Here is a 72,089-nt window from a genome sequence, read left to right on the forward strand (position 1 = left end):
TAGGAGAAGTGGGGAAAAAAATAGTCTACAGTCCATGTGCTTACATCCTTTGGGGAGGGAATGGGGTGGGTTCCATTTTCTTTTATCTTGACTTATCATCATACCTTTGAAAAGAGACCCATGGGGAAGCGAACTTCAAGACTAATGCCATGCCTCCAATCAGGGTATCCAACCACCACGACCTGCATGTTCACAAGACGAGATTTTCAATCTATTGGAAAATTATGAAGCACTTTTATATTTATTAGCTCTTCTGTTCCCAAGGTTGAGTTGGAGATTACTGAACAATAAACTTTTTAATTTTCAATATGCTTTAGAGTAGAGTGAAGGCAGATACACAACTGCCTCTTCACCACCCATTTAGAATCTCCCCCTTTGCCTCCTATTGCTGCACTTCAGACATTCAATCCAACTCTTGTTCATCTCAGTTTCTCGTTGCTACGATTTGATATATCTTTTGTCTGTTCGAGTACTCCCTTGTGCTAGCTGCCTCCGTTCCTGTAGTCACTGAGCCTCCTCGTTTCAAACGTTACATGATTAAAAATCCTCACATACTTGCATTCATGCTGTTGACTACTTGTCCATGGCAGAGCTTTGCCTCTGCCATTCTTTATTCTGAATATTTTTCTGTGTCTTTTTCCAATGCTTCAGCAAAACTCCTATCTTTGCTCTGGCTGCTGCAAGTCATTGCTGCAATGATATTGCAGTCTGATGTGGACTAGAATATCAGGAAGAAAAGTCCAAATCAATGAGGCTGTGAATTGCAAGGAAAACAAAAGGCCTTACTTGAGAGGGCAGGCAGTAGGCCTACTAGTGCCGAAGCCATTACTGAATCGAGTCGCATGCACTAGTGTGCATGCCATTTTGGAGCTTTGTTAAATCTACCACCAAATCTTGTAGCTGTGTCGACGTTAGTGGTGGAGGAGTTGTCATGGCCAATTGTCTTTCAGTCTGTGCTTCTGAACCGGCCCTGCTGCTTTAATACGCAGAAAAGAGAAGATTGTGAGTTAATATATTCAGAACACACACAGCAAAAAGTGAAGAGATGAGCTTGATGGAGGAATAAAATCAGCTCAAGTGGCGTGTATAAAGCATGGGCCTTTGATTACTGCATCATGCATGCTCTGGTCCTATCCCTCTAGGCTAAGTTCATAGGATGAGTGCATGCATGCAACGCAGGGTCCTCTCCTGCATCACTTAACTTTATCCTTCAGGATGAACACAGACGCCATAATCTGTCTTGTAGTCATCTCTATTGCCAATTGCATCTTCTCTGTCTCTGAGGTTCCACTCCAGTACATACTTTGGGAAGAAGACTTTAGACGTAGTTTCGTATGGATTTTGCAGATATGTCTGACAAAACTACTGGATCTTGCCATAATTGATCGAAGAGTAAACTTGTGAACAATGTGCTGAAAGTGAAACTGAGTTGTTCAATGTATCTAGTATGGTGAGTCATTGGAGTTACTGAATCATAAATTTTTTCCAACTAGATTCTCCTCTTTCCTCTTCCAAAACATCTTCTTTTTTCCAACTGAGTTATGCAAGAGCATGCTGAAACAACGCTTCCATGCCCTCGTGGACCATTCCACAACTGACAACCAGCTAATCGGTACAGAACGTGGCAATGCTGCAGCAATGGCGTGAGGAGGATGAGGAGGAGGAGGGTGGGGAGAGGCGCAGGCAGCGTCCACCAATCAAACAGCACACCCAACGCAACCCACCTTACCTTGGGAGTTGGGACTCCCAACCCTATAAAGAGGGCGATTCTCCGTGCTCGAAGGAAGGAGGCGGCGGCGGCTTGAAGGGGTGGGGAGTTGCAGACCCTTTGGCACATGAAGGAAAGCTGAAGGAGGATGCGGGCGGCCATTATTTCCTTACTGAGCACTAACAAGCCATTATTTCCTTCCACCGCGCCTCTACTGTTCCATTCTGTTCTTGGTATGTTTCTCCATTTTCATCCATCATGATCTTCACTGAAAAGCGGTGTTCCTGGGCTGCCTTGTCCCTTTCCATGCCACTGTAGATGTAGAGTGGATAGAGTAGGTCCTCTTCCCCTTGAATCGGAACGAACATGGAGAGGAGGATGCAAATCCCCCTTGGTTTCTGTTTTTCCCCTCTGTTTTATTTGTTTCTGTTCGATTGCTTGCTTTTATCCCCCTCGGTTTGAACTGGCTGGTAAATCCGAAGACGCGCTGTAGGTGTTCGATAATTTGTTGATGTGAATGTCCTTGGCTTGTCTCGTCGACAATTCGTATGGTTTAAATAATTGCTACAGTCTGAGGCGATCAGAGATCGGTGGCCATCGCTTGTACGCAATCTTTCCGTATCAAGCCGATGCAGAAATTTCGATGGCCTTCTTTTTGTTATTCTGTTTTACCTTCCTTTTTCGGTAGATCTTTCCTTGTTGTTCCATTTTTGCCGTCAAATTTGCTCAGCATTCTGTGGCAGGGACTTGGTTTTGATCTCATCTTCCTCATGGCTGGTGAAGACGGTGGCGATCAGGAGGACGCATTGATCTCATTGGACGCGATTTTGCCCGACGATCTGCTGGAGAAGGTGCTCTCCTTCTTGCCCATAGCCAGCATCATCCGGTCGAGCTCCGTCTGCAAGCGGTGGTACGAGACCGTGCACTCCGGGCAGCCGTCGTGGGCGAAGATGTCGCCGCAGAAGCCATGGTATTTCATGTTCACCTGCAGCGACGACGCCGTGTCCGGCTACGCCTACGACCCGAGCCTCCGCAAGTGGTACGGCTTCGACTTCCCCTGCATCGAGAAGAGCAACTGGCTGACGTCCTCCTCCTGCGGCCTGGTCTGCGCCATGGACAGCGCGGACTGGAGCAGCGTCTTCGTCTGCAACCCCATAACGCGGGACTGGAAGCGGCTGGTCGACGCCCCCGGCGGGCGTTCCCCGGATTACAGCGCGCTCGCGGTGGCGGTCGACCGGCGCACGCACGGCTACACGGTGGCGGTGGCCAAGTGCAAGCAGGTGCCGCAGGACTACTACCAGTGGGACTTCTCGATCCACGTCTACGAGTCGGCGACGAGCGCCTGGGTCACCCGATTCGCCCAAGTCCTCGCCGGGTGGAGGAGCGGCGACGAGTGCGTCATCTGCAACGGGATCCTCTACCTGTTGATCTACTCCACCAGCGTGCTCCGCAACGTGGAGTCGCGCCATTGCCTGGCGATGTACGACCTCGCCGCGCGGCCCTCCTCTTCTTCCCGATCCTGTCTGATGCAGATGGCGATCCCCGCGCCCTGCTCTCTCACCTGCGGCCGATTGATGAATCTGGGAGACAAGCTGGTCATGGTCGGCGGGATCGGGAAGCGCGACCGGCCGGGGATCATCAAGGGGATCGGGATTTGGGAGCTGGAGAAGAAGAAGAAGGAATGGCGGGAGGTGGCGCGAATGCCGCACAAGTTCTTCCAGGGGTTCGGCGAATTCGACGACGTCTTCGCCAGCGGCGGCGCCGACGACCTCGTCTACATACAGAGCTTCGGTTCGCCGGCGCTGCTGACGTTCGACATGGGGCAGAAGGTGTGGAAGTGGTCGGCGAAGAGCCCCGTGACGAAGCGCTTCCCCCTCCAGCTCTTCACCGGCTTCTGCTTCGAACCCAGGCTCGAGGTCGCTTCCTGATCTGTGGGCCCCTTCCCTTCTCGGAAGCGAGATCTGTGGGTTGGGGGCCTGCCCACAGCTTCCCCCCACTTCCGGGCAGGGCATGTCAGCCGCTGTCGTGCTGCCATAGGCCTGACACCTGCCATTACCAGCTATCAAAAGAAGAGCGCCGTGGTGCTACTGCTGGCTTTGGGCTGTAATTTAATGGCAGCTGCTCCAACTTAAATTTTATTTACTTAAAATTTATAAATTATTTTTTTAATTTAATTAATTTAATTTAATTTATTTAATTAAATAAAAAATTTTAAAATTAAAATTGAATTAATTAAATTAATTAATTTTTAAAAAAAAATTAATTAAATCAAAATTTTTAATTCGATCGATTTATTCGAGTTAATCGAATTTTTATTCATCCTTATTCGTAACGAGAAACTTTAGTTTATTTTGGGTTTGGGATGATGGTCGGTGAGTTGCTTCTTCAGTAAGTACCATGGATTTATGGTCCAATCATGGATCACATGTAATGCGTCTAATGCATCGGCTCGAAATGATCCGTTTGGGGATTTTTTGTCTCCTTGCTGTCCATTTTGGAGCTGGTCCAAGAGATTTTTGGAGGCATTTATGCACGCTCCAAAGCCTCATTACAGCAAAGACAACTGTGGTCTCTCCGTCTTTATCCTTTATCATCTCTCTCAAAGAATTAAAAATTGTTATTCCAAATGTTAGAGAAACATGGGAATTGACAACCACAAGCTTCTTCAACCAATCAACAGGCGAAACCTATCGATTGGAAAAAGAAAAGAAAAAAAGATGGATAATCTTGAGGGATGTTGGTTCCAGAGCTGCCACAAAGTTTGTGTTGTGGTTTGGTTACACAATAAAGCAAATAATTGTTTAAATTAGATTAAAGCCTAAGTCAAAATTGGGCATGTGTGCATGTAACTTTTTTAAGTTAGGCTTAAATTAACCCATATTTATTGTAGCAAAAAGATAATTACACTGATCTCAGATGTCTCTCTCACAGTCTATCTCCAGATTATATGAAAGGGATAAATCATAGAATCAACTTATAGCTGACCGTCAAGTGGTGAAATGAGAGGATTTTAATTGACTGATATTTATTGTACGGTGCTTGGGTTGGCATGATAACGTTTGGATAGCACCAGTCTAGCTTATCAGGTAAAATTTTTAAAGATTTTTATGTTTTTAATCATTAAAAAATAATTTAAAATCTATGAAACTTAAAATTTTTAATAATAATAATTAAATATCAAAAATATTTTAGATTATAAAATTTTATCATAAATTTTATTTTTTTAAAAAAACATTCAAAACTTTAGATGAGTAGTATATGGTTTAGTTTTTCTATGGTTTGGGTTGGGTGTGGATAGCTCCCGGAGAGCTGAATTGATTATAACAGAACAGAGTTGCAGAAGAAGTCAAGGGTTTAAATCTCGACAAAGCCAACAAAGGTCAACTGCAACTTCTCGATTTACCTTCTCACGGATAATCGTGGGGTCAATCATGTGGGGCCACTGGCATGGCAAATTTCATTTTTTTTTGCAAAAAAAGGATTGGGCGTGGACTCTAAATTGAGATGAGTTAGGTTGAGTTGTAGATAGTTTGATACATGTGACAATTCTAAATCAAGAAGTGTTTGTCAGTGGAATCGTGCCCTAAATGGTCAAGTTCTATCTTTGATTTTGATTTTTATGTAAAAGGTTTAAATTAAACCTTGCATGTTGATTTCATGTGTTTGAGTATATATAGATTTGCAAGACACATGGAATTTAGAGAATTCATGACTCAACGAGGTCAAGTGATATTGATAATGACTTGAGGGCCAAAGTGACATACTCAATAGTTTAGAGGTCCATGAAAATTAAAAAAGGTTACACGAAGCAACCAAGGGATCACAAGAAGAGATTCACTAAGGTGGGAGTTGAGTGGCTTGAAGGTTGATGAATCACAACTTCATTGAAGTTGTAAACATGTACGAGGAGAGGCTTTCTCTCACTTGTGGGCCTACAGGGGGTGTGAATCTAGAGTTTGGATTATATGGAACCCAGGTGATTCGTGTGCTAGCATGACCTGTGTGTGTCGAATGTCGGACTAGCCGGAGCAAAATTTGTCCAAGTGAATCAACCTACATTTTGCCAACCGAATTCATTTTGTTATTTGCTCATGTGTACGACGGACGCATTAATGTGTTGGATATGAAATAATCAGATGTTATTGGCGAATCCATAACCACCCAAACAAACCAACCATTGATGGGCGACGGTTGTCATTATGCCTTGGGCATTGAATGACCATTACTCAGCCATTCAATGCTGCTAAGGGTAAGAGCCTCTATATAAGGACACTATGACCTTGAGCAAAAAAAATAGATGTGGAAGCAAGAATCCATCCACCTTCATTCTCTCTTATTTCCTTCTCTCCGTCGTGAATCTTGCTCAACAACTCTTAATGATAGCGTTCGAGTATATGCTCAGTTAGCCATGAACAACTGTGCTAGGTTGCGATCGTAGTTTTATTATTGTATCTTGGAAAATAAATATCTATCATAACCTCAAAACACCGTCGAAGGGGACGAATCTATTTTTAAAAAATTATATCTAACATAGATCTCAACATCTCTCTTTCCCACTTAGACTTAGTCTCCTGATACGGTGCTCAAGCAGCTGCCCCACTTAGACTTGGGCAACTCAACAGTTAGTAGTCGGGTGATGCAACAACTTGATTTCCGAACTTAGCACTCGACACCGACTCGGAATCACTTGGCGTATCGTTCGGGAGTCGACATACTGCTCAAGAGCACTCACCATTGGCCAGCAATATCCCACTTAGGATTGGGCAAGTCCACTCAGTAATCTGGTAGACGACTACTCGATAGGCTCAAGCACTTGATAACTCGAGCAGTCTACAGATTGGCTTGAGCACTCGACAACTTTGACACTCAACAACTATGCTAAATCGACAGTTGGCAACTTGACTTTCTTGGTAGCTTAGGACAACTCGGACAACCCAACAACTCGTTCTAACCAACCTAGCTTGGCCGCTTGAGATCATTAATTAGTTCATGTTATCTTAATAGATAAGTCTGATTTTGATTTGTAATTTCAATTTAGACTATTTTTTTATAACTCTAATAAATAACTCTGATAAATGACTCCAATAAGATTGATGGAAGATTACGTAAATAGATAAATTATAGAACAGAATATGATGAAGAACCCAACACATCTTATCATCACATGGAGTAGCAAAGTGATAAACAGTATCATTTCGTGCAAAAGAAGAGGATGCATTCCTATGGAGGTTTTCAGGGTGATAATAACCTTCAACCCATGATGAAGTCATATGGTGATTGTAGCCCTCGGTCTACAGTGCAATGATAAAGTATTCGCAATAAATAAAGCATCTATAGGTCGATTTTCAAATACGGACGTACTATGGATTAATTTTCTCCAGTGGAAAGATAATCCTGGAACGTTTCTGCAGAGTGATGCACCGTTCGCGCTTCTTGATTTATGTCTAGTGGTCGATGGAAAATTTTCATGAGATTGAGTCGGTCGCCTCTACTCACTATTTGGATTATAAAAAAATAAAAATAAAAATATAATGATTGTGAGGGTGGACCCCACTATACAATGTGGATCCAATATCGTTCCATGGGTGCGGGACTGGATGAGGACCGATCGATACTCATTCCGTCCCATTTGATACCCTTTGATTTGCAATGTTTTAGCTTCTTGTAATTATGTTGAATTGCAATGCTTTTTGTTTGGATTGAAAATTTTATGGAATTTAATCTGCCAATCTTTGATAGATAGCTTGTGTGTTAATAGATATGTTAATCTGCCAAACTTTGTGAATTTTTCCTTTCAATTGCATTTCCAAATACAATATGTTAATAGATAGCTTGCTTGTTTGCCAATTGCGACAATTACTTGTTATTGTCATCTTACAATTACATTCGGTTCAACTATTGAAAACATACCATCTTAAAATTTTGAATTGGGACAATATGATTTCAAATGAGGGACTGATCACATGCGGCCTATCTATGTAAGTATGGGAAGTTTAACTTTTATTTCTGTAACTTATGACATCTTTTGGAACTTTTGGTGTTTGTCTATTTCTCTTTTTTTGAGTTGTTAATCATTTGTGTTATAGGTGGACATGACTTCTAAACCTTCAGAAGAATCTTGCAACTCAAGACGACCAGGAAAAAACAAACACCAATGGTCTAATAAAGAAAATGCTGCACTTATCGAAGCATTGATGCAATTAAACAATGCCGGAGGGCTTAGGAACAAGAATGAGAAAGGTTTTAGGCTAGGGCATGGACAAAAACTATAACAAATGCTTGATGTTAGCTTGCCTGGACATGGAAGTAAGGCAAAACCACACATTGAATCAAGGTTAAGAACTTTCCAAAAGCTCCACAATGTTGTGCATGACATGTTGTATGGAGTTGGTAGTAGTGGTTTTGGTTGGGACTCAGAAAAAAATGTGTTACAGCTAAAAACGATATGTATCTTAAGGTAATTTAATTTATTATTAAATTTTGCTATTTTTTTTCCTTTTGTTTAGTTGCTAATATAATTTTTTTATTATAGACTCATCCAGACGCAGAACAATTTAAATACAAATCATTGCCTTACTATGAGGAGCTTTCTATCATCTTTGGTGGAGATCGTGCATCTGGGAAAGATGCTTAAGTTCCTGCAGATATTGTGAAAAGATTAGAGAAAATTGCAAATGAAAATGATGATGAAAATATAGGTGTTGATGGGGATTCTGCTCCATATGACCAAGATTTAATGTTTGGATCAAAGGAAGAGAGTTCTAAGCCAAAAAGGAGAAAGAGCGAGAGCATTAAAGATTTGTCTCAAGTTATTAGAGAGACGACAGCTATTCTTGGGGAAGAACTTAACAAGACAAGTAACCGATTGAGTAAAGCATTGGAATATGATGAAGGCGCTGAAAAAAGAATGAAAGTCAATGAGGTCTTAACAAACTTACATGGCCTTAGCATGTTGGAGCGACATAAAGCGACAAGAAAAATTGATTGTGACCGTGAAACTACAGATATTTTCTTCACTATACCAGATGATGAGAAAGAAGTTTGGGTAAAAGCATTATTGAGTGGACAGATTTGAGTGGTACAACTTGTAGGTTTTGTGGGTATTGCTTTGGACAATGTTTCAGTGAAAGTTTTAGAACATGTTTTGCACGTGGTGAACTTTTGTCCTATCTATTACTCATTTGATTGCAAATCTATTTTAATCTTGATGCTCTAAACTACTGCATTATTGAGATTTAGACAGATTTTTGGTTTCTTGTGAGTTGTTTTCATAATTTAATTTCTTTACGATGATGAGAAGATAAGCAAAAAATATATCTCACCACAATTTTGTGATTTTTTTCATCTCTTGCTCTTGTTTTTTCAACTTTTGAATAATAAAATATAATTTTTTTATAATTTTTGAATATCAAATCATCAAAATATTGAATAATTTTAATAATAAAATTATTGGTATTATTGGTATTTTATAATAATAAATATTATATTGCTTACTGAAAATAATGGAAGGGTATTATTGGTATTGTATAATAATAAAAATTATATTCTATCATTACTGAAAATGATGAACACCAAACACTGTAATGTAATCAGCCTTGTAATCAAAGATTACATGTATTTTTCAACCAAACATTGTAATGTAATCTTGATTACATTATAAACTTGATTACATTACAAGCGTGATTATATTACGTCGTACCAAACATAACTTTAACAAATGGATGAAGCTGGTCGTTTCCCATCAAATATATTGCAGGAATTCCCTATCCCATTTGGATCCAATATCGTTCAACGGGATTTGGATCCAATATCGTTCAACGGGGGTCTGGGTCTGGGTCTGGGCGAGGACAGATTTAATTGGATGCTTGACATGGCGGTGGCGAAGTCGCCTTACGCGCACTCGGACGACGAAGGCGAAAGAGGTCGGAACCCTTGATCTGCTTCTCGTCAGAAAATTGAGAAAGCTCGTAAAATAGCATTGTGCGAAGAGGAGCGACAGGAGAGGGAATCGACGGGATCTCACAGTGGTGGAAAAGATGGAAGATCTAGGCATCGAGGCGAAGGAGGCTGCTGTACGCGAAGTGGCCAAGATTCTCCCCCTCCCGGATCTTCTGGCCTCAATCGCGTCCATCAAATCCGATTACCTTTCCCGACAACAGGTTAAACTCAGCTCGCACTTCGAATTTGATGCCTTCGCACTATTACTTTCCTTCTAGCAGCCGAAAGTGTACTGAATTTTGACATGCATACGAAAGGAGATTCAATTTTTGTTGCTAGTTGATCCACGCGAGATCCTTGTGGAGTCCGTGCCACTAATTAGTAGTTTTCGTACTCGGGAAATGATGATATGGTTTCCGATGATTGGGAATATCTCAACTAGGTCTTATGAGGAAGCTGTTTCTTAATCTTCGCCTTTAGAAATCGTGCCGCCTTATTTCTTATTTGTAGAAGCTCTTTAGTGTGCCCCTTATTCTTATCAGAAGTGACTGATAAGAAGTACTGGTAAATGTGTTCACAAATTTAACACCTATTTTAAATCCTTTGCATTCTCAAAAAGACCATGATTGAATAATTACCTAATCTAAATTGAAACTGCAATGTGCAACTCACTACTGATACAGTTAATTTGTTGCTTTACCAAAAATTTGAATTGTCTACTCCTATCATTCAAAAGGAAGCTTGGAAAGCTAGGTGCAGTATTGGTTTATGATCCTACTGGTTCTGCACTTGTACAACTCTCTATTGGCTTGTGGACTTTTTCACTTGTATTGGAATATTTTTATCCCTGCTATACAAAAATTAAAAAATATGATCTCTTTTGAAAGATTTCAAGGAGCTTAAAATTCAATTCCCTTTTGTGCTTCCAGGCAAATGATGCACAGCTGAGCACAATGATAGCAGAGCAGGTAGCAATCATGGCATACTGATAGTGATATGCTAGATTCACTGTGACAAAGAGAATGCTTAATTGTCTTTGATGTATTTATCTGATCCAAGAGATATATGTATTTACAGGTTGAGCAGGCACATAAGGGCATCGATGCATTGGCTTTGTGTCAAAAAACAATAAATCAGATTCGTGGAAATTTTTTGTCAATCGAAAAGTATTTCTATACACATTATGCTTTTTTTTTCTCAGTTAAATATGCTATTTATTTAATCTGAATGTCGTCTGACTCTTTTTACTCATATTATGAACAGATTGTGCCATGAATGCCAGACACTCATTGATAATCATGACAAAATTAAGCTCCTTAGTAATGCTAGAAACAATCTGAACACAACTTTAAAGGTTTGCTCACAAATACTTTATTTGTTATGACATAATCCATCTTTTCTGAAACCAGAAGGTGCACTTGTGGTCTTTCACCATCTCATAGCATCGAATATATAAAGAAGCTCAACTTTGTTCAATCGGTTTTGTTTGCATTTACCAGAACCTTCCTCTTCGGCTTTAAATCATGGATCACTATGGTAATAATCTCTTGCTTCTTATAGGATGTTGGAGGAATGATGTCAATTTCTGTTGAAGCTGCAGCAGCTCGTGATTCTTTAAGTGATGATAAAGAACTTATTCACACTTATGAGGTGCTAGACTTTCTATCTAGCTAAAAGTTCATAGTCTATTGATCCATACCATTGGCTAGTTTATATATTATACTCTGAATTGCAAGCTATGTAATCATAGTCACATCTCTTCGTTGATTCTTATTACTGTGAGATAGAAATTAGCAGCACTGGATGGTAAAAGACGTTTTGCATTAGCAGCTGCATCATCTCACAAAGAAGAGGTTGGACGGTTGAGGTGAAAATTTTTAACTTCAAATTCTTTCTATCAATTGATGTGCTAACTTTTTCATTATATTGGATGCATGACCATTTGCAATGTGCTGATTGAATTCATTGAGCTAAGATAAAAAAACATGGATCATCATTGAAATCTTATCTTTTGCTTTAGTTTCTTTCATCCATTTCAAAAGTCTATTTCCATGTTGCTGAACTTTGCTTGGAAAATGATGGGAAAGTCTTTGGATAAACCACAGTTTTCATTGATCATCAGTTGAAGTACTATCTAGGCTCAGGATAAGTCTATGCCATGCACATGTTACCTTTTATGAGAGATGATATAGAAAATGTAGGTTAAATAACTATTTTTGAGTATCACCCGTAATCACTCTCTTTTATCTTATCATCCTTTTGATTTTATGCCTGAGAAACTATGCTAATTATGGTTTAAGTAATTGACATTTAGGTTAGTATGTTTCTATTCTTCAATGAGTCCCTTTTGTTTTTCTTCCTTTTCCTTGACGATTTCATGGTAATACTCTTGCTATCCACAGAGAATATTTTGAAGATGTAGATCGAACATGGGAGACATTTGAAAAGACACTATGGTGTCATATTGGCAACTTTTTTATGCTGGCCAAAGAAAGGTAGTCTTAATTGCTGATTTGTACTTCAATGCATTGTTGGTCTTTGAAACTCTGACATTGGTGTGGAAATTACATTGCCATCTTAATATACTTAAGATATTCCAACTTGATAATTAACAATACATTAACACCTCTTTCTTTTGAGGACTTTATTGCTCTGAAGTTTGAACCATCCTTATGTTGTTCCAGCTATTTTTCTTGTTTGAAATACTTAATGTCATGTGTTTCTCATACAAATCTTCTTCTTGAATTGTAGTCCACAGACGCTGGTGCGAGCTTTAAGGTATGGGACATTGCTTTTTCATAATGCTCCATTTTGTTCATGCTAGTTATATTAATACAACTCTCTTTTCTTGGCTTGCTCAGTGTTGATTAATTTGTGTAGATCAAACCATTTTTCTAAAAGTGAATATTGAATAAATTGATTTGTCATTGTCAAAAATATTGTTAACATTGAAATATTCTTGAGTTCGATTCTGTACTCAGTGTCTTCTCTTTATGGAGTATCTAGAGAGTAATCTGACAACTTGAAAGTACGCACTGATCTTGGTTCATATATTCTAAACATCTTATATTAGTGATTGTTTAATTAATTTTATGACAGCTGCTCTGATTACAGAATAATTCTTCAACTTTCTCTAATAACTGCTAACTTAGCTTTTGCAAGTTCATCAGAGAACCTTTCTATGTATGCTCACATTTAATAATTTTAACCTTACAGATAAGCCTTACTGTATAATATTCTGATAACTATGACAATTTTTCATATTCATGGGTTAAATTTTGGTTGGCATCTATTGGTCGTCCTACAAGCTAGACCAACTTGTCCAGTTGTGCCTGGTATAAGATTTATTATTGATAATTTTCAGAGATAACAGAGTGGGAAGGCTTGTTATGCCATCCAGTTTATTCACATAGTGGGTCTCACCATTTGTTGAGATTGGCATTGGGTCAATTTGACCATGCAAGTTGGCGGTGTTGCTATAGATATCTATCCACACTTCGACCATTGCCCTGAAAACAAGATAATGTACTTCCAAAAAGAAAGAGATAAACATATATACAATATTTTTTTAATAAAATTTATTGATTATGTAGAAACACAGACCATGCATGCCATTTATTATGCCAATGGAACCAAACAGATATTAAATGAATGAAATTGGCTTATAATATAATGATAATTGCATTTTGGTGTGCTCTTAAAGCCAATTTGGTGTGATCGTGTAAAATATACTTCCTGATGGAAAGAAACTCTAAGATGTGGCAATAACAAAATCGAATTCCCAAATCACAAAATTTAGTAAGAAAGTGACTAAATAAAGATAACCATCTCACACAGAAAACAAAAAAAATCTCAATAAAGGAGAAATTTCATACAAAGAAGACTGGTCAAATAGTATCAATCAAAAATTGCATTTTACATGAGACCAAGGTTTAAAATCTCGACCCGTGCCGAGGTTTCGGTCCCGGACCGGAACAATACGGTTTCGGTATCGTATCGTGCCGTGCCGATATAGTTTCGGTATTTTTTAAATTTTAAATATAAATATATATTAATTTTATTAATATTTGATTATTAAATATGTTTTATATGTTGAAATGTTGAATTTATATTTCAATATTTTCTCATAAGATAATACTTATTATAAAAATTATTTATAAAAATTTAAAATTTAAAATTATAAAATCATTTGAAAGGTTAAAAATAATTATAAAATTATTTAAAAATCTTAAATTATTTTTTTGAATGTATTTGTAAATTTTTAATTTTAAAAAATTTATTTGAAATGTTTAAGAATTATATTTTCATTAAAATTTTAGATTATTTTAAATTTATATTTAATTTTAAAATTATTTTTAACAATTAAATTATTTTATAATATTTATTAATTTTTAAAATTATTTAAAAATTTTGAAATAATTTTTAATATTTTATAACTATTAATAATAGTTTATTTTTTAAAAAATACATATTTAAAAAATAAAAAATTAACTAAATGAAAAAATTTAAAAAATTGCGGCTGTAAAAGCCGTGGAGGCCGTCGTAGCACCAAGCCCTTATGGAGGGTTTTAAGAATATATAAAATTTTATTAGAATTTTAAATAAATTTTTATATATATTAATGAGATAATTTGATTAAAATTTTAGGAAATATATTTGATTATTTATTTAGGTTAGGGTTGATTATTTATTTAGGTTAGGAGTCGATGAGAAAATAAATAAAAATTATTAAAATTTAAATAAAATATATAATTAATTAAATAATTTTATTAGGATTTAATTAAATTAATTGTTTTAATTAAAAAAATCAATTTTTCCCCCTGACACGCGCGATCTCGGCACACACGGGCGAGGTCGCGCGATCGCGACCCCGCGGCCGCGCGGAGGGGTCACGCGACCTCGCGACGAGGCCGATGGGGTCGCGTGACCCCTCCGGCGAGGCCTCGTGGTCACGTGACCATGCGGCTGCGCCGGAGGGGTCGCGCGATCCGTCCGGGCGCGGCCGTGGGGTGTCGCGACCCCTCCGGCACCGTCGCCGGGGTCACGCGACCACTCTGGAGCGGTCGCCGGGGTCGCGCGACTTCGGCGGCTGGGCTGGTGCCGGGTCGTGCCGGTGCCGGTCGGCGGGCGGAACGAAAAGTTTCGCCCGTTTCGACCGGCTCGACACGAAATTTTAATCCTTGCATGAGACACTTTTACTAACTTGATCCTACAAAAACTATGAAATAGATAAGCAAATTGGGAATACAATTATCTCCATTAAATGACTATCAAAATAGGATAATTACCAAACAACTCAAAACCAAATTATAAATTTAGATTTTTATTCCTAATTTGCACCTTTCTTGCTGATTGAGAACTCAACTCTTTGTAAATTGGGAGCATCTTTATTTAGGTTGTTTTTTCCAACGTTAAGGAGTCTACAGAATCAACATGCAAGGTTGCAAACCCAATTTTCTCCTAGCAAATTAACATATCCACAAGTTTGAAATTTGGACTTAAATAAGAAAAAATTCAAAGCAAATTTTCCTCACAATGTAACTAAATAAGTTAGCCATGAATGCTTCGAATTTCGAAAGTACATGGTACAAGACAACTTAAATTTATAACGATAGATGAGAATTTTACTATATCATTGGATACTTTATGATGTTATAATTTCATTTCTAGTGTCGACAAATAACTCTAGGATTCTTAGGTTAGTTAGTTTTGAAGGTTTAAAATCTTGAGTGGTGTTGAAGTTTCAACCTTTGACTCGAACAATATTGTTACAACAGTATGCTGATATTTTGATGTATGGTGCTGGTGGTAAATTGGAGGTGGAAGGGGATGAAGAAGAAAAGAAGATAATTATACACCTAAATTCAGACTTTAAGTTCCATTTTAAATGGTACAAGTTTGACATTATGTTATATGAATACAAACTATAGAAAGAATAACATTGTTATCTTAATTTAGCAAGATAAAGTGGCACAAGAGATATTGTCTATGTCAAATAATATTGAGTTTCAGAAATTTATTAGAATGATACATTTTTGATCGTGTTGCTTGACGTGATATGAGATTTCAAACCATTGGTAATTGTGAAACAACACATACCAATCAAATTCTTTATTGATTTTCAATGTAATATCTTCTATTCCTATCTTATTATTCTTTTTTGTTACTTTCTCTTTTAGCTTCTCTAGGAAAATGTATAATCTATGTGCATGCTTAATTCTTGGTTAGTATCATGTTTTGATGGTTCTCTAAAAGGGTTGAGTCAACAGGAGGTTGCTCTAAGTCAATAGGGGTTAAGCCAAGGGGCTTACCAGTATTATTAGGTGATTATTCCATAGTGTCATTAGAGCGTTTTCCTAAAATGTCATTCAATTATCTAAAATCTCATTAGAAGGTTCATATGTGGTTCTTATTAATAGATTCTTTTAGTCTCATATCATTTATTTTAACTATTTTTTTTATTGATTGTAAGTGAAGCAAAAGATTTAGAGGGTGTCCTTTAAGTTCAATTCACTTATGGATGATTGATTTAGCTCGACAAGATTATTATGCTAGTAATATCTAAAGTATGGTAGGCTATATTTTTCTATGAATTTGTTTTGCATTTCTGGCCGATACATAATGAGTTTTTCTCTTATTATGTAATAGTGGTTCAGAACACTTTGCCAAGATTTACTAGCGACGTCAACCAGTTATTGCCATGCTCATTCATTAGAGGTCATATCATTCTAGTCAAAATAATTTTCAACGTTAGGAAACCAATCTAAAAATATGTTAGGGTTTGAATGTGCATCAAAACTAAGTGCATCTATCTTAACCTCTCTAGGCCTAAGTTAAATATATCCTAAACAGAATAATATGGTTGTGAGTGAGTGTTTATGTTATTTATACATAATGTGTATGAATAATTATTTGGATAGCCCATTTTAGTTCTCATGAATTTAAGCTCGTTCTCTTTGAGATAGTTAGGATTATCTCTCTTATTCCTAAAATCTATCATGTAATTGGTGGAAGTTAAGGCATTTAGTCTCATCATGTCTAAGTTATTGTTAATGAATGATGATTATAAAATAAGATACTACAATATACTAAATATAAAGCAAAAAAATACAATGAATGATTAATAAATTAATATGCAAGGAAAGTAGTTATGCCTGTGTGGTATTTTCTTTTGGAGGTGGAGAAACCTATTACAATTACAACTAATACAAGAGCAAAAATACAAGAAAGCAACCAAATAATAGAGATACAATAATTGAAATTATAGACAAAATTAAAATATAAAATAAAAAGGAACTCATTTTGTCATTGTAGATCGCTATAATTTGTTCATGTAAGCTCTGAGTGCGACAACACTCTCCCGGGGACAAATAGAAGTAATTGTTGTGAAATCTCTACGAAATCGGCTTATATAAAGCTTTTTTACAATTATTGATCAACTACAAACCACCTCTTTTGGATTTGGACCCATCCTTCTGTTGTCAAAGTTTTTTACAATTTATGGTCGTTTAAAATTGCCTCTTGGTCGATCATATTGCTCATATAAACTGCCTCTTTCGAATCTGGACCTGTTCTATCGCTAATGTTTTTTTTTTTTTGGTTAACCAGAATTGCATTTTGTTCAACTAAAATTCTAATTCTGGGCTGAAAATAATTTTACATAGTAAGATTTGAACTTGCAACCTCCTGAATGAGGTCTTGTGTTTTACCAACTAAGCTAAGCAACCTATTATTCAAATACACAGTTTTTAAACTTCAATGTTATTGTTTGTACTTTTGCCTTGCCTATATCTCAATAGATAAGGATTTCTCATGCCAAGCGACTCCTTGTCTTTAGGAATTCACCTATTGCCCATCCTTTTTATTGGGACTTCCACTTATTTAGTCTCACTATCAAGACTTCCATTTGTCTAGCCTCATTATTAAGATTTTCACTTGTCCAACCTCACTACTAGGACTTTCACTTGCCTAGAGTTTACTCTTCTAGGACTTCTGCACCTGCCTAGATGTCATTCTTCTAGGATTTCCACACCTGCCTAGGTTCACTCATCTAGGACTTCTATACCTGCCTAGAGTTCACTCTTATAAGACTTTCACACTTGCCTAGAGTTCATTTTTCTAGGACTTCCTTACCTGCCTAGAGGTTACTCTTCCAGGACATCCACACTTGTGTCTAACCTTAGGTCAACCTTGACCTACCATGAATTTCTATCAACTAAGTGTCTGGTTAACCTTAACCCATTTAAACTTTCCAATGTTGACACTGAATGAACTTCTAACCAATGTCAAGTATCTAGTTTACTCGATCCACTTGGACTTCTATAACCATATTGCTTTCTATAACCAGATTGCTCAAATATCAAAATCTAGACTAGACCATAGTCAGTTTTGATTAGATCAGTCAACCTTGACGAGCAACCGATTGCACCAACAATTTAGACTCTGTTCTTCTAATTAGAAAATTAAACCATATCCCTTAAAAGGTTCTAATAGTTATTCCCTTTTTACTTCCGTAGATAGCTAACTTTCGTTTCTTTTAGTTACTATCATTGCTACAACAATCAATAAGGAATTCAACCAAGAGATCCTACCTTGATCTCGCTCATGATTGCAAGTGGCGTCTAGGATATAGTCGCTGATAGTTTTGTTGTTGATGTGTGATGCTATTGGTTAGTGATGATGGTGGAACAAATTATGGCTACCTTGATGAATCGAGTTTGTGTTATGGCTATAAGACAACGTGTGAGAACTAGTCCATGCGATGGCTAGGTGACTAGAAAAGAGAAGTTTTGAGTGTTGGCTAGATAGGGAGCTTTGAAGATGGCAACCACATATATAGGGAGTTGGTGAGGGCAATGAAGTTAAGGGGTATTCTGGCTAACCACATGGTAAGTGAGGATTCACCAATACAGGGTGCTTACTATTGTCAAAAGATACAAATCTAGAGTAGCTATGGATGCGAGCGTGGGAAGCTATTAGGAGGTGGTCATTGCATGATTAGAATTAACATGTGAGTGGTGGATGAAGGGCATTGTAGCTATAGGGAGCAATAATGCTAAGCAGTGTTAGTGGATTTGATTAGTGGTTGGTTAGTCACTATTTGACAATAGCAAGGGATATTGCCTGAGCAAGAGGAAGCAAAGCAAATCGACATTGTGGAGTAGGAGGAAACAAAGCAAATTGGTGTCATTGGAGTAGAAGGCAGTGGGGCTGATCTAGGATGCTGGTATGGTTTCTGATAAACTAGATGTCAAGTGAAGTCGGGGGCATTGTGCGTAGGGAGCGAGTGGTTTCTAGGGGTGGGGTTGCTTGAGCACACCGTAAACATAGTAACTTGTACTAGAGATCAAATCGAGAATTTAACTTTGATACTAATTGATCCAACACAAACTTTCAAATCACAAAAAATTGAGATTTTACTCATAAAGCAAAGGATAATTATCTTACATAGAGAACTGTTACAAAATGAAGTAGAATATTAAAAATCAAAGCTAAATTTCATATGAGAAATCATAACACATTTATAGATTTGATCCTACATAAATTTAAAGACAAATAAGGAAATTGAAAAAATACATTTTCCTCCATTATTTAAGTACCAAATTAAAAGATAACAAGCCAAAATAGGATGATTATCAAACAAAAGTAGAATTTTAAAATTTGAAATTTATTTTTAATATGCGTGAGAAACCTTCTAAATCTTAGTCAATAGTTTGCCTTTTGCACAATTTGATTGCCACAAGACATTAAATTTCCACTTCAAATTGTAAAATTTAGTGCATAAGAATGATGGTATGATAAGATCAACATGCTATTTACCACAAGGTTTAAAATCTCGACTCGTGTCCAGGTTTCAGTCTAGATCGAAATGATACGATTTCAGTACCGTATCGTGTTGTGCCGATATGATTTCGATATTTTTTTTATTTATATATATAGTAATTATTAGATAAAATTGTTTATTGTGTATAATTTAAAAATAAGTAGGAGATCTAATCGAATGACGTAAGAGGATATATAGTTGATCCCACTTAGTGAGATGATAGTTATTAAGCCAAATAAAGTGGGATTACATATGCAATGGTTGATCTTTGTTCTAGTCAACTGGAGCATGATAGTCAACTTGGATGTAGATTTTGAGTGAATAAAATGTCTTGATTCCGAGTGAAGTAGATTGGTATTGTTGATCAGCTAGTTGATTGGTTAGAGTCATTGGTTTTTTAGTTGACTTGTGATATATTTTTTAATTTTTTAAATAATTAACAAATTTATAATTATTTACAAAATTTTAAAAAAGTATTTATAAATTTTAAAATTATTTCAGATATTTTAAATATTTTTTAGAAATTTTAATCTATTTTTTGTTTACAAAAATAATTTAAGGTTTGATTTTTAATAAATTATCAATATGAAATTAAAAATTTTAATTAGAATATTTTAATAATTTTATATTTTAATAAAAAATATAAATTTTATATTATAATTATATTAGTTGATTAACAATTTAATTAATTAATTATTAATTTATATAATATATAGTTATAATTAATTAATTAATTAATTATTAATTAGAAATTATATATATAATTTAAATATAACTTATAAACTTTTATTTATTTTAATATAATGATTTTAATTAAAATTATTATATTAAATTAATGAGATAATTTTATTAGGTTTTAATAAAGTTTATTAAATTATCTCAATTATAGTTGAGAATTGATTAAAGTGGCCAACTGCAGTTTCCTGATTTACCTCTTCACAGATGGTCGTGGGGCCGACCGTGTGGGGCCGCTGGAGTGGTGGATTCCACCTTTTGTTGAAGAGAGTTGATTAAAATTATTAATTTAATTAAACTTAAGTTCACACCTGGCTGCACTATTTCGCGCCCGCGCGACATCCCTTCCGTGCCCGCGCGACACCTCCATGCAGCCGCATGAGCCGGACGATGCCTTCGGAGGTGTCATGCGAGCTCAGTGTTGCCTTCGGAGGTGTCGTGCGAGTCAGGCGATGCCTCCGGAGGAGTCTTGCGGGCTCGGCGATGTCTCCGGATACGTCGCGTGGTGGTGGTGCCCTTTCAGACGAGTCATGAGGGTCTGACAACTCGGGTGCGCTGACACAAGAGGCATGATTGCGCCGGTTTCGGTCCACGGGCGGAACGAGATGTTTCACCCGTATCGAACGAGATTTCATTCCTTGATCTACCATGCTTTCAAATCTCGAACTATACTGGATGACACAGTCGAAATCGTTTTGCTTACCGATTGATATTAAAATACTTAAGCACCAACACTAGAGCAATGAACCCCACTTTTCTTTCCTTCCTCTTGCCAAACTTTGACAATTCCATATAGCTTGATGATCAACCAAATGATGCCTGCCCATGAGGTCGCGACGACCTCACCTAGCTACGATGCCTCTGCTAGCTTACGTTGGCGTTACAATAGCTAAGCCGTGCTATCGAGCCTCTTGCAATGGTAAGTTCAGGCCATTAGGCCTCTCGTAATCATGAGGTTGTTGTCGCGTCATTTAGAGCTCGCGGCCAAGCGTGGCCACCGCGTTAGTGACTAGGCCTGATTGCCACCTCTCGACAGGATGGCCATAGTGGCATGCCACCATGATCAATCGCAACTCTATGGGTTTTCCCCTTTTTTAATTTCCTTTCCTTTCCCCTTGTTTCCATCTTTTTCTTTACCATTGAGAAAATTTTCCACCATTGATTCCTTTGCTTCCATCTGTGCATGAGGGTAAGCAGAACATAAGGGAGAAAAAAAATACCATGTTGTGGTGGACGGATGAACACGGTTAAGGAGAGAGATTGCTAGGGAGATAAAAAAAGAGAATTAAATATAATATAATTGCTAATCTTATAAAATATATTACTATTCTAAATAAATATGATTGAACAAAATTATTATATATATAAATTTATTTTAATTTCAAACTAAACAAAATAAATCCAAATTAAATCTAGTTCAAACTTACTCGATCCTCATCACCATATCTATTTGGTAGACTCCAGCTAATCCTAAATTGACTTTTACTTGACCCTAATTTTTTCAAATATTTAACTTAATTAATTATATGAAATAAAAAAATAATTTAAAATGTAAAATTTTTAAATAAGATAAAATTTGGTATCTAAAAGAGTTTTTTTTCCCACTTTGTGATGTCAATAGAGATTGAGAGAAATAAAGTTAGCATGTGATACGAAAACTATATTTCAACGAGATCATGTTAAGCTTCTCCACCTCTTTTGCATGTTCTTTTAACTTTATTTCAAATACAATAATAACAACCAAGTCTTATCCCACTAGGTGGGGTTGGTTATATGGATCATTCTACGTCATTGGGCTCTTTCCTATATTATATCATCATTTATACTTAAATAAATTTTAACTTATTTTATTATTGTTAACCAAATCTTTTTTGATTTTTCTTTTCTTCGTTTACTGTATGTTATTTGTCATAGTTTTACATCGTCTAATTGGAACATTTATTGGTCGTTTAAGTACATGCCCATACCATCTTAAACGTGTCTCTTGGAGTTTTTTCTCAATAGATGCAACTTCGACTTTCTCTCTAATGCTCTCATTTCTTATTTTGTCTATCCTCGTATGTTCACACATCCATCTTAATATCTCCATCTCTGCAATTCTCATTTTCTGCTCATGTGTTTGAGTCATAGCTCAACATTCAGTGGCATATAACATAGTAGGTCTAATCGTCGTTTTATAAAACTTCCATTTAAGTTTTAGAGGTACTTTACGATTACAAAAACACTCGACATTCTCCTTCATTTCAACCATCCTACTTGTATTCTATGTAATATTTCTCTCAATTCCTTCATCGTTTTGCAAAAATAATCCTAAATACTTAAAGCTTTCAGTTTTAGACAATTCGTCATCTCCTATTTTAACAATTGTCTTATTATGTCTAATATTGTTAAACTTAAATTTCATATATTCTATCTTTACTATACTAAGCTTAAAACTTTTAACTTCTAGTGTTTCACGCCAAGATTCTAATTTAACATTTACTTCACGTATCTCATCTACTATAATATCATTTGCAAACAACATGCACTACGGTATTGTGTAATGTGTCCGATGAGTTTGTCTATAATTAGTATAAAAAGATAGGAACTTAGAGCTGATCGTTGATGTAACCCAATCTTTTTTGAAAATGCTTCAATTAATCCGTTTGAAGCCTTCACTTTGGTCGTATATTCTCATACCTACCTTAATTAATTCAATATATGCTACGTTAACTCCTCTCTTTTTTAGAATTCTCCATATAATTTCTTTTGAGACTATCATAAGCTTTTTCTAAGCCAATAACTACTATATGTACATCTTGCTTTTGCTCCCTATATTTTTCAATTAGTTGCCTGAGAAGATGTATAATTTCGATTGTCGACCTTTCAAGCATGAACCCAAATTGATTTTCGATCACTGTAGTTTCTTTAATCTTTTTTCTATTACTCTTTCTTAAAATTTCATAGTATGACTCATTAGTTTAATACCTATATATAGTTTGCATAATTTTGTGCATCTTTTTTATTTTTATATAAGGGAATTAGAGTACTTACCCTCTATTAATTAGATTTTTTTTCATTTTCAATATTATGTTAAATAATTTTGTAAGATATTCAATACTTTGTTTCCCTAGATACTTCCATACCTTTATTGAAATATCATCTAGTCCAACAACTTTTTCATTTTGCATCCCATTTAAAATTTGTTTTATTTTTGAAGTTTGAATTCTACGATAACAATTTAAATTTCTATACTCATTTGACCAATTTAAATTACTTAAGTTGGTCATCTAAATTTTTATTAAAAAGTTGATGAAAATACCTCTTTCATTGTTTTTTTATTTCTCTATCATTTACTAGTATTCTATTGCATTCATCTTTAATACATCTTATTTGGATAAGATCTTTTGTCTTCCTCTCTCTCATTAATTTTCGATATAACTATTCAAAAGTTTCATTGTTAGCTTCATTTACTACTTTTTTTAGCCTCTTTCTTGGTTATTATATATATATTTTTATGTTTTTCTTGTTCTTACAAATATATAATTTCTTATAGGCTGTTCGTTTCGTTTTTTCCTTACTTTCTTCTGTATTTTCTCATTCCACCATCAAGATTCCTTAGTCGGTAGTGCATGCCCCTTTAACTTACCGAGTACACTCTTGACTACTATTTTCAACTTTGATACATCTTATCCCATGTCGTATTAGAGTCACCGTATATTTTATCTAATACTTTGTACTCCTATTTTCTCCTTAAATATGTTTTGCTTTCTATCCTTTAACTTCTACCATTTAATTCTAGGATTTGTGTATATTTTTCTTTTATTAATACTATGCTTGAGACGTACATCCAATACTATTAACCTATGTTGGATAATTAAACTTTTTCCAGGGATGCCTTTGCAATATTTACAAATTTTTCTATTCCTCTTCCTAATTATAAGAAAATCAATTTGCGATTTATTATTCCACTTTTGAACATGACTAAGTGTTCTCTCTCTCTCTTTTTTAAATGTGTTAGTTAGTATATGGTTATATGTTATCGAAAAATCCAATATAGTTTTCTCTTCTTCATTTCTTGTTCCAAACTCATAACCCCTATGCATCTTCTTATATTCTTCTTTTTTCACTCCGATATATACCTATTTAGATCACCTCCTATTAAAATCATTTCATTTAGCAAAATGTTTTGTAATACTTTATCTATATAGTCTTAAAACCTTAATTTGGTATCTTTATTTAATTCTGCTTGAGGTGCATATATGCTAATTACGTTCATAGTTTCTTTCTCCACTATTATCTTAAGAGTTATAATTCTATTCCCTTTCTAACTACTCCTATAACTTCATCCTTTGACGAATTATCTACAACAATACCCACTCTATTTCTTGTTTCTCTTTTCTATGTATCATAATTTAAAATCCGAGTTCTCTATTATTTTTGTCATCTCGCCTATCCATTTTGTCTCTTGTACATACAAAATGTTAATTTTTTTCTTAATCATCGTATCTACTGCCTACATTATTTTACTAGTGAGAGTTCCTATGTTTTATATTTCAAATCTTAAGCTATTAGTTTTCCTATAATATTTATTCTTGCCAACTTATGGTATGAGAACTTTTGCCTATTTAATATTACATCTAAGTTTTCATGGAGATGTAGTGACCCTTACCGATATGTTACAGTTGAATCTTGTAACAAAAATTTGGAGAGGTAGCGGTTCTTGTTAAGACGTCATGGTCGGACCCTATAACATGTTCCTTTCGACGAACAACCTAGCATTAACACAATAATTCAGTGGATCCATTCATTAAACATTTGCTTTAGTTTAAAGTTAGCTAGCAACCTAACGCAATCCTTCTTTATTTGGGCTTGGGACCGGCCATGATGGGGTTAATATGTAATGGGCGGAGTTTAACTTTATTTCAAATGTCAATAAATAAATAAATATTTATTTTAGTTAAAAGTAATTTGTTACTATTTTTAATTTATTATATTAAAAATATAATTTAAAATACATTACACTTCTTTTGATATTAGTAATGTTATACGTCATGTTTTTTATTAAGCTTACCTTAATTATTTATATAAATTTTAATTTGAGCTAATACTATATCATTTTTTAAAAAGAGAGAATATGTATATATTTACTTTCATCTAAATTGTTCGACGTCTGAAAACTTATAACACTTGTTCATAAAAAACTATGATATATATATGTATATAATATATACAATGGTTCAATAATGCAAACTTATCATTAGGGGTGAGCAAAAATTCGGTTAAACCAAATAAATCGATCAAACCGAACCGAATTTTTAATTCGGTTCGGTTATTTCGGAAGTTCGGTTATTTTTTTAAAAAAAATCGATTAATTCGGTTCGGTTTCGGTTTTAAATTTTCTTATTCGGTTAAACCGAATAAACCGAATTAACTGAATTAATTAAATTAAAAAAATAATTTATAAATTTTAAGTAAATAAATATATAAATTTCTAATTTATTAGTAAAATTTTTATAATATTAAAAAAATTTGGTTAATTCGGTTAATTCGGTCGAAAATCGAATTAACCGATAAAATTTCGGTTCGGTTTGTTCGGTTTTTATTGGGAAATTCGGTCGATTCAGTTGGTTCGAAAAAAATCGATTTATTCGGTTTTCGGTTAATTCGGTTCGGTTCGGTTCGGTTTTAACCGAATACTCACCCCTGCTTATCATCCCCTTATCCTTTTACTATATAATAGAAATTTAGGTACATTTTTACAAATTGTCAATATACAAAATTATTGTAAAATAATATCAGAAATCTTATCTTGTTTCATTACAAGAAATAAGACCCTATTTATATACATATTTTGGGACCTATTCTAGAAGACCTACTATATAAAATTATATATATATCCTTAAATATTCTAACACTCCCCATCAAGCTGGAGAATATAAATCATATGCGCCCAACTTATTACTTATGTAATCGATTCGAGGACATCTCAGTGCTTAGTGAATTTATCTACTAGTTGATCATGTCAGTTAACAAAACTAGTAGATATTTCACCAGATATGACTTTCTCTCTGACAAAGTGACAGTCGACTTCATTATGCTTTGCTCTCTCATGAAAAATTGGATTTGAGGCGATATGCATGGCGACTTGGTTCTCACTTCTGATTCCCCTGTTGCGTTGCACTCACTAGTAATTCTTTTGCTGGTATATTTCGCTCTTCGAGTCCTTGAGTTCTTGATTTCAGGGTCACCGATCATATCACTGGTAATAAATATCTTTTTTCTTTTTCTCTACTTTTGGTTATTTACCCTTTCTCACCATGGCAAATGGTTCTCAAATTCAGTCCTAGGGTGTTGGTGTTGTTCATCCTTCTCCGTCTCTTTTTATTCATAATGTTCTTTATGTTCCCGGTGCTCCCTTTAATTTATTATCAATTAGTCAGCTTATTCGGTCTCTTGGTTGTACCATCTCGTTTACTAAATCTTCTGTTTCCTTACAGGACTGGAGTACGGGAAGGATGATTGACTTCAAATATGAGTCTTATGGCCTATATCAGCTTCAACAGTCTTCTCTTGTTGGTTTGGCGGCAGCATCTCCCCTTCTTATTCATGTTCAGTTGAAACATCCTAGTCTTGATAAGTTGAAACAATTACATCCTGGTCTTTCTCACTTAGAGTCTTTGTCTTGTGAATCATGTCAATTAGGAAAGCATGTTCGTAGTTCTTTTTCTCCTCGTACTGTGAGTCGGGCTACGTCACCTTTTGCTTTGGTTCATTCCGATATTTGGGGTCCGAGTCGTGTTTCTTCTACATTGGGGTCGCGATATTTTGTTACCTTTATAGACGATTTTTTCCGTTGTACTTAGTTATATCTGATAAAGGATTATTCAGAATTGTGTTCTCTTTTTCAATTTTTTTTCTATGAAATTAAAACTCAATTTAGTATTTCTCTTCAAACCTTGCAGAGTGATAATGCACGTGAGTATTTTTCTACTCCGTTTCAGACCTTCTTGGCGTCTCATGGTGTGTTGTATCGGACGTCTTGTCCTCATTCCCCTCAACAGAATTGAGTTGCCGAATATAAGAATCACTATCTTCTTGAGACCACCCGGACTCTTCTCTATTCTCATGTTCCTCTTCAGTTTTGGGGTGACGTACTTACTGCGTGCTATCTTATCAATCGCATGCCTTCCTCCACTCTACAAGGTCAAATACCTCATCATGTTCTTTATCCTCATCAGTCTCTTCATTCTTTACCACCTAAAGTCTTTGGTTCTATATGTTTTGCTCATACCAAATAAGGGGGAGAAGCGTCGGCTGAGCGTGGAGCAGGTGCGAGCGCTGGAGAAGGCCTTCGAGGTGGAGAATAAGTTGGTGTTAGAGCGGAAGCTGAGTCTGGCCGAGGAGCTCGGCCTCCAGCCGAGGCAGGTGGCGATGTGGTTTCAGATCCGCCGCGCACAATCGAAGACCAAGCAGCTGGAGCGGGACTATGCCGCCCTCTGCGCTGGCTACGACGTGCTCTGACTCAACTACGACGCGCGAGAGCACGCGGGGCGAGAGAGACAGCGGCGACTCGATTAAAAAAACTGAAGGAAATTGTCGCGAGGTTTTTAATCGCGTCGCGATCCGAAGGAAGGAGTGGAGGCTCCTTCGTGTTGGCGTCGCGCTGCTCACGGGAGAGGAAGGTGCGTGGCGGCGGCGAACAGAGAGGAGAAGGAAGAGGGGATCGCGGCTAGGGTTTGGCGGATAAACCTAAACCTAACCTCGCTCTGATACCATGTAAAATAATATCAGAAATCTTATCTTGTTTCATTACAAGAAATAAGATCCTATTTATATACATATTTTGGGATATATTCTAGGAGACCTACTATATAAAATATATATATATCCCTAAATATTTTAACAATTATGTTAATTTATAAATAATTTGAAGTTTTCAAATAAATGTAACATAATCAATGTCTAAAATTCAAAATTGAAGACCAATTCTTATGACCATTATAAATGCGAGTTCTCGGACTTGGGACTTGATGCCTCTCCAATAAAATTTGAATGTGATGCCTCTCCAATAAAACTTGAAGATCAATCTTCATTACAATTATATATGCAATTTCTTTGACTTGATGCTTTTACAATAAAACTAATTATGTGCGATAATAATAAAAGCATAGATTTTAAATTTATATATTACTAATACTTACTGTAAAAGACTCAATAAGCACTAGATATTTGACGAGATAATATTAAAATATGGACTCAACGTTCAACATCTCAAATATAAATCAATAGTAAATATCTATAACAATCAAATATTATTAAAATTATTTTTAAATAATATATTTAATAGGAAGTATTTGAGAAAATGATAGAAAAATGAACAACTTACAATTTACTGTACACTTGTACGAACGAAGAAATTTTTTTAAAAAATATAGTATTTAAAAAAAGGCTAAGAAAGTAGTAAGTGAAGTGAAAAATGTAGCTTTCCAATGCTTGTATTGATAGCTTATTACAAAAAGGGAAAAAGACATTTATAGAATAAGTAAAGTGAGCGAGGAAATAAGAGATCTTACTCAAATAAGATGTATTAAATATGAATCTAATATTGTACTAATGAAGGACAAGGAAATAAAGGAGTGATGGAAGAGATATTTTCATTAACTTTTTAATAAATATTTAGATGACCAATTTAGCTTAAAAAATTTAAGTCAGAGGAGATTAGAAATTTAAATTTTTATCCGAGAATTCAAATTTTAAAACTAGTCGATGTCAGTCCCAAACTCGGATGAAAAAGAGTGAGAGTTGCGTTAGGTTGTCAGCCAGCGTTAAATTTAGGAAAATATTAAATGGATCTATCAAACTATTATGCTAATGCTAGGTTGTTCTTAGGAAGGAACGCGTTGTAGGACCCGATTATATGCCTTAGCAAGGATTGCTATATGTCTATGAGAATTTGAGTGTAGTGTTAAATATATAAGAATTCTCACACTAGGTTAGATATGAATAAATATTATAGAAAAATTAATTATCTAATATGTGAAACATGGAACATATGAACGTTCACTGGTAAAACAATGGAGGTAATAGATACGATGATTAGGAAAACGATTAATGTTTTATGTGCACAAGAGATAAAATGGGTAGAAGAGAAAGCAAAGATGATAGAGAACTTTTAAGTTATGGTACATTGTAACAAGTAAACAAAAAATAAAGTAGATATTATTGTAGATAATTCGCTAAAAGATGAAATAGTAGTAGTTAGAAAGGGGATACGATTATAACTCTCAAGATAGTGGTGATAAAAGAAATTATTAATGTAATTAATATATATGCACCTCAAGTAGAATTAGATGAAGACACCGAATTTAGATTTTGAGACAACAGTATTACAAAATATTCTACCAACCAAAGCTAGGTTTTGTTAAAGGAAGTTTTACAAAATGATAGTTAGATTTACTATGTTATATGAAGTTAAATATTGGGAGTATGAAGTGAGCACGTGAGCAAAAGATGAGAGTTGCGGAGATGAGAATGTTAAAGTGGATATACGAAGATGGATACAATAAAAAATAAGAACATTAGAGAGAAAATCAAGATTATGTCTATTGAAGGAAAACTGCAAAACATGCATTTAAGTATGGATGTGCATATAAGTGATCAATAAATGTCCCAATTAGATGATGTGATATTATAATAAATATTCAATTTAATTGAGTATGAGGGAGATTAAAGAAGACTTAGTTAATAATGATAAAATGAGCTAAAATTTATTTAAACATAAATGATATGATTGGGGATCGAGCCCAATGGTGTAGAAGAACCCATATCACCGATCTTACTTAGTGAGATAAAGACTTGATATTGTATATTTTATATTTAAAAAATATTAAAACCATATTGGTATGACATGATTGGACACCGAAAGTATATCATTTTGGTCATCAATCATTACACAAAATTTTAGACCTTGATTTATATATAGTTTTCCTTTTTTTCTTTTTGATGATTTTAGTTTCTTGAATTCTAGTCATCTATTGTGTTGAAGTTCAAATGTTCCACAATTAGCTGTCCATACATCCAGTGGATATGCTATTACTCATCCATCTATCAGTGGACTATTACTATTAGTTGTTAATTAATTTAAAAAATAATGATCATGATTTACTTCCATGTGCTCTAGGTCATGCAAAACAGTCATGGAGCATCTACGATTTCTGGGATTGCTTGTATCTGTTAATGTCAGTTTTGAGTTTAATATTTTGGTAAAAATACATGCAAATAGTGATTCCCAATAATTTGATTATTGGTTTCGTATTCTTGGTTTTATATTCTTGGTTCATGGACTTTTGTCCGCAATAACACATTTGGAGTAACTAACAACTTCGGTGTCATGTACCTATAGATCATTTAACGACAACATTTGTTGGATTAGTTGCATTATTTTGAGATATGCTGCAGTTTAAAACATACTAGAGAACATTAAGGATTGGTCATCAAACTGATGAAAGATTATTAAGATTAAGGGCATATTCCCTTTTTCTGGAAGCATTCATCTAAAAGTCGCCTCTACCAACTAAAGATCATTTCTTTTTCCCAGAAGCATTCATATGAAAACTACCTCTATCAGCTAAGATCATGGTTTGAAATCTAGTAGGGTATTGGGCGGGCATAATCGAGATGTATCATTTCGATAAATACTAAAATTTGATACTATTCAACACAAATAATGTCTCATGTGTTGTTGTGTCAATCATGTCGATGTCAATGAGTATTGTGTTATGTTGACACTTGATACCTTTTAGTATGCTATAACATAGGTTATGATGAATTGAGATGATATTGTTATTTTTATTTATAACTTGTGTCCATATAAGATAATGTTAAAACTATACTGTTTCAGATGAAATCCTTAGTTTGAATATATATATGTAGTTATCTTATTTTCTTTCGTTTCTTCTTCATCTCCTTCTTCATGCCACCTTTGATTCGCCATCAACATACATTGGAAAGACAAGTCGTATAGTTCAAGTCAAAGATCAAAACTTTGTCATGATTCGAGATTTTGAACCTTGGATAGGATTACATATTATCATTGCCTTTTGGATTCAAATCTTGCCTTTATGCCAGATCATAGATAGTCATGCCCAAAAAAGTTTTATACTGAAAAAAATTAATTACTATTGGTTAAATCTATCAAATTTAGGATCCATTTGTTTTAAAGAAAATGTTTTGTGCAAATTGCTCTTTGCACTTTGTGGTGTTTCATAAACAAAAAATGGTTTTGGTGAATGAGAAATGCTCTCATTTAAAGCTGAAGATATAGGTTTAGTTTTGGAAAAAGAGCATTGAAAGATAACCATATTGATATATATATTTTCTCATTGGTTTTTTTTTTATTTCCTTGAATGATGGAGATACTTATTTTAAAAAATTTATTGTTGTGATACATTCTTCATTGTTTTGTCTAACTTTTGCCTTCCTGAAGTGCAAAAAGTAAATTAATCATACTGTTAATTTCTTTCCTCTCTTTTCTGCTCTAGCTTAATTACTTCAGGCCCTTCACTGTAAGTTTGATATTTGTTATGTCAGGGTAATTGAAATGCAAGAAATATTAGACCAGCAACTGGCTGAGGAGGCTGCTGAGGCTGAGGGTGTTGATGCAATGGCATCAATCGCCAATCCACGTAGATCTGCAAAGTGAGTTGTTATATTTTTATAATTTCTTGCAGAAAAAATTGAGTTATCTAGAAATTATTTTTTCAAGTTAAGTTGGCTATTTCTTTATCATTGAAAACCTTATCTTGCTTTTGTAATGACATGATTTTTTCCATAGGTTTCAATGCTGTTTAAATTTGACATGAAAAAAAAATGGAATGGTTTTTAAGTACATTTTCATTCAAGAATTTTTAGGCTGCCTCAGTGTAGAAATAAAAAAAAAAAAATCTTTTTGGGGGAAAACATTTTAATGGTGAAAAGATCAAGGACAAGTTTGCCATCAGCTCACTGCTCTTCTATATTGTGTTGACAAATAAATTGGTGGCATTCCTTAAAGGCCTACCTAGATTTCTTTATTTCTAATAGAGTCCTATATTTTGTATGCAACCAAAAAGTGCACTCTTTCTCACTTCCTCTTGTTTCTATCCTAAAATCTCTCATTAATATTCTTATGTTTCATTATTTCTCATAGGGCTCTCCTTTTAAACCAAAAAGTGCACCTTAATCTTTGATTTTGAAACATTTTTGTTCACTTACCATTTTAACCAAAATGCTAAATGCACCAAAATATTCTTATTTATAAAAAATAGTAAATTTTCAACAATAAAGTAATTTAAGAAGAAATATGCTTTTCATGTACAAAATAAATATTTTCATTGTCCTCTACAACTTCAAATTACAAAAGAAGACCAATATGTATTTCCAAGAGCTCTTGAGGAATTCGAAACTAACCTTAATCTTTAATTGAAAATGTTTTGATCTAGATATGTATCTCTAGACCAAATATATAGCAAATTTACTGAAAACTAGTATACGAATCCCAAACAAGTCATTTTAATTTGGGCAAAAATAAAAAAGGTGCATTTTTTTTCCAAATTATCAAAGGGATGCCCCACCTCGATTTTTTATCAAAAGGGACTCCCACCTTGTTACCTAAGATAAAAAGAATCTATATCCTCTTTATTGAAGATGAGGCATATTTATTTTTAAACTAAGAATCTATCTTAGGAAAATAATCTAAGGAAACTATAATTAGGTTAATTGACAACTAGCTAATTGATAGATATATTAACTAATATATACAGATAATATTCCCTCTCAAGTTGGAGCATATATATTAATCATGTCCAACTTGTTACAAAGATAATCAACCCGAACCTCATTTAATGATTTTGTGAAGATGCCCCTTAGTTGTTCTATAGTCTTCATATATCCTATAGAGATCACACCTTATTGAATTTTCTCACGAATAAAATGACAATCAATTTCAATGTACTTAGTTTGCTCATGAAACCCAGGATTTGATGCAATATAAAGTGCAGTTTGGATGACAATCAATTTCAATGTACTTAGTTCACTCATGAAACACAGGATTCGATACAATATAAAGTGTAACTTGGTTATCACACCACAGTTTTGCTGGTATTGAAATTTTAAGTCCTATTTTAGTCAAGAGTTGATATATCCATATTATCTCACATAAACTGTACCATAGTCCTATATTTTGACTCTACACTGGATCGTGATATAATATTTTGCTTCTTACTCTTCCATGAGGCTAAAATTCCTTCAATAAAAATACAATAATCTAAAGTATATCTTTTATTTATTTTGGAGTCTGCCTAATCTGCATCTGAAAAACATTCAATATGAGTGTGCTCATGATTTGCATATACGATATCCCGTCCGGGTGCTATTTTCAAGTAACACAAAATTTACTCTAACGTTGTCCAATGATGAACTGTTGGAGATGACATAAACTGACTAATAACACTAATCGAATATGCAATATCTAGACGAGTCACGGTAAGGTAATTCAACTTCCCAATGAACCTTCGATATCTCTCAAGATGTGCAAATAATTTCCCATCTTATGTAAGGTGCATGTTCTGAGTCACTGAAGCACTACAAGATTTTACTCTCAATTTTCTTGTCTCAATTAATAGGTCAAGGACATATTTTTTTTGAGATAAAAATATACCATTTTGGGATGAAGTATCAACACAAGAGGTTTTATGAAGCATGTCATTCTGACTCATATAAGATTGGAATAAATTGAACGTATACTCCTTGGCATTATCACTTTGTAATGTACGGATGGATACATTGAACTGAGTTTTAATTTCAATACAAAATAGGAAAAATAACTTAGAACGACTTTTCATTAAGTATAACCAAGTTACACGAGAATAATCATTTATAAAAGTAATAAAATACCTAAAATCAAGTTTAGACAATATGACAAGAACCCCAAATATTAGAATGAATTAATTCAAAAGGAATAGTAGCATGTTTATTTATTCTAGGATTCGATCTAAGATGGTGATGTTTTACCAACTGACATGACTCAATTTAATGAAGACACCTTACCATATTACGGACAAAGTTTTTTGAGCAAAGGGAGAGATGGATGTCCCAACCTACAATGAACCTCAAAAATAGAAGTGACACTTGAGCAAGCACAAGAATTTTGAAGCGGTGTGTCAAGAATGTAGAGGCCTCCAGATTTATATCCTTTACTAATAATCTTCTTCGTCAAAAGATCTTGAAATAAGCAATGATCAGGAAAAAAATGAAATACAACAGTTAAGATTATGAGTTAGTTGACTGACAGATAGCAAATTAAAGGATAAATTTGATAAATGCAAGATAGAGGGCAGAGGAAGCAAAGAGATAAGATTGATAGTGCCAGATCCACGAACACAAGATGGAGACCCATCCGCTAAAGAAACGGTAGAACTGTTAGCTTTGGATTGAAAAGTAGAAAAGAGATTAAAATTATCTGTTATATGATCTGTGGCACTAGAATCAATGAACCATTTGGAGGATGAAGAAAGAAGACATGTGTTTTGTTACCTAAATCAGCAATAGCAGTGACAGAGGGAGATAAAGACTTGAGTGATTCCTGATATTTTGAGAATTTGACAAATTCATCGGTAGAGATAAGGATTGATTATCAGAGGCATCATTAGTGGACGCAATATGGGTCAAGTGTTTTTGTTGATTTTTATATTGAATTTTTCTAGATTTAAACTTCGTATGACATGACTTATGATAATAATTGCACATAATACCATTTGAATTCGGTATTCGAGTTTCAAAGTCTCGTGAACCACCTCCTTTGTTTCCATTGTAATTAGTTGATCTTCTAGGCACATAATTAGTATTGCGACTTACCAAAGCACCAATAAATGGAACGGATGTAGTACTTTTGTACGGAGAATACAACTAAATACATCTTATAAAGAGGAGACCTCAGAACCCAAGAGAACTTGTGACTTAGCAGACTGAAAGTCGATAGGCCAGTGAGGAAGCTTATAATAGTCATTTGCTTTCCTTAATGTTGTTGAACCTTCACGTCAGAGCTAAAGGGTAGCAGCATATTAAGCTAGTCATATGCCTTCTTGAACGCCATAAAATAATTAATGAGAGGCTGATCTTGTTTTTCCACACGGTAAAAAGCTTTGCAAACCTCATACATCCGGAAGAGGTTCCCTTTTCCAGAGTACAAAAATTTCAAGTAATCCATTAGTTTTTTAACAAATTCACAATGATTGATCAAACTAATTACTTCACTATCAATACAATTTCGAATCTGAAGAAACAAGCGAGCATCCTCTCTAAGCCATGTTTGTTTTGAATCATCTGGAGGAGGGCTATCAATCCAATGACCATCTTTGTCAATATTTTATAGATACAAACGAACAGTCTTACTTCAATCCAAATAGTTTGAAAATTTAGTTTATAGTCCGTGATTTTAGACATTATAGGCACCACATCCGTCACAATAGAAATTTTATTTTCAACCATAAGACTTTATCCCAAAGGAGGAGGAAGATTGATCAAGATGCAATGATTGCGGCTGCTCAACGAGGAAAGCACAGCCGGAGGTGACGAAGGTGTTGATGAAGTTGAGTCTGTGGTCAACTTGAAGACTGACATTGTTCCAAATCCACCTCTATAGTAACCTTGCAAGGGGCTACCGTTCGACAAAGGGAAAAGAAGTTGTGGCAGAAGGTCAAGTGATGCCGACGGGAGAGCGAGAGGAATGGACACGATTCAGTCAGCGTTGGGTAGGACATGCGCGATGACTACTGCGGTGAAAAACAGCCCCGACATGCTTCGATCTCATGCAATCGGGGACTCTGTTGACTTCTTGAATTGGATCTGGGCAAGATCTAGAAGGCGGAGGCGCGCCCGACAGAGTAGAGATGGAGACGAAGCTCGAGTGCTAATTTTTGGAACCCTAGCTCACGATTGCCCTCCACCTCTCCTCATCTACGATCGATCGAAGATGAAACTCGTTAGGTTTTTGATGAAGCATCTACTGTGGCCTAAGCCCAATCCTCAACAGCAGCTTCGCCTGCGCACGTGGGGAGAAGCGGCGGAGATGAAATCCTAATTTTGAATCCCTAATTTCAAAGTGGCTCTGATACCATGTTACTTAAGATAAAAAGAATCTATATTGTCTTTATTGAAGATGAGATATATTTATATACAAACTAGGAATTTATCTTAGGAAAGAATCTAACTAAGAAAACTATAATTATGCTAATTGATAACTAGCTAATTGACAGATATATTAACTAATATATACAGATAATACAACCCATCTGCAATTACCCAACTACTCTCCCTATTGTTCCCATGATTATCTCCCGCTTAAATCCTGAACCGGTCAGGCACGTCGGTTTCATAGTTGCTACAACATGAATGTTAGATGAGCAAGTCGAATCCTCGTTGTAGCAACTATGGTTTCGTAGCTGCTATAACTATTGTAGCAGTTACAGTTTCATAGTTGTTACAACGTAAATGGTAGGTGAACAGAGTTGAATCCGAGTTGCTGCAATGTGAATGTTTTTGAACAAGTTGTATGCGTTGTAGGAGCTACGAAACTGTAGCTACTACAAATGTTGTAGCAGTTACGGTTTTGTAGCTGCTATATCGCGTCTGACCAGTTCAGAATTTAGGCGGGAGATAATAATGAGAACAGTACTGGAGGACAGTTGGATAATTATACATAAGTTGTTGGTGGGGTGAAGTGCCCTTTTGATAAAAAAAATCAAAGTGGGACGCCCCTTTGTTAATTCCAAAATATAGGGGTGCTCTTTTGACTCTTGCCCTTTTAATTTTAAAGACCAAATATGGTTCCTAAGAGCTCGAGCAATTCAAATATGGGTATAATCTTTAATTTTAAAATTTTTTGGTTCACTTAGCATGATTGATCAAAATACTAGATGGACCCACACAACTCATTTTAACTCTAAAATACAAAATAAGACCAGATATGAGTTCCTGAAAACTTGAGAAATTCAAATATAATCCTAATCTTTGATTTTGAAAACTTTGTCATCATAGCACTTAGATGAAAATGACTCATTTTAAGTCCGTAAAAGATATATATATATATATATATATATATATATATATATATATATATATATATATCTTGTTCTCATAAATCCAAAGATACCTAACTAGACAAAAATGATAAAGCTTCAACTCTAAAAAAAAATCAAAAAGAGAAAAATATAACTTTTATATAGGAAAGAAATATTATTCTCATGATCCTTCACATCTGCAAATCACAAAATAAGACTTTAATAATATTTGAATTCCTCATACTCCAAGAAAAATATAACTTTTATATAAGAAAGAAATATTATTCTCATGATCCTTCACAAAATAAGACTTTAATAATATTATTCAATCTCAAGAAGTATTGTTTAGATAGTATCGGCTGTTTTTGTTTACAGCTCTTCTATTTTTCATTTTAATTTTATCCAATAATATCATCAGTCATGATCATACAGGTTGTGTCATTTGCTTGCTTTTGAAGGGGCAAAATTGATCTATATTAATTACAAATCACTCTAGTTGAATTAGTATTGCTAAAGTCCAATGCTATTCTTCTTGAGAAGTTGGTATGCCCCAAAAATTAAGAAGTTTAGGAAAAACTAAAGATTTAAATAAATTTGCTAGAAATTAGTTTGACTTTGTTAGAAATTGATTGAATTAGTTGAAATTTGGTCAAATTGAGACTTATCTAGTCCCCAGTTGATCCCAACTTAATTTCTGAAGAACTCACATAGGAAGGAGAGACACTTCATTGCCCATGTAAATTGCTTAGTCTTGCCATGAACTTGAGGATCACTTGTTTTACCCTTGCCATCATTCACTAAAATGATGACTCCCCCATCTCCATTGATAGAGAGAAATTACTATGAACTGAGAGAGAACACAATAATCTCTTTTAATTAACAACAATCCTAAAACTCGCTTTCATTCAACTAAAATCAAATCCATATGGAATTAAAGACCCTACTAAATCCTATAAGTTTCAATATTAGATGCCTCTAATAATTTGTGGATTGATGACACATAATAAATATTCTTATTAAGAGTCTAAAATATCTTTTGTAATCACAAATATATATAAATTTTATTATACCTTTCTCTATCTTTTTGGTTTTGAAATTTCCCTAACGAGTCTGAGTTTCTACCAATCTGATACTTCTGATTCTTAGATTCTTTGAAATTTGATTTTACCATTTTGATTGATAAGTTAGGTCTGTGTAACATGTTAAATCCTATGAAATGCCAGAAAGGGCACAACTCCTAAAACACAAGAGAAGAAGAGTCAGGGAAAAGGTTATAAAGACAAGTGCTATGAGCAGATAAGGAAAACTGTTGAGGCTCGGTTCAACAAGTTGTTGACAGAGGTATGCATGACATGATTTTTTAAATTATATTTTATCAGGACAGACAATCTATTATTTCAAAAATTGTTCATAATATAACTCTGTTCATGCAGTATGTATTTGAGGATCTAAAAGCTGCTTTAGAAGAAGCTAAAACAGTATGCTATCTTATTCTATCCAACATTTTCTTTAAGTTCTCACCTGTTTTAACTTGTTTTTTTTACTACTAGCCTATATTTATCTTATGTGAAACATTTGGTGGTCATAAATATGTCGTACCTATTATCTTTCCCTTTTTTTCTTTAACTTTCTTCAAGAATGGTTGTATTTTTACTCCAGTTTTGTGCTTTGAATGAATGAATGACTTTTATGTGTTGGGTCTCACATTTTGTTTGAAGATAAGTTAATTCAAATCAAGGTTTAAAATTTCAAGCATAAACCGTGCTAAAGTTTTGATTTACGACCAAAATGATACGGTTTCGGTAGCATATCATACTGTGCCGATATAGTTTAGATACTTTTTTACATATAAATATATTAATTAAAAATATTTTTTTAATATTTGATTGTTATAGATGTTTATTTTTTAGTTATATTAGAGATGTTGATTGTTGAGTTTAAGTTTTTATATTATCTCGTGAAATATTTGATTATTATTGAGTAAAAGTTAGATTAGCTGAAGTTCAACAAGTAGACATGACAGGATTAAGTAGGTTTAAACTTGATTTAATTTTGATCCGTTTAAAATTAAATCGAATATATTATATATATATATATATATATAATTTAATATATAGTAGTATATTTTATAAGATTAGAAATTATATTATATTTTAATTTTTTATTTTTCTTAACAATCTATTGCCTTGTAGACAGATGGACGAAAAAAATTAACTACTCTTTAAGAGGTTTTTTTTTCTCTGTGTATCTTGTGGACGAATGAAGGAGGAAAAAAATTAAAAAGGTATTTTTTTTTTCTATTTACTCTCATGGATAGATAAAGAAGTGAAAAAAATAATAATAAAGGAGTAAAGAAGTAACGTATCAAGGAGAAAATTAAGAGAGGAAAAAGAATTGAAAATAACTTTTTTAAAAATAAAAATGAAATGAAAAAATATAAAAATATATAAAAATGCGACTATTGCGACCTCTGCGACTCCGCAGGGCCATGGGTTGCGCCTCCTTACCGACGGAACAATAAACTCCCCATGTGGCAACCGACGGTACAAAGTTTTATATTGTGATTCAAACTTGTTATGTATAACTAATATTTGAAAGTCTCTTCTGAGTTTTCAAAAGTAAATTTTTATGCCAAGTGATCTTCATCACTAATGAAGTTATGGCACTGGTGTACTTTTTTTTGGAGAAGATGAGGCAAATTTTAATTTTGGTTCCAATTTTAGTATCTTCCTAGAATGATATTGTCTTGGTGTTGAGTAGTACCAACACTTGCATAGGTTGAACCAAATCATGCCCAGGCTTTGCTTTTTCAATTCTTCTTTTTTATATGTTTACTACCAGAAACTAGAGTATGACTCTTTCATAATCATTGATTTGAAATTTTGTATAAACAATTCGATAAATATGACAATCACTTCATATTATTACATAGACTACTAGTAAGACTCTCCACTGATGTCTTATTTTCAGGAGACTATTAATCTTATATTGGATGGGAATATTGGTTCTTGTAAAATATGAGTTAACTCGATAATTTTAACGAATATTGGTTCTTGTAAAATATGAGTTAACTCGATAATTTTGACTTACAAAGTTGGATTGACATGACTAGAATTGGAACATGCATTAATTTTGATACAAGTAGGTCCTTGAGCTTGATTTGATTGATCATCATTGGATATGTCAAAGTGCAAGATAACTTCAATTGCGGATTTAAGATGAGCTCGCATGGGTAGTTATTATCACATTTAAGTTTTAATTATATAAATTGTGCATCTAATTAAATAATTAATTGGAATTGGTACTTAGGTTGAATTTAGGTTTACTTAAATTGAGTTCCATAGGGTTTAAGCTCATCTTTCTTGATATATGGGATGAGCAGTATTTTATTGTTTATGCTGGGCAGAATAGAATAAAATTTTAGAGTATTTTAGGAGAGACAAAACACAACAACAACAATCAAGTCTTTATCTCAATAAGTGGGATCGACTATATTGATTCTCCTACGTCATTAGGCTGGATCCTCTACTATATCCTCATTTATATTTAAATAAATTTTATTCTATTTTATTGTTTCTAATCAAGTCTTCTTTGATTTCCCTTTTCCTCGATTAATGTACATATTTCTCATGGTCTCACATCGCTTAACTTGCATTTATTAGTCGCTTAAGTACATGCCCATAGTATCTTAAATGTCTCTTGAAGTTCTCTCAATAGACGCAACCCTAATGTTCCATATAATTGTTTCATTTTTTATCCTATCCATCCTCTCATGTTTGCACATCCATCTTAACATCTTTATATCTACGAGTCTCATCTTCTGCTTATGTCCTTGCTTTATAATCCAACATTCAACTTTATGCAACATAGCAACTTCATAAAACATGTCTAATTGCCATTTTGTAAAATTTTATAAACTTTAGAGGTATTTTACGATCATAAAGAACACTTAATGTTCTCCTCCATTTCAACTATCCTACTTGATTCTATGTAAAATATCTCTATTAACTATTCCATCCTTTTGTAAAACTGATTTAGATACTTAAACCTTTCTGTTACAATTATAGTTAACTGATTATCTCTTATCTTAATAATTGCCTTAGTACATCTATTCTATATATTCTATCTTTTAATCTAGTAAGTCTAAAACTTTTTAGTTCCAGTGTTGTCATCAAGATTTAAGCTTAGTATTTATTTTTTCACGTGTCTCATTGAGCAAAACAATATCATCTCCAAACAACATATATTATGGTAACATATGTTGGATGCGTCCAATAAGTTCATCCATAACTAGGATAAAAGATATGGACTTAAAGTCGATACTTGATGTAATCCTATTTTTTTATAAGAAATGCTTTGATTAATTCGGTTGGAGTATTCACTCTTGTCATTACATCTTCGTACATATCTTTAGTTCTTTCAATATACGCTATGCTAACACCTTTATTTTATAGAATTCTCCATATAATTTTCTCATGACTCTATCATAAGCTTTTTCTAAGTCAATGAATACTATTTATAAGTTTTTTTTTCTCGATACTTTTTAATTAGTTGTTGAGAAGATGTATAACTTCTATCGTTGACCTTTTATGCATGAATCCAAATTGATTTTAGTTATTTTAGTCTCCTTAATCTTTTTTCTATCACTCTTCAAAATTTCATGGCATGACTCATTAGCTTAAAACCCGTATAATTCACACAATTTTGAATATCTTCTTTGTTTTTATATAGGGGCACTAAAGTACTAATCCTCCACTAATTATATTTTTTTTCGTTTTCAATATCACATTGAATAACTTCATAAGCCGTTCAATACCCTGCTATCCTAAACACTTCCATAACTCTATTTGAATATCATTTGGTCCAATTGCTTTTTCATTTTTTATCTCATTTAACCTCTGTTCTACTTCTGAAATTTGAATTTTTTGATAAAAATTTAATTTTCTATATTCTTTTGATCTACTTAAATTTCCTATGTTAAGTTGGTCACCTAAATTTTCATTAAAAAGTTGATGAAAATACCTCTTCTAACGCTCCTTTATTTCTTCATCCTTCATTAGTACACTATTGGATTCATCTTTAATGCATCTTATTTGAATAAGATCTTTTATTTTTCTGTTGCTTTCATTATTCTATAGATGCCCCTTTCCCCTTCTTTTGTATTTAACTATTGATGTAAACGTTCAAAAGCTTTATTCTTGGTTTTAGTTGTTGCTTTCTTGGTCTTTTTCTTGGATACTATATACTTTTTAAAGTTTTTTTCATTCTTACGAGTGTATAGTAACTTATAGACGGTTCTTTTTTCCTTTAGTTTCTCCTGTACTTCAACATTCCACTACTAAGATTTTTTATTTGATGGTGCCTCGTTTTCTCAACTCACCGAGTATGGTCTTGACCATTGTTTTTAAATTTGATGTCATCTTATCCCATGTAATATTAGAGTCTATGTATTTCTACTAATACTTGTGTTCCTATTCTTAAAAATATTTTGTTTGTCATTCTTTAACTTCCATCACTTGATCTTAGAATCCATGTATATTTTCTTTCTATTAATACTATACTTGAGGTTCATATTTGACATGACTAACTTATGTTGCGTGGTTCTCAAGTGGACTTTGCAATTTTTATAAATTTGTCTATTCCTCCTTAGGACCATAAGAAAGTCAATTTGCAACTTAGCGTTTCCATTTTTTAAACGTAACTAGGACCATAAGAAAGTCAATTTGCAACTTAGTGTTTCCATTTTTTAAATGTAACTAGGTATTCTTCTCTTGTCTTGAAAAACATTTAACTATTATAAATTCATATGCTATCACAAAATCTTATATAACTTTCCTTTTTTCCATTTCTTGTTTCAAAATCATAGCCCCTATGCATCCTATCATATTCTTCATTTCTTATTACTACGTGTCCATTTAGATCTCCTGTAATTAAAATCATCTCGTTTCTTGAAATTTTTTTATACTATCTCATCTAGGTTTTTTCAAAATCTATGTTTGGTGTATTCATCTAACTTTAGTCGAGGTGCATATATACTAATTAAATTAATAATTTTTTTTACTACCACTATCTTGAGAACTATAATCCTATTTCCCTTCTTAACAACTTCTATTACTTTGTCCTTTAACGAATTATGTACAATAATATCTACTCTATTTTTCATTTTATTTTTTTTCTGTATAGCATAACTTAAAACCTGAATTCTCTATTATATTTGCCATCTCCCCTATTTATTTTATCTCTTATAAATATAAAATATTAATTCTTTTTCTAATCATCATATCCACTAACTTCATTGATTTGCCTGTAAGAGTTTCTAGATCTATATCCCAAATGTAAGTGCGAGAATTCTTACATATTTTACACTACACTCAAGTTTTTATAGAGATATAACGGTCTTTAATAAGACATTGTACTTGAACCATGCAACACATTTTTTTCCGAGAACAATCTAGCATTAGCGCAATAGTGCGACGGATCCAGATATATCATTTGCCAAAGTTTAATGTTGGTTGACAACTTAACGCAACCCTCCTCTTGTATATAGTCTTGGCACTGGCCATGACAAAGTTTTTGCTATGGGCGGAGTTTCAAGAGGAGACAAAATGAAGCAAATAAATTAAAAGAAAAGAAAGCCAAAGAAATAAAAAAGCAGAGCATAGAAGAGTTAGATTGCCACGAAGATGAAAGATCCAATAGAACAAAATCAAAGTGAAGTTGGTGAGCCATTGAGACAATCGTTGCTGTGTATTCATGTGATGAAGCAAAGGTTCGATGTTAAATAGCCTCATCTTAATCAACCAGACAACTCAAACCAATAATACAGATGATAAATGTCTAAAATTTCGATCTGACAACTACTGTCCTATTTGGTGAACATTGTAGAAAAGATATCAGACATAAGAATAGTTGGTGAAATTTCTGAGCTGTTGCGTACACCAGTGCTAGAAGTTGTGCCTAACCAGAAGATTTTACTAACATTCTTCAAAGTATTACCCCATGAGTAGGTTTGTAACAGTTGGTCAGGACCCTACCAGGAGCTAAAAGCTTGATGAAGATGCAAATCTTCAAAGGAATCACACAACTACAAACTCATTCCATCGACAGATGAGGACCAAATGCAATGAAAAAAGCAATCAGCTGTGCTCTGATGCCAACTGTTTTTATCTGCAACATTCAACACAGGTCAGTCCTGATATGCATGAATAGACTTGGGACAGGATTGAGGAAAAAATCACTAAACTGAAGCTTCCATGTAGTGGGACCGCCGGAGTCCCATTGCTGCCCATAGACGGATCCAGTTTTACAGGTAGCTGAATTGAATAAATCATTGGAAATTCCCCAAAAGACAAGAAATTTGGCCACTGTTCCTTTCCAATAATAGAATCTATGACCTCTTCCGACTTTATTGTGAAGGATTGAATTGAAAGCGCAATGGCTGATCCTAATTGAATATGAAAACTGAAGTTACTGCCCTTTAAAACTTTAGACTTTGTGGCGAATTAGGGTACCACCTTGGATGACAAGTATTCTGACATAGGTGCCACCAATCTAGAATAGGAATCTTCAATTAAAATAGATGGGTTGGTTGCATCAGATAGACTGGCCTAGAACAAGCACTATGAAAAAATGTTATTTGGTGCCAGAGTTTCAGTGTTCTGCCAGAATATTACAGTTTTGGTACCATGTTGTGTTGGCACTCGGTATATTTAGGCACACACTGAAGTGTACTGAGACAAAATTAGAGTTTCGCTACAGTCTCCTGGATGGAAGATGGTGTTCTGTAACATAAGATAGATATGTCCTTGATGATCATCATAAACATTTTTTGTAAGGGTCCATGTTTATCTTTTGTTGTCTTGTACTTTAATGCAATTGGTTGATGTCTAGTTAAAGGTGACTTTTTTCTTTTTTTCTTATTCAAGAAACCACTAGTATCACTAGAACAAGTTCTAGATTAACATTTGGGAGCAGAAACCCCCAATCTACAACTTCTGCAAATGTTTAAAACATAAATGCCATATGATTAAAATACCTTTTTTGATCCTTGTAGATTGGCGAGGAGCTTGCTGATATTTATGACTATGTTGCACCATGTTTTCCACCAAGGTTTGAAAACTAACATCCAGTCGCGCATTCTATTTCATTATGGATTTGTTTATTACTTTTTGTTTTCATTCAGTGAAATTTATTGAACATGCTTCATCTTGTTGATAGGAAAAATATTGTTCATTAGGAACCCTTTGCAATCCTCCTCTACCTTTATATATGTATTATGACAAATAGAAAATATTATAAGTAGGTTCTTTACCCCTTACATATTTACATAAAGGCCCTTTTCCCCAACACTACTGAAGCTGTTTCAAATATGTTATAAGCATTCATCTTGTTACAAATATATCCAACTCTAGGCCCTTTCAATGATTTAGTCAACAAATCTGCTTACTGATTGTTTTAACTCACAAAAGAAGGATCTCATTAGATCAAACTCTCTCTAATGAAATGACAATCAATCTCTATATGTTTTGTTCTCTCATGGAACATGGGATTCAAGTCTATATGCATCACAACATACCATAGTAAAACTTCATCGGCTTGCAAGAGCATATCCTAGCTCAGTAGGTAGATGCATAACCTAAATAAAATCACAAGTTGTCAAGGCCAGTTAAGGCCATGATCCCATATTCTGCTTATTTGTTTGATCTTGCCACCATTTATTGCCTCTTATTATTGCGGGAAATAAGTTACCTCACAAGAGAATGCAATAACTAGATGTAAATCATCTATTCATAAGCGAACCTGCTCAATCTACATGAGAGTACCTTGTGATCTAAAGGTGACCTCGATCACTTTCCCTAGAGCACCTTTCAACTAAAATCCTTGTAGTTGCTAATCAATGGCTGATACACACCCGTATGTCGTACTACGGATGACAATTCAAATTAATAGTGAACTCCCGAACTACACTAATGTAGTATAGAGTAACTCGGGTCATCTCTCACAAGGAATGTAGCTGGTAATGATAAATCTTAAGATCAATTTATTCGGAAATGGGATTTAGATTTTGATTCAATTCTAAGACTAACAATTGAAAGACATCCTAATCTAACTTAAACTACAATTATAATGAATCCTATAAGTATCTAATGATTCAACGGGATAGTAAAATGATAACCAATTAAGTGTTAACTAATAATGCAGAAGTTGTTAAATAGCCTAAATTGCATTAAACTAGTCTATGGAAACGTAAGGGACATTTCATCGAACACAATCCAAGCATCATTCAATTCTAACCAAATGCATGAAATATTAAACATGGAACCAAAATCAATTACAATCATTCAAATATGGAGGTCAACCAACAATCAATAAGAACAAATCAACTCATCAAACATTAAAATATTATTAAAAATTTAATTGAGGTGTAAAAAGGCTCTGGATTGAGCATGACTCAACCTATATGCCATGTAGGGTCTATACCTAATGACTTGGTTTGGTTTGGGCCATCCTAGCAACCCAAACCATGCCATGTGTCAGTCCACCCATGACTTGGCTTGTTTGAAACCTCTAGGCTTTATGAAGTCTACCATCTTGTCTATTTTTATTTTATATTTAAAATGATATGTAATGTGGTATATATGCTTCATAATATTTTATTTAGTAGAGGTGGAATGGAGATTTTCCCCTTTTAAACTTTGGAATATGTAAAATGAAAATTTTGAACGAATATTTCCTTTAAATTGTCACATCCACTCGTTAAAATGGAATTACGGAGGAACTGAATCGGATCACATTTGGATGGAAATTTTTTCCCATTCCATCCTGCCCAAACATGCTTTTAGGGAATAACACTATTAATATTATTTTCCCATTATACCATCCCTCTTTGCCTTCTATTAGCCATATCCATTGTTTATAATTTTATTCATCACTGTCTTCAGTTGATTTAATTTCTAACCTACTATCTTGATATATCATTTTTTTTCTTTCCAGATATGAAATATTCCAACTCTTGGTCAATCTTTACACAGAAAGATTTATTCAAATGCTTAGATTGCTTAGTGACAGAGCAAATACATTGACAAATTTGGAGATATTGAAGGTAACAAAGCTTGATGAGATTAAATCTACTTCTAATGTATAGGTGGTTCTGTTGCCAAATGTTTGTGGTTCCTTCAGTTTCATATATAATTGATTAAATGCCCATATGAATTGTCTTCTTGCAGGTAACTGGGTGGGTTGTTGAGTATCAAGATAATCTGATTGGCCTTGGTGTTGATGAATCCCTTTCTCAAGTATGCTCTGAAAGTGGTGCAATGGATCCACTAATGAATGCATACATTGAAAGGACACAGCAAACAACAAAGGTGCACTTTTCTGCTCATTGGGTGAAATACTATTCTTGGGAGAAATTTGGTAATGATTTTTCTTCTATAGAAATGGTACACAAATATTCTCGAGGCAGATAAGGTACAACCACCAAAGAAAACAGAAGATGGTCGATTGTATACACCAGCTGCTGTTGATTTATTTAGAATCTTGGGGGAGCAAGTGCAGGTTGTTCGTGAAAATAGCACTGATGTCATGTTGTACCGTACAGCACTTGCAATTATTCAGGCAAGTAGTTTTAATCATTAGATTGGTCGTATTTCGATTTATATCCCATATTTGTATTAATACATAAAGGAGTCATACTATGTTTAACACTATATATATATATAGTAAATAGAAAATTCTCTATATATCATGTAAGGAAACAAAAGAGTGAATTGTTTTAAAATATTAAATTAACCAACTTAAGCTTCTAACTAAATTGTTGTTTTAGAATATACTGTTAGAATTGTTGATAACAATTAGAGTTGTGATTAGTTATAGGGTGTTACGGATTATGTGCTAGATTTTCATTTAATATTTAGTTATACAGTATTATGGATTAAAGGTTCAAAATTTCTTGCCATGCTAGAGCTTCTTGTCTTTTGAACATATCTCTTGAACGTGCCATCACTGCAATTGAATCATCAACTGTTTCACTAATGAAATATGATAATCATTGTTTTTTGACTTCTCTAAGATTTTTGTTTTTTTCAACACTATTTTCTCTAGAAATAATTTAGGAAAACACTTTTATAAAAAAATTCTTTAATGCATTTAATTTTTTATTTTAAAGGAAATAGGAAAATCAGGAAAAAAATTCTAGATAATTTCACCCTAATTAAATGTCACACTATAATTGTAGGTGAAAACTTGTGTGAAAATAAACAATATTACATATAGCTTATTTTGGAAGCATGGAAAGCAGAATATAAGCGGATAGAAAGGAATAATTTAGTTTATGAGGGAAAATTAACCAATGTTCGTTTTTATGTTAATTTTATCACAATGAATAAATGGTTTTACAATTGCCTTTACTGAAATAAGAGCTAGGACAATAAGACAAATAGTTCTCATGGGCCTATTATGAAATATGAGCGCATTATTATAATGTTAAATTAGATGTAAGATAGAATTTTATTTGTTTTGCTTTTGTCAGTCACCTTAGAGGATGAAAATGATGGACATTATATTTGATTTGTCCTGAAGAAGGTTTTGACTGTTTCTTCATATTCTTTTGATATACTCTTTTTATCTCCATGGTCTTTATTTTTTTCTTATATTACTTCTGAAAAAAAAGCTGATTTATCTTCTTTTATTATCTCTTTATGATTAGGTTATGCTTGATTTTCAAGCAGCAGAAAGGCGGAGGCTTGAAGAACCAGCTTCTGAGATTGGTTTGGAACCCATATGTGCCATGGTTTGTGTTGCTTAAATGTCTTATCTTTCTTCTTAATTGTCAGTAGAACTGACATATCCTAGGTTTTGGTCATTTGCAGATCAACAACAACCTGCGATGCCATGAACTTTCGATGGAACTCAGTAATAGCATAATTGAAGCTCTTCCACAGAACTATGCTGAACAGGTTAGCATGAGTAAATTTTACTTACTCCACTGAAATAATTATTTATATTGTTTTTGTATGATCTGATGACCCTGTCATGTAATTGCACTAAAACTAACTTGTTGATATATATGTTTTGAAAATTGTGCTTGTCCTGCAGGTGAATTTTGAAGACACTTGTAAGGGTTTCCTCGATGTTGCCAAGGTTTGTGAATTAAAGTTCTGCAATTCCATGATTTTTTCTTTAATTTTATATTTGAAATATCATATGGATCATTCTGAAATATTTAGTTTGTTGTGAATTTCAATTAACTATAATTAATTGAACCTCAATGTGATGCATAGTAGCTTATGATTAAAAGGGTCTCATTTTTGTTTTAAACCATCTATCCGACATGCAAGTCTTCAGATAATTAACATATGAATGAGGCAAACCATACAACCAATCATATTACTTAAATTGGTAGAGTTTTCTCACAATTTTCTCTGCAAGCAAAAAGTTGTTGGTAGAAAAAAAAACTATTTTATTAGTTGGGGCATCCAATATCCCAGAGATATCTTGGTTAGTTTTATAATGATTCCTTCCACTTTTCATGATGAAATTTAATTAGATTCTTTTTTACCTTTCTATTTCCATCAATCTTCAAGAAACATGTAATTCCACCCGCCAACCTACACGTGTGAGACTCTTCCTTACCTCTTGTGGTTCATCTTACCTCTGTTTTGAGACTAGATGCATTGAATAGCGAGTCTCATTTTTTGTTGATTGCATGCTTTAATTTCTTCTAGTGCGTAGTAGAAATAATAATAACACGATCAGATAACACAATAACGACACCATAATTTACTTGGTTCACAGTCTCCAGGATTGCTAATCCAAAGTCTAGAGTCTTAGCGATACCACCATTAATTTTCTCCTTCTTGGGCACCTTTGGAGGCAGAATACCCTCTTACAACATAAGTCTTTTATAGATTTTGAGAGAACAGTAGCAAGCAAAGAGAATAACAGTATAAGAAATTCTTTAGAAAAAACCACTTCTTTTTGTATGAATCACAAGATGCAACATTTATAGGATCTTCAAATGAGTAGGGTTACTTCAAAATCTTTAGACATCAGTCTGCAATATATTAGTCTGACGATTAATTGACAATCGAGCAAGATTTTAAACTTCGAATATGTGATTAATACTTGAAACTGCACATCAGTCAATTGTTATACACTTACCAATTGATGGATAGTGAGCAATCGACTTCCCAAAATGACGGGGAGACTATTAGTGTTGTAATTGTGCCCTTAGTGATCAAAATCATGGATTTTGATATTTGGCTAAAGAGTTTAAGTTAGGATTATTTATGTATTTTATATGTCTATGAAGTCGTGTTGGATTTGGTTGAAATAGACATGGAGACAACTTGGCATGGCAAACATTGATGATGATTTGATAGCTTGAGGTCTGTAAGATACCAATTATAGGATATTTGAGGAACTATGAGACGAGTACTATTGAGGTGCAATTGAGCCGGAGGAGACAAACTACGTAGGTGAACTGTGAAGGATGGCACGTGAAGCCAAGCTAAGTTAATGCAAGGGATGATCAACTTAACGGGTGACAGAAGATGATCTCGTGGTAAAGACAAGATGAAAGGTATCTCTTAAGTGGTTTGAGAGTAACCTAATGAGTTAACGGATTTGTAGTTGGGAGAGGGCAAAAAGTTAGGCAAAGACTTGACCATTAGGATGTTAATTGTCGATGATCTAGCTTATTAAAGTTGGTCTTCAATAGACCAATGATTGAGTGGACCAAGTAAACAACTCAAGTTGATTAGCCAACGAGTAGAATGTTTAATTCATGGTTGAATCAATTGGACCAACCAATCTGGAGTCGGTTAACTTATAGTGTCCAAAACAAGATATAATTGTTAATCGGACAAGGTAGAGTGGTAATGATCTAGTGACCCATGGGGTACAATAAATTGATTAATGGTGGAAGTCAGTCAACTGAGGTAGGACTTGATATCGAACCACAGGATAATAAGTAAAGTTGAAGATGAATAAAGCCTATAAAAGGAGGACAAAGGGGAGCACTTGAAGGCTAACACTTACTACTTACTGCATACCTTTCTCTTTTTGATCGCTTGAGCTCTCTTGTTTACTCATTATTTTAACTCTTTAGCTTCTACTTATTTGATCAATCGCTTTTATTCGCGTGTTTATGTCTACAATTATATTAGTACGTAGTGAAATATCAAACAAAACACAAACGTGAAGCAATGCTAACACTTAGCCTTTTATGTGATTCAGAATCTCTAGTTTCTACTTCACAATGTATGATTTGTCGATAAGTCACTCCTAAAATCTTTCTATTTTTTCACTTTCTCGAATGCCTTTTGAAGATGGAAAAACCTCTTACAATTTCCTTTTATTTGTGGACAAGAAAAAGAAAATACAAAGTAAGATAATACAATGAATTACAATAAGAACAATCATAAGATTGGAGCTCTTCTTTTGGTTTACTTTCACTTATTACTTGCTTTACATTGTATTCAATTATTTAAGAATGTTGTCAAAATCTCCTCTTATCTACCTTCTTGTTCTGAACAACTACATGTTATTTTCTGCCTAATTAATCAACTACCAATTTACCCCAATCAAATGATGTCATGATGACTGCTTCAACCTTTTGTGTATTAATAGATAGCTAAGTCGGCTATACTTGCATCTAGTCAACTTGACTTCTCAATCGATACTTGAGGAGTCAGAGCTACTGTAACTTAGTAGATCATCTGATAGCTTCTACAAATCTTTATCAGATCAATGGGCTTCTTTTAGCTTCTTAAATAACTACCAATTTACTAATCTTGCCTTAGTTGACTATCTAGTCGACTGATTTGTAAATAAAAACATTCTATTTGTTGGTAAAGTAGCTTGAGTCAACTTTCTAATCCAACATTCAGTAGACTAGATCAATTATAATCAACTCTAAGGCTGAGTCATTGCTTAAATCAAGTCTAGCTAAGACCCAAACTATAGGTTATTCATACACTCATCTATCACAAACTTTCCTCACAAGAGGTGACACATCTAGGACTTCCTCATCTTGCCAAGACACCTTGCCTCTAGGACTTTTCGTGCCAAGAGACCTTGTCTCTAGAACTTCTTCTAGGCTGAGTAGCAGCAACCATGACCTATTACTTCCGCTTACCGGGAGGCCTACACTCTAGTATTTCATCATCTGCTAGGTGTCCATCAACCTTAACTCACTAGGACTTACACTTACCAAGCCTTAAATCAACTTTAATCCGTCAAAACTTTCACTTACCAAACATTAAGTCCATCTTAACCTTCCACATGCCTAGCCTTAGGTTAATCGTGACTCACTAGAATTTTCACTCACCCAACATTATGCCCACCTTCATCTAAGATTTCAACATTTGCCAACACCCATTGGACTTTCTTTGGCTAACACTTGTTAAACTTCATCCGTGCTAACACCTACAAAGTGTCTAGCAAACCTTGACAGACTAAGACTTTATCCATCGTTAAGTGACATTCAATCTGGACCTACTTAACACAACATATATTTTTAACACATTGTCTTAATTGTTAGGGCAAATCATACATTGTCAAAGGTACATAATTGCTAACACAGTTTACATGGTTCAGTAGTTGTACATACTCCTAATCCATAGTCTATGTTTCGTTAGAAAGTACCACTAACTTTCTCCTTTATCAAAGGTGAAGAACCTCTTACAAGAAAAGGATTATAGAAAGATTAGAAAGGAGAAAATATATTTGACCAATCTAAGAATCGCTAGCCTTGACTCCTCGAGCAACTCCTTTTTAGTTGAGCTTCTTGTGAAAATAATTAATCAAGAGTAAACCATCCACCATCAATGTGCAATATAGCATCCGTGGGAATGCATTGAGTGTGTTGTGAATCCCCATTTGAAATTTCATCTTCAATGCTACTAAATTCATGTACAAGCTCTTTGTATCTAGCATGCATTTGAGCTACCTTTTCTCTTTCTTGCTTTCTGAAGGTGCTCAATTGATTTTGTAGTAGTCTCTCCTTGCAAGCTTGACTTTTAAGGTTCCTTTATGCATTGTTGTCACTTTCTCCCATAATTCTTTTGTCTTGCATACTTTCTGATTTTGTGTATCTCTTTCTCTTGTTCAAAACATGCATTCTCAAGTGACAAATTTGCTTTTCTATCCAAGACTAGCTTTTTCCTTTGCTTCTTTGTTAACCTAGACACAACACTTATCCATCATTGTCTAAAGGAAAAAAAACCCTTTCTTCTATAGTTATTGCCAAGTCGACATCGAGACAGAAATAGAAAGTCATCTTCCTCTTTCACGAGCTAAAATTCCCTTGAAGTTACGGAATTGAAAATTTTTCTCCAACCAATTGCTTTGTCAATAGTTTGAGAGCATTTTTACTCTGCTACCACTTGTTATGACTAGTAGGTTAGATGGTCGAATGACTAGATGGTCTTGCAATTAACACTTAAGAATTTTCTATTGACTTAGCAAGGACAATAAATACAAAATGCAACAAATAAACAAGACAAGAAATCAAATGATGTAATATGGTTTGGAACCCTTGTTCTTACTCTAGGACCTATAACTCCTCGACAAGTTACTTCTGAAAGCCTACTAGCTCTTTCTCTTTATTGAATTTCTTTTGAATGTGGAGAAACCTCTTAAAATTCTCTTTACAAGATGGATACAAGTAGAAGCTAAAGAGTTGACGTAATGAGTGCACAAAAAAGCCTAAAGGATGAGAAAGATATGTAGGTAGCCTTCAACTACATTCATCTTCAACTTCATCGACTGTTTTGTTGTTCAGTCATCGATTAATTGACTCGATTCACTATCAATTTAGTTGACTATTTTTCTAACTGCAACAGTTCTCAATTTGCAGTTACTGCCTTAGTGAGATTGTTTTCCATCGTTGGTCGACTTGTTTACTGTAGCCCTTGGATCATGAGGCCATTGTTGTTCTCCCTTGTCAGATTAATGGTTATCTCCATCTTTTCGACTGAGTCAACAATCAACTGGAATTCACTATCAGTGACTTAAACTATTTTGTTGATTCAATCACAAATTGAAACATTGAAACATTATGTTTGTTAATTAACCAAGATTAGCTTGAGTTGACTACTTGCTCGACTTAGCCATCAATCAACTAAAGATTATTTTTAGTTAACTAGATCGTTGAATATCCTCTCCTAGATACAAGTCTTTCAACTCTCAACTCTACTCATTTAAGAGTTACCTTGCGGCTTGTCTTTACCATGAGGGCATCTTCCAGCGGTAGCAAATTATTTGTCCCTCAAATGCACAAAGTCCTCGGCTCACTCTATGTGTCATCCTTTATGCTTCATCTATGTAGTTTGCCTCCTCTTGCTCAGTTGCACCCCGATGCTCTTCATCCTGCAGTCCCTCAAATATTCTATAATATATTCTCAGATTTGTTACCAATCTTGATCTATCGAGTCATCACCAAGCTTACCCACACTAAGTTGTCTCCATGTGTATTTAACCAAGTCCTCCACAACTTCATATGTATATTAGAGTCATAAGTTATCCTAACTTAAACGTTTTACCTAAACATCAAAACACACAATTACGTTAACATGAGCAGTGTGCACATGAGAGGTGCTTGGCATGCGTTAAAGATTGGCGCAGTGGATTGTTGTCCAAGATGCTCAGTGTAAGTGAGTGTTGCTCAATGCATATTCATTTGGTGCATGAGACGAAAGTGGAATTATTGGCGATAGATAAGCCCTACTCTTTCACGTGTGATGATGAATTTGGTCACATGTGAGAATGCAACGTCGAGCATAGGGTAATTGAGACATGAACAAAGGGAAAATGATCAAGACATGAAAGGGGGAAGATGATCAAGACATTTTTAAAAACCCTAACATAAAAGGGTGGCTCTAATAATAGTCTAAGTTTGGGGATAGGAAAGATTGTATTGCTTCTATCTTAGATCACTATATACCATTATATAGGACTAATGGCAATCTAACCCTATATATACCAACGTGTGACTAAATCCACTATACAATAACCCTATTATTTATTACTCATGCTCTTATTATTGTCGAGATAAGTTAGCATCACATCTTTATGAGCTGTGCTGCACTGTGTAAGAAATGATACACTACCTGTGATCTGGAGTTTTGTTTATTTTTTACGGGTATGTGCTGACTTTTTATGTCCCCATTTACACACTACTGAGCAAGTAGGACATGTATGTGGAACACAATATAACGTTTTTAAGTTTGTGTATAAAAGATGATAGAATAAAAATGTAAATACTTTGCATTATTAGATGATGTTGATTCTCAAAGAGATTAGTTAGTCTAACATTTTTAAGTTTGTGTATAAAAGATGATGATAGAATAAAAATGTATATGCTTTGCATTATTAGATGATGGTTGGTTCTCAAAGAGATTAATTAGTCTAAATAGAATGAACAATTGGTATGGCCTTTTCAGCTTACTATTTTTTTTCATTATACACATAGATGGATTATTAATTGTATGATAGTCATTGGAGCTTCCTTTTTGCATCTTGCATTTACATGTTTGCTTTCTTCTTATTGGTAACACTGAAGGAAGCCATCATTCAAACTGTTAGTGTAATATTTGAAGATCCTGGTGTAAAAGAGTTGCTTGTTAAGCTTTACCAGAAAGGTATGTTTTGTTTTCTTTTGTAACATATGAACTCATCTTTCTTAATGCGCATTGTATTAGTTTGGAGATATGGTCCATCACTCTAGCCACCATCCTTCAATGCCTTAATGTCATTAAAAAATATGGTGTATAGTTTGATTTTTGGTTGTCCTTTCATATCTTGCTTTCAAGACATTATTGCATACAATTTACATATAGTTTACTTCAATTATTACGCATCATTTCTTTTAAGTTGTCTGAGATTTTAGAAAATTGATCTCATATAGCCACATAATTCTCAGATTTCATTGAACAAGTGACACCTTTGATAATCTGTGATATGATCCTAATTTGGTATTTGTTTTCATAACTTTCTAGTCAACTCTCTTTTATTAGCTGATTTGATATGCCACAAAGTTGCTTTTGTCAATTCCAGATTGGCATGAAGGCCTGGTAACAGAGTATTTAGTCGCAACATTTGGTGATTATTTTGGAGACATCAAAATGTATGCCTTCTTTTTCTTGCAGATTATTTAGGTGGTATGGTTCATTGAATTATTATTTTTATTGTTTAACCTATTACCTACTTCTTTTCCACTGCATCTGTACAGCTTTATGTCAGTTTAACAATTTTATTTACTTATTCCTATCCAACTATTGAATTTCAAGGAAACTTTCTGTGACATCTCTGAGCATGCCTTTTTCTTTCTGCAAACTTGTTCCATTACTTAGCTACATTCTCTAGCCAGTATTATTTATCATACAATATTCACAGAATGATATTTTTCATGCTGTTGTTTCGTGCTATGGCTCACAATCAATTCCTCAATATTGTCCATGAACTTCATTGTCAAAGATAACGACTGCAATTTTCCTTTACCATCATTTGTTATCATATCTATGTGATTCTTTTTGGAGCACCTCAGGTGCAAATACGTACCTTTTAACTTTGTCCACTTTGATGCAGTAGAACTTGTTTCGACTTTGATTATGCACAAAAACAAATTCTTCATGTTTTATATGTGCTTATTTTAGAGTTCGCTCCCTTTTTAAAATTAAGCTCGTCTTTTTAGGTATATTGAAGACAGGTCATTTAGGAGGTTTGCGGAAGCCTGCCTAGAGGAAACAATTGTGATTTATGTCGATCATATGCTTACACAGGTGGTGCCAATATGCTCCATTAGATTTCTTACCGTAGTCCTTTTTGCTAAATTAGATGTGATCCTAGTGCGTTACACTAATATCTTACAAGTATTATGATTGCCTTGATAGAAAACTTATATCAGAGAGGAAACTATTGAGAGGATGAGACTAGATGAAGAGGTCCTAATGGATTTTTTCAGGGAGTATCTCAGTTTAACAGTATGTATTCTGCTTCTTTGTACTTTATTTAGTTTGTTTAATTAGTAATCTATGTCACCTTTCATTTCATGTAAATTTTTTTACATGTTATCATTTGGTTGTATCTGATTTGGTCCAATCATACTTATTTTTCTGCAGAAAGTTGAAAACAGAGTGAGGATTCTGAGTGATCTTAGGGAGCTGGCTTCAGCTGAGAGCCTGGATAGTTTTACCCTTATATACACAAATATTCTTGAGCATCAGGCAGATTGCCCAGTAATATTCTCATCTAATCATTTCTATCTTAAAATTTCGTAATTGAATTGGCAATTGTTATGCCATTTATTAGTAGTTCAAACTAAAGAGCTACTTGTAGTTTCAAGTTAGAATTGTGCCTTCCATGTAGCTATATATTTCTTGTACTTATATACACTTGATGCAGGCTGAAGTTGTGGAAAAACTTGTTGCATTACGAGAGGGTATTCCACGGAAGGAAGCCAAGGAGGTAATCATCTTTTTCATTTTTTTTATATATTATTTTTAGTCAAAAATTGCGTACTCATCATAAAGATACTCTATAGACAACCCGAACGAAGTATTTGCCCCATGAACAACCTATAATTTCAAGTTTGTTATCTATCAGCACCATCTATATAGCATAATTGTAATATTGAAAAGCCTCAGTGCTAGTTCTGTCTAACTTCGCTAGATATGAAAATCCTGATAATATCTCCATATATAGCTGGTTATGCAAATAATACGTTTAGACGTGCGTTCGGTTTTTACTAGCTAGAGCTTTGAAAATACAATACAAATTCTATACCAGAATAAGTTTTCAGGATCATTTGTATATCCTAAAGATTCAAGGTTGTAAGATGTGTATGCTTCTTTGTCTAGGTGGTGCAAGAGTGCAAAGAAATATACGAGAACTCACTAGTCAATGGTCACCCTCCAAAGACAGGATTCCTCTTCAGTAAGGTCAAGTGTCTGGCAGCACCCAAAGGCTCAATATGGAGGAAGCTTGGTCAATAAGCATTAATGATTGCATGGGGCTACTTCACCATCCAACTACATTGCCTACTGTAGTATTCTTTATGCTAATTCTTCTCAATCTTTCATCACTTCATTCCATGCAATTTTCCGATGGCATCTCATCTGAATATTTGAATGTCTGTTGCAAATACAAATATTAGTGGCAGTTGTAATATTTCATGAAGTTTGTTGTACCTTGTAAACTGTGGATAATTTAGAAATCTAAAGATGATGCATGCTTATTTTTATCCATATATTAACTGATCTAGTCCCTTGGTCACTGGCTTCATATATATAGAAAAACTATTATTCTCATGCTGCTGAGTTGAGTAAACCTTTTTGTTATGGTTGAGACAGTTTAAAATTTTCATCCATATAGTATTAATTTATGACTGTAATGATACAGTTTTGGTGTCATATCTTACTGTGTGGTACCGGATCGCGGAGGCTCTTGCGATCTCTTGGTGGTTTGAGGTGTTGGTGTTGGATAGCGAGCTGAATGGTAAATTTTGTTCGTTATGAAGTTTTAAATTATGGGTCGAGGAATATCTGGTAAAATACTTTAAAATTTTATTAAGAATAAAGCTCCAATCTTGTAACTAAGAGCATCCACAATGGATGCTCTAAAAGGATGTTATAATAATTCATTGGTGTTAAACACTTGGAGGGGTGTTATAACACTCCTCCAGTTGAACGTGTTCAATTAAAAGTGGGGTGGGTTAGTCAGGAGGTTGGCTTATCCATGTGTATTTTTTTATTTTTTAATTATATTTATTAAAATGGTTAGTTTTACGGTTATTTTGAAATTGAATACAATTTTTAATGTTATTTTTTAAAAATTATAAAATTATTATTTTAAAAGTAAAATTGTTATTAAAAATAATAATGATAATTTTAATATTTTAAAATATTTTTAAAATGTATTTATTTAATATGATATAATTTTAAGATGATTGAGTGGACGGTGGGATTTATAAATAATGAGTGTTAATGTTAAAAGGAATGTGGGTGAAAGAGATGTTATAATGAGTATGTGACAGTGGATCTTATACTTTTTAATGAGGTGGAGAGTGTTATAATGAAAATGGGTTGTGGATGCTTTAAGAGGAATACAAGTGGGAAAAGGGCTTGGAGGCCTTTATTCTATTGGGTTCCAGTTTAGGGCTTTAATTTGGCCCAAATGAGGAGTGAAGGTTCTTTCCTGGAAGTAGGTCTCTTTCTCTTGTTGGCTGTGGACCTTTCCACTGTAGGTCTCTTACTCTTTTATTAGTTGTTTAATATGCTAGGAAAGAGATGCCTTTTCTTTTATGGGAAGGTCTCTTGTGTCCCAAATAGGAGGGAGATCCTCTGTGAGTTTCTCACAATAGTGTATTAGGAAGGAAAACTAGATCCTTATATTTGGAGGAAGGGGAAGATGCTCTGACAGAAGGAAGAGCCACAGGGGAGCTGTGATTCTATTTAGAGGGAGTGATGAAACACAGAGCTGGATGAGGAAAGGAATGAAAGTGGGACTTTTATAAACTCTCCTTTGATGTTGTGAATTGGGACTTAAGCAATTGATTCGCTCTGCTCTACCCTCTCCCCCTCCCCCTCCCTCGCCCATGAGGTTATATTAGGGAAGGAACCCTCCTCCTCTAGCGATAACAATGGTCTTACAATCATGACACACAAACCCTCCGGCTCCACCCTAGGTGCCCCAAGTGACAAAGGTATGAAGCTCGGACATAGGGGTGTAATCGAATCAGGCTGAGTTTGAGTTGTTTTCCTTAAGTTCGAGTTCGGCTCGAGTTTGATTCGAGCTTTAATTCTTAAGTTCGAGTTTGTCTTGTAAAAAAATTAAATAGTTCATGAATGACTCGAGCTCGGTTCGAAAATGACTTATTTAAAAGTTAAACGAATTTAGTTTGAGTTTGATTTGAAAATGACTGATTTAAAATTAAACGAGTTTAGTTCGAATTTAGTTTGTCAATATATAATCTTTATAATTCATGTGATATATATATATATATATATAATATGATAAATAAGTCTCTTAAGGAACATATTTACGGGCCTTTTAATGAATATGTTTATAAATTTCTAAATGAATATATATACGTGAGTTCACAAATCAAATATTGTTAAACTCGAGTATGACTCGATAATGTTTTCGAGCTCGAAATTAAGTTTGAGTTTAGCTCGTTAACTTAATCAAACAAACTCGAATGATTTTTTTTTTCAAAATAAGACTCGAATAATTCATGAACAGCTTAACTCATTTACACTCCTACTCGAACGCTTAATGCATGGTGGGCTTGATCCCACCAGGGTATCAATGGTTATTAGCCTTTTTGGGCATTCTGATTTATCACGTTGAATAATCTGGTCTACCAGATTCGATATGATATTTTGATTAAATGATCAATTTGATCGAGTTTGATAGGTCAAAATTAAGTTTTGATGAACTTTGGTCAATTAACTAAGTTAGGTCAAATTTGGTTCAATCAATTGTCCAATTGAGTGTTATATAGAATAGAATAGCGAATATAAGCAAAGATAGTTTTTACAATTTTTTTTTTTAAACATGTCCAACTAATAGTCTCAAACTTGTTTGTGAATTAAGCCAAAGTTCTTGCTAAGGTTAGTTGCCATGGTGATAGATGTTCATTTATATTTTGGTTCATATTGATGAACAAGCATCTAGAACCAAGAGTGATTCCTAGCATCTCACCTCATTTACGTAGGGGTAAGTAAAAGGTCAATTAAATTGAATTAATCGATCGAACGGATCGAAGTTAAGAGTTCGATTTAGTTAATTTAGAAATTTAATTTTTTAAAATATTAATTATTTTGATCAAATCAATTCGGTCTCGATTTTAAAAATCTTAATTTGGTTATGCTCGAACTGGAATCAAGAGTTTAAAATCCCTAATTCCATAATTTGTGACTCCCCTCTCTGCTCGAGTTTCGATTGAATTGAAAGTTCTGTTATTTCAATTTTTGATCAAGTTAATCGATATTTTATCAGTTCAGTTTGTTTGATTTTTATATAAAAGTTCAGTCGATTCAGTTAAGTCTAAAAAAATCAATTTGTTCGATTTTGATTTAAATGGTTTGGTCAGTTCGGTTATTAACTGATTGTTCACCCCTATATCAACGTGTCTCAGTACACAATTAAGTTAACTTTAGGTTTTTGTAACCAATTGTCCACCGGCACTAAAAGTCGATTCAGAAGTCACTGGTTATCGAAATTGATGGTACATAACAAAAGTCATTTTTGATAAGATCATAAACTTTAAATTGTTAATTCTCCACCATGACAATGCATCAAAGTCAATTTCATCTTCACAAATAACACATCCTTCATCCAAGTATACATCTAATTCATATTTTACTTGTTCAACGCTATCAACATTCTTAATATAATTAGAAAATTGTGTCCTTATTTTAGTTTTTCCTCTTCCATTTAAATTACTCCAACTAATATAACTATCTCTTCAAGTTTCATCTTGAACATTGTTGTGCTAACACTAGCTTTATAAGCTTTAATATACTCATTGTACAACGTGCGCAATATCTCATAAACTATAAAAATGTGCTCAATTGCATAGATTTTTGGAAAATACCATTCAATCAACTTCATCTTATTTCTTGGATCTAGCACTATTACTATTGAGATTAATAAATTGATGTCACCCTATTTATCAAAGTTAGCCTTCATCTTATTACTTATGGCTGATGAAACAAGGTGTTTCACTAATATAAAATGTTCGAGCTGATTGAATCTAAAAAATATAGTGCAATTAGTCCAAAATAATTAGTTGTTTCTCTAACATCAATCATACAATTTCTCACTAATTTTTACCTTTAAGAAAAAAATTGAGTAAACTTTCCACCAAAGGTAGTCTGATAGGGGTTTGTGAGCACGTATTGAAAGAGACCAGATAAGGGGAAAAGGAGGAGAAGACAAAGTAATAGTCAAAATTATTGATTTTTGATTTGAATATGAATATTAAAAATAATCTTCTAACGATTTGTTAATTTTGATAGAATATCAAAAATTAAATATTTAAAATTCATAAATTTAAAAAAAATATCGATCAAAATATTATTATCAAAAATTAATCCTCAATCAACTAAATAAATATTTTAAATAGACTCAAAAATATGAAAATCACCTCAATTATAAAGTATGAAATTTTAAAAAAATTTAAATGATATTTTTTTAAGTTTAAAATTAGAATGCTATGAATAAATTTAATAATAAACATAGATAGATTCAATTTAATATATTATGAATGCAATTATAACCTTTTAAAATTTATCGGTACCAAACATAAATCACTTCTCTCTATCTCTAAGTGACATCCAAATAAAAAGATAAAAATAAATTTATATACAAATATTTCATGTAAAATTTTTTTATTATATCAAATTTATTTATTTTTATATATTACAGCAGTTAGAATAAAAGTATGTTTAATATAAAAAATATATAATAGTATTACAATAAGAGGAGTATGTTCATTATGGAAAATATGATAAACTGTGTTTTTTCCCTTCGATAAAATGTATAAATCGAGTCTTTTTTTTAATATAAAAAATAGAATCTGTCAAATTTTACACGATGACTTTCATAATGATAAATTAAAAAATTATAATTAATTATTATAAAAAAATATTATTTTAATTTCATCAAAATTCGATCCTATCCACTGTTAACAAGCTCAGCGATTCCCCCGAGCTGATCGCGTCCTCATACTGCAAAAGGTTGGAATCCGTTAACCTCTCGGCCCCACCATCTGTGAAGAGGTAAATCACAGTGAATGCGGGACTAGCCAAGGACATAGTGGCTCGAGGAATTGGAAACATGACACATTTTGATGTTATCTCATGTGCGCCATGAGCCCTCGAACTGCATACCTTCAACTGCAAGCATCTATTTCCTGACCCCAGCTGCTCGCGTCCTCGAATTTTCCCGTGAGAGAGAGAGAGAGAGAGAGCGATCGTGAGGTCCACTCCGACAAGTTTGTGGTCCTTTTCAGCGAGGAATCTTTGCCGTCCACCGGAGGAAAACCATCTATTTTGCTCTGGAGTTGGCACCACCGTAGCTTCACTACTGGTACCGAGCGAAGACTGAAGCGAGTCCAAAAAGATAGCAAGCCCGCATGATGAGGGGCACCAGCTGAGGGCACCTCGATCCGTGTCGAGTCCAACTCCAAGAAAAAGGCGTTTTTTTTTCTTCTAAAGCAGGAGAAAGACGAGTGATTTAAGGGCGTTGATGGAAGGGGACAAAGCAGCGGCAGCAGCAGCAGCCTCAGCAATCGATGATGGTGAGGAAAATAGTGGTACAAAAGACGCGCCTTTGGGCGTGAAGCTGAGGAGAGTCGTCTCGGTGTGCAAAAGGGGCGGCCTTTGCACTCCGCCGCCTTCCTGGAAGCTGGAGGAGCCCGGGCCGCCGGACCTCCACGAGGCCGAGCCCAGCCGGCGGTTCGTTTCCGCACGGAAACTCGGCGCGGGACTTTGGGAAATCCAGGACCTCCTGTCGATGTCGGCGACCAGCCGACGACACTCCAGGGTCCGTCACCACCGTCGCGACGGGAAGGCGCTCATGGACCGCCCCGATCCATCGACGTCACGCGGACACGAGGATTGGGTAAGATTTAAGTTCCTCGTTGAGCTTATGCGTTGCTAGATTTCTTCGTCTTAATGTTCTTTGAACTGTTCCTTGCCTGGATCTTGAATTGTCTGTTTGGAGCTAATGAATTTAAACTGGAGAACTTTTGAAGTTATGATAATATTGAAATCGTATGATTTGCTGATGATGTCGGTTGATGAAACTTTGATCCCGATATTTAGCTAAACTATGGTTCAAGTAAAAAAACTAGAGGAGCATAAAGTATTTCTTTGTAGTTTCCTAGGGCAGATATGATATGCGTTCTGATAGGCATTTGTTAATTCCTCTATCTATCAAGACAGAGTGACTACTAGGGAGAAAGAATTTTGTGATGTGAAAAGTAGTGCTAAATTAAGATTCATTAGAAAAAAAAATAAGATCCTTTTAGCTTTACTGATCGAAATGATTGAAAAAATCCTTCATGGCCACAAAGAATAATTGATTAGCTTGAAGAACAATTAAAATTGAAATTATTCAAAGCAAACTGTTGGTTCTTTTCATCCCTAGTGATCTGGCTGAGATCAAGCAGTGGGTCAGGACTTTGGCATGCTGATCGGATGTCTTATTGGGTCGGTGTGGAATGGTTGGCAGGCGTCGGGTTGATGTCACAGTCAGATCGAAACTGCTCCTCGGCCTTATGGGAATGGGTGACCGGCGAGAGCACTGCACTCATAAAAAAGAGATTAGAAGGGAGTCAAGGGGAATCTCAACAAAACTCCTCTGACACTCAAGTCAGGTCTCGCGAGGGAAAAAAGGGGAGGGATATGATAAAATGGGCATCACAAAGAACTGATAAAAGCCTAGGGATGCTATTGTGGGAATATGATTGTCTTGGTTTACACCAACAATTGAACAGTTCAAAACATTGCTCACTAAGCATGGAAATTCAAAACCACAAGGTAACTCTCTAGATGTAATAGCTTCTTATTCAAGATATGTTGAAACTTATCCATAATTGTATTCATATGAGATTGTTGGCCAAGATGACGCTCAAGATATACTCAGGAATAGAGCTAATGCTCGTTGATGTCTTACATGATCTCCATATTCGAAAGAACTTAGTATCAAGACCGTTGCTAATCAAGAGTGGAATCAAACTAGTGTTTAAGGTCCACAAGGTCATACTTACGAAGAATAAAGACTTCGTTAGGAAGTAATACCTAGAGTTCTAGAGAGAGGGTTATTCAAATTGAATGCAACCCTTATAACTTGAGCAATAAGACTCCTATAATTACTCATTTGATAGAGTTGTGTGAATTATGACATGACCATTTTGGGCATGTCAACTTTAACACTTTCTACAAATTGGTAAAATTGGAATTGTTGTCAAGTATTGAGTTCAACTCAAGATATAAGTGCAAGAGTTGTGCAAATGTTAAAGTGCCTAAATTGCCCTTTGTATCGATAGAAAGGAGCATTGCTTCCCCCTCTAGAACTGATCTACAATGATAATTGTGATCTAAAATTCATGTGAATAAGAGGTGGAAAACAAGTATTTCATCACCTTTATCAATGTTTGTATGAGATATTGTTATGTATACTTGCTAAGAAGCGAGGACGATGCCGTTAGAAGTATTTAAACAATACAAAAATGAGGTTTAAAAGAATGAGGTTGAAAATTAATATCAAGATTATCCGTAGTGATAAAGGGGAATAGTAGGGCTTTGTTTGAGAATTTTACTTTAAGATGGCCCATCATTCATTAAATGATTGCACCTTACATCAATTCAACGATCTTATGGAACACAAGAAACACACACTACAAAGGTTAATGAATGCTTTGTGATACGTTTAGGATTACCCAAGAACTTGTAAGGAAGTTCTCTTTTTTTAGCTTACCACATTCTGAACAAGGTACCACACCAAGAGAGGATGAAACTCTTTATAAGTTATGGAAAGGTTGAAAACCTTCCAACAAATAACTAAAATTGCAAGGTAACAATAACATGTACCATGTTTTGGCTAAGGTAGAACTTAAACCCAAATAAATTAAAATTAAGTCTAAAATAGTTGGTTGCATATTTATCGGATATACAAGCAACAATAATGCGTACCATTTTTTGATACACAAGTTAGAAATCATGGATGTGCATAAAGGCATAATTTTCAAGTCAAGGAATTGAAAATTTTTCAAAGAGATCTTTTTGCATAAATGGATCTTCCACTATACCACTAGGAAATAAGTCAATTATGCTATAAATGGATTCTTAAGAAGAAATACAAAGTCGATGAGTCAATTGATTAATATATGGTTGGACTTGACCAAGGGCTAGCATTGACTATTTCTATACTCGCCTATGATAAGAATCGCGTTGATGCAAGTGTTGATAGCCATAGCCATTGCTATGATATATATCTAAAAGTACACTAAATGGGGATGAAAACAATCTTCTTAAATTGAGAACTCAAAGAGGAAATTTACATCAAACAATCCGAAGGGTAAATGGTTCTAGGTCAAAAGACCAAATTGGGTAGACTTGTTAAATCTTTGTATGAACTTAAACAAACACCGAGAGAGTGACATGAGAAATTTGACAAAGTATTGTTGTCAAATTTGATTCTGAACTAACAAGCATGATAAGTGTATCTATATAAAGAGCAAGTTTGAAGCGTACTTAGTAGTATGCCTGCATGTTGATAATATGCTAATTAGAGATAGTGGTCGTAATGTAATAACGATGACCAATAACATATTGATATGACATTTCACTATAAAGGATATGCACTTAGCGGATGTGATGCTAGAGATTAAGATATCTAAGACATACAAGGCACTAATCTTATCGCAATCTCACTACATTAAGATTATGCTTAGAGAGCATAAAGGTTTCGATGATCTCAAACTAAAAATTCTTATAGATATCTCATTGTACACTTAGGGAAAAATCGTGTTGAACCTATATCATAGTTAGAATATTCTAGAATAATAGGCAATCTCATATATTATGAACAACACTCGCCTTAATATAACATAATCAACAAGTTGAATAGATATACAAGTAATCCAAGTAATGGTTATTGGAAAACACAAAAGTGTTGAGGTACCTCAAGTTTACAATGAGCTTCAGATTACACTAGTCGAGATATTTTATTGTGCTAAAGGATACAACAACGTTAGTTAGGTATGTAACATAAAGGACTCCATATCTATGAGTGGTTACCATTGGTGGAGTATTGTCTTTGAAGTCTTTAAAACAAACTTACATGGCTTGGTCTACTATAGAGTATGAGTTCATAGCTTTAGACAAAGTTGAGGAAAGCAGAATGGATTTGTAACTTGGAGAAAATTTTGAGATGGACAAAATTTGTACTGAAAGTGATAATACTTTGCAATAGCCAAACAATTATAAGGAGAGCACAAAGTAACATGTACATTGGTAAGTCTCAACATATTCATTGGAGACATAATACCATTAAGCCATTAAGCAATTCATCTTTAGTAGTATGATTTTCATACTATGTGTGAATCACAAGTTTAACTTACCCAAAGACTAACTATTTGTATAGGTGAATAGATCTATAACCCAACATATGAATCGAGTAATAACAACCTAACTATGTTGACTGTGGATCCCATGATTATGATTTAAAAGGGATAACTAAGCTATAAGATTTGAGATACTTAGGATCTTAATGATTTGTATATTGTACTCTTGAATGTACGATGGGGTATTACATCATATTTATTGTTGAAGATCATCTATATAAGTGTGAAGTGAGGGTTGCTTCAAAACTAAAGGCAGTTATGAATTCCCAAGTCTTGTCCTTGAGCAAAATTGGCTAGGTGTTTAGAATTTCAAAATTATGACATGGTCTGAACCAGGAGAATCCTAGAAATCCTTTGATGGTGTTAGTAAGTATGATTGCCCTCAAATATGCATTTCATTGCCTAAATAGTGAGCTGTGAGTTTTTAAAATTGGCACAACCTTGAGATGTTTTGTTATTAACTCATTAGAGGATGTAGGTATGTCATCCTCACTACCAACACCACCAAAAACACCACCAAAAAGTTCCTAGGATTCTCCTGGTTCAGACCATGCTAAGATTTTAAAATTTCGGACATTATAGGTTCATTAGTGAGTTTTGGTCAAAACTCACTAATGACCTTAGGCACCTTAGAAACATTTTGAACCAAGCTCATTACACTCCTTGCAGCTTCCTGAGTGTAATCATGCCCTTAGACATGGATTGGGGTATTAAATTTGTTATGGTCGACTGATGGCTCAAGATACAGGTTTGTGATAGTCCAACAAAAATTTTGTAATCGACTGGCGTAGTTGACTAGAGTCCACTGATGGAGCATTGGATACATAGTAGTCGACTGAGTTAGGATTAGTCGATTGCCGATGAAGGAGAGATATAATGGGAAATAGGTATGTGTTTTGGTAAATATAAAAGTTAGGTATGCAGTTTGGGTATTAGGAAAAGTTGGCTACGCAGTTTAGTAAATTGTCGATGATTAAATTAAAGCAATTCAATTAACAGGACCTGCAACAATGGGACTGAACATGTTAGACCAATCTCATCAAGAGAAGTTTTCCAACAATGGTTATAACCTAAATGAGGTCTCACTTTTATTAAAATTTGGAACTCAGTTGCTCTATAAGAACAGCTAAGCATCACCTTAGTAGCATGGATATGTAGCCTTAATTGTACATAAAGATTGATGCATGAGCGTAGGGAACATCGTGTGCCTTTAGACTTTTATTGAGAAGCCTGAGAAATCCTGTCATTTCTTGATGAGGTACTTTTTCCAAAGTGAGGAGCTTTAGTTCTGAACTTGGATCTCCCTTTTTGATAATCTAGTCTTAGATGTTATCCCCATTCTACGATCCTGCTCATGTGGTTTTCTTAAAAAAAACATCTCCTCCCAAAAGAACTAGCATCTTTTACATGTTCTTTCTTGGCTTCATACTAGATTCTGAGTGCTGACTTTGCAGATTCTCAAAGATTTTTTTCTTGTGGACATATTATGTATTGAATCCTGGTGGAACTTGTAGCAGTTCAATTATGTCTATTGCACAGTCTTTACCCTAATTTATTAAAAGTTGAAAGTGTTCACATTTTACTAATTTGAAATACAAATAATTCTAATGTGTACTGTAGTCTTAGACCTGCAACAAGAGGATATTCACCTTTTAATTGAGCAAATGATAATGCACTCTACATCTGAAATTCTGAAACAATAATAATAAACAGTGTCAATGAAACTATCCACTTTTGTTAATTTGAGATAAACATATTCCTAACCAACCAATTAATAGTCAACATTTGGGAAATTAACATTCAAATACTTTTTTTAGAAAGTAGGTTATTTTGATTCAAACTAGCGATATGAATAGGTTCCTTCAAACTGTTCGTTTTTTCAATAAGTTAGGATGATGAGGGATATAATGGATATATTAGAGATAATAAAAACAACCATTTGAGAATTATCAAAATAGTTTCCCTTTTGATGATGATGTTGAAAAAAAAAGGGTGCCTCTTATACTTTTTGCCCTTTGCATTTTATCTTGTACAACTGTTTGCTAATTTAGTAGCCTATGGTTCTATGCTTTTTGTGCCTGCACTCTACTTAGTTACATGTCTATTTTAAGTAATCTATTGTTCTGCTTTCTTATGACAGCCTCAGAGTGCAGGCAGTTTGAGGAAGCACATTGAAGCTTCATTAAATAGGCACCTTAATTTAAAGGAAAAGAACACTCAAATCCTGCAGCCTTTTTCTCCTACATATTATGCGAGTTCATCAAAGGTAATGCTTGTATCATGCTATTACTTCATGTTATTACATTTTTCTCGTTAGCACCATAGGGGTTACTTTCTCATGTCATGATTGCTTGGAACATACTAAACTAACCAAAAGATTCAACAATTAATCTAAGTGAATGAATACACCACTGTCTACACAATGGAATTTCTTGTCATAAAAACTGTCAACCATGTTTCCGTATGCATTGTCTGATCTTCCATCTAACAAGAATTTTGGATCTAGCAGTGTCTTTAACTTTGTCGTTTTTGGTCATTTTACTGCATATAACAGATTGTTTATTTTGACCAAGCCATTAATCCTATCAGTGTTGTCAATCTATAGGATAAGCTGGGAGATGAGGGATATAGATTGAAGACATCAACAGAACTTTTGAAAGTATTCAATCACATTTGGAGCCTTGAAGAACAAAATGAGTCCAGTGCAGCACTAGTGAAAGCGTTAAAGGTAGAGTTAGAACATGCACATGCACAGCTGGAGGAACTGATGCAAGAGAAGCATGCATATCGCAGTGAAATTGATCATTTAGTGGAACAGATGAATGAGGCTAGCATAGCTGAGAAGAACAAAGAGCAACACAAGATCAAAGCAGTGGTACAGTCATTGAGGGATGATCTTGAAGATGAGAGAAGGTTGAGAAGACGCTCTGAGAATTTGCATAGAAAACTTGGTAAAGAGTTGTCTCAAGCAAAAACAACAATGGTGAAGGCTGCAAAAGATTTAGTAAACTTGAGAAAGACAAACATCCTTCTTGACGATCTCTGTGGTGCATTTGCTGAGGGAATCAATGATTATGAATATGAAGTGAGGCTGTCGAGGCAAAAGTCTTCAAATGTTTGCGACTCCAAAGTTGACAGTTTGCTACTTCATATTTCAGAAGCATGGCTGGATGAGAGGGAGCAGATGAGGGATGCTGAATCTCAAATAGATGATAGAAACCTAGTTATAGATAGATTAAGAAGTGAAATTGAAGCCTTTATTCAAGCTAGTCGGTCAAATGGTTTGGTTAATGGAAATTCATTTGTGAAATATGGAAAGCAAGAAAACAAAGTGCGACGACAATCCCTCGAGTCCATGCACTTGAATGGGACTAGTGCTCCTCAAGACGCAGATGATGACGATGATGAGGAACTTGACAGTTCTGTTGAAAGTGATTTACACTGCTTTGAGCTTAACATGAGTTCTAACCGTGATAACATTGACCAGTTAAATCACAATGGCCAAAATATCACAGCGAAACTAGATTCTTCCAGAAAACCTAATACTTTCGAGGAAAAGATAGGATTTTCTGATAAGATAAAGAACAATCAGATTTCAACTCACTTGGATACAACAAAGCCCAAGGAAGAGAAGGATGAAAGTGGATTCTATGGAATCCAAATGCAGTTTTTGAATGGAGAACAAAGAAAGGATCCAAGCAAAACTGTTGAATCTAATGGAACAGCAAGGAATAAGACTGAAGAAAGTAAGACTATTGCTTCAGGTGGTCTTCAGGATGAATCAACTTCAACTAGGGAGTGCAGTGACTGGCACAAATCACAATTTAGTAAACCTAGATTCTCAGAAAAATTAGCAGATGCAAGTGTGGACACTTTGAAGGTGAGATTGCTGGAAGCAAGGTTAGAGGGACAGCAAGCTCGTCTGAAAGCAGCAAGGGGTTCTTCTGTTGGAGCAAGACAAGGATAAGAGGCAATTAGTGCAGTGACTGTGATGTGTCCATGACATGTTCTTTGTTGCTTCCAAGGATGAACACTTAGTTCTCTTTTCATTGTACCATCCATTATCTTCAGGTTTCCGAATTTTCTCTGTATGATACATGTTCAATACGGGTCAATTGGCGCGTACTGTCTTCTATTCATATTGAGGCCATGTCATTGTAATGCAAACCCATACACAGCTTGTGTTGCCACCACTTGCAGAGGGGAGACGAGTATGATTGTCCACTGTTAATATGAGTAGAGTTTTTATTTGTCTGAATATGAGATATCTCATTGTTGTTCTGAAATTAAATATACAGTTTATGAATTCAAAGGTTTTATCTGTACCATATGAAGGACTTAATCCACATCTATCTTACAAGTTATGTATGTTATTATTTTATTTTATTTTTCATGTTGCAAGTTGCCTTTGGAATGTACAAAATGTTCAAATGGATCTGAGGGAAAGAGGATAACTAGATAGGTTCTCACAACTCACAAGATATAAACAATGAAATAGTTAAATGTGAGTATTATGGTCATGTGTGTTGTTCATGTCAAAAGTATGTAGTGGAAATATGCAAAGTTATAAACACGTAAACAAATAACTAATTAGGTAAATTTCATTACAAACCAACAAAGATTGTACTAAAATACATGAGTTGCCTCATGAGTCACCACACAAAGATT

General features: G+C 34.3%; 3 protein-coding genes across 4 annotated transcripts; all 3 read left to right on the forward strand.

Moving 5' to 3' along the window:
- The first annotated feature begins 1,846 nt into the window (after positions 1-1,846).
- Positions 1,847-3,769, forward strand: LOC141824972 (F-box/kelch-repeat protein At3g61590-like). 2 transcript variants are annotated; one of them, XM_074712323.1, is made up of 2 exons: positions 1,847-1,941; positions 2,452-3,769. In XM_074712323.1, the coding sequence occupies exon 2, from the start codon at positions 2,479-2,481 to the stop codon at positions 3,634-3,636; it is 1,158 nt and encodes a 385-aa protein (XP_074568424.1). In that variant the 5' UTR covers positions 1,847-1,941; positions 2,452-2,478; the 3' UTR covers positions 3,637-3,769. The 2 variants fall into 2 exon arrangements, with proteins under 2 accessions (XP_074568424.1, XP_074568425.1); XM_074712324.1 differs by lacking the exon at positions 1,847-1,941 and adding an exon at positions 2,191-2,311.
- A 5,885-nt stretch (positions 3,770-9,654) lies between these two features.
- LOC141823902 (exocyst complex component SEC6) lies at positions 9,655-58,532 on the forward strand. Its single transcript, XM_074711105.1, has 25 exons — positions 9,655-9,867; positions 10,576-10,614; positions 10,724-10,812; positions 10,910-11,000; positions 11,207-11,296; positions 11,434-11,513; positions 12,049-12,141; positions 12,398-12,424; positions 31,776-31,883; positions 38,506-38,623; positions 38,716-38,760; positions 45,336-45,391; positions 47,276-47,384; positions 47,509-47,649; positions 47,720-47,899; positions 48,990-49,073; positions 49,153-49,239; positions 49,379-49,423; positions 55,848-55,926; positions 56,342-56,411; positions 56,979-57,066; positions 57,178-57,267; positions 57,406-57,522; positions 57,689-57,751; positions 58,144-58,532. The coding sequence occupies exons 1-25, from the start codon at positions 9,745-9,747 to the stop codon at positions 58,276-58,278; spliced, it is 2,247 nt and encodes a 748-aa protein (XP_074567206.1). The 5' UTR covers positions 9,655-9,744; the 3' UTR covers positions 58,279-58,532.
- Positions 58,533-63,270: 4,738 nt separating this feature from the next.
- Positions 63,271-71,763, forward strand: LOC141824413 (uncharacterized protein At5g41620-like). The gene is made up of 3 exons (XM_074711697.1): positions 63,271-63,913; positions 69,562-69,687; positions 70,027-71,763. Exons 1-3 carry the CDS (start codon positions 63,539-63,541, stop codon positions 71,386-71,388), a joined length of 1,863 nt encoding a protein of 620 aa, XP_074567798.1. The 5' UTR covers positions 63,271-63,538; the 3' UTR covers positions 71,389-71,763.
- Positions 71,764-72,089: the final 326 nt, after the last annotated feature.

The sequence above is a fragment of the Curcuma longa genome, chromosome 3 (assembly GCF_044706935.1).
Source record: "Curcuma longa cultivar G26 ecotype Majalengka, Jawa Barat chromosome 3, ITB_CL_G26_1.1, whole genome shotgun sequence".
Classification (NCBI taxonomy): domain Eukaryota; kingdom Viridiplantae; phylum Streptophyta; class Magnoliopsida; order Zingiberales; family Zingiberaceae; genus Curcuma; species Curcuma longa.

Excerpts from the sequence above, each read along its gene's own strand:
- LOC141824413 (XM_074711697.1), top strand. The coding sequence starts at position 63,539 with ATGGAAGGGGACAAAGCAGCGGCAGCAGCAGCAGCCTCAGCAATCGAT. Across the intron at positions 63,914-69,561 it reads CACGCGGACACGAGGATTGG|CCTCAGAGTGCAGGCAGTTT; the intron begins GTAAGATTTAAG and ends TTCTTATGACAG. Across the intron at positions 69,688-70,026 it reads ATTATGCGAGTTCATCAAAG|GATAAGCTGGGAGATGAGGG; the intron begins GTAATGCTTGTA and ends GTCAATCTATAG.
- LOC141824972 (XM_074712323.1), top strand. The coding sequence starts at position 2,479 with ATGGCTGGTGAAGACGGTGGCGATCAGGAGGACGCATTGATCTCATTG.
- LOC141823902 (XM_074711105.1), top strand. The coding sequence starts at position 9,745 with ATGGAAGATCTAGGCATCGAGGCGAAGGAGGCTGCTGTACGCGAAGTG. Across the intron at positions 10,615-10,723 it reads GCACAATGATAGCAGAGCAG|GTTGAGCAGGCACATAAGGG; the intron begins GTAGCAATCATG and ends ATGTATTTACAG. Across the intron at positions 12,425-31,775 it reads ACGCTGGTGCGAGCTTTAAG|GGTAATTGAAATGCAAGAAA; the intron begins GTATGGGACATT and ends TTGTTATGTCAG.